This window comes from Xenopus laevis, chromosome 2L (assembly GCF_017654675.1).
Source record: "Xenopus laevis strain J_2021 chromosome 2L, Xenopus_laevis_v10.1, whole genome shotgun sequence".
Lineage (NCBI taxonomy): Eukaryota > Metazoa > Chordata > Amphibia > Anura > Pipidae > Xenopus > Xenopus laevis.
In genome coordinates, this window is record NC_054373.1 from 137,925,021 (window position 1) to 137,997,109 (window position 72,089).

The 72,089-nt window shown below is 39.1% G+C and overlaps 1 protein-coding gene across 1 annotated transcript; it reads right to left on the reverse strand.

Annotated features, from left to right (window-relative positions):
* Positions 1-42,279: 42,279 nt before the first annotated feature.
* On the reverse strand, positions 42,280-48,543 carry pcdh8.2.L (protocadherin 8, gene 2 L homeolog). The gene is made up of 4 exons (XM_018247304.2): positions 46,027-48,543; positions 45,527-45,594; positions 43,859-43,992; positions 42,280-43,253 (listed from the first exon to the last, which is right to left on the reverse strand). The coding sequence occupies exons 1-4, from the start codon at positions 48,376-48,378 to the stop codon at positions 42,868-42,870; spliced, it is 2,940 nt and encodes a 979-aa protein (XP_018102793.1). The 5' UTR covers positions 48,379-48,543; the 3' UTR covers positions 42,280-42,867.
* Between the last annotated feature and the right edge of the window lie 23,546 nt (positions 48,544-72,089).

A 72,089-nucleotide genomic window follows, 5' to 3' on the forward strand; every position in this document is an offset into this window, starting at 1 on the left:
ATAACCAACAGAGGGCGCACTGTTATTCTTTCATACAACCAACAGAGGGTGCTGTGTGATATTGCAGTCACTGTTATTCTTTCATATAACCAACAGATGGCGCTGTGTGATATTGCAGTCACTGTTATTCTTTCATATAACCAACAGATAGCGCTGTGTGATATTGAAGTCACTGTTAATCTTTCATATAACCAACAGAGGGTGCACTGTTATTCTTTCATATAACCAACAGAGGGCACTGTGTGATATTGCAGTCACTGTTATTCTTTCATATAACCAACAGATGGCGCTGTGTGATATTGCAGTCACTGTTATTCTTTCATATAACCCACAGAGGGCTCACTGTTATTCTTTCATATAACCAACAGAGGGCATTGTGGGATATTGCAGTCTCTCCCCAAGTGTACTGTTGGTATAGGAGTGATTACAAGTGACTGCAATCTCAGCTATTAGGGTCGGATACCGCTGACCCGAGTATAAGCCGAGGTAGACTTTTTCAGCACATTTTAGATGCTGAAAAACTCGGCTTATACTCGTATACGGTATGTATATATTTATTTTTGAAACGTAAGTGGGGGCAGTGATCACAGGACTATCTTATTTCAGTCCTTCTGAAGTGGTGTCAGTGACAGCTTATCTTGATACCTGCCTATTGTTCAATTGACAGGCTCAGCAGACAAGGCTCTATTTACATTACAGCAGCTTGTAGGAGGGAGGGGTAATGACATCACTCCAACTTGCAGTGCAGCAGTAAAGTGTGACTGAAGTTTATCAGAGCACAAGTCACATGACCTGAGGGCAGCTGGGAAATGTCTAGCCCCATAGAAATTTTAAAATTAGATATAAAAAAATCCATTTCTTGTTTTGAAAAACGGATTTCAATGCAGGATTCTGCTGTAGTAGCACTATTAACTGATACATTTTGTAAAAAACATGTTTTTCCATGACAGTATCCCTTTAAATAAAGCCAATAGGCGGGTTTTGCTTCCAATAAGGATTAATTATATCTTAGTTTGGATCAAGTACAAGCTACTGTTTTATTATTACAGAGAAAAAGGAAATAATTTTTAAACATTTGGATTATTTGGATAAAATGGAGTCTATGGGAGACAGCCATTCTGTAATTCGGAGCTTTCTGGATATCGGGTTTCCGGATAAGGGATCCTATACCTGTATAAATATTGGTGAAGAAGATCTGTACTATGCATCAGGCCCGGACTGGCAATCTGTGGGTTCTGGCAAATGCCAGAGGGGCTGCTATAAGGTCCCATAGAAAGTCAGTATTTAGTGGACTGGTGTGGGCTGATTGGGCCTCTGTGTACCTGAAATGCCAGGGCCTATTTTAATTCTCAGTCCAGCCCTGCTATGCATGCACTTACCCAAGGTGGTACAGGCATGTCTGGGACACTGGAACAAGATAGCAATGCTGCTCTCCTCAAACAGGAACCTGGGCTGGTGTGTATTTTAAAAAAAGATTTGCACCAGCCAGGGGTAGCAAATACTCAGCTACATTCACTGTGTGGTGCCTAACAACTTTGCACACACCCTCTCCCCCTACATTGATGTTACCTTTACTTCTCCTTTAAAGATGAAACAAGGGAGTGCAGACATTCTTCAGGCAGTTCAATTTATTTCCTATTCAACAACAATTTCCTAACTGTCAAGAAAAATCACATTTTCTGTGGGTATCAGTACTCAGCACAGCTCTGTGTCGGTACTAAGCACAGTTTTGGGGGTGTCAGTACCTGGTGCAGCTCAGCAGAAGCATTGACCATGACACCCATCAAGCCCATTCAAATTCTTAACAAAAGGACAAGGGAAGTAGACAATTATTTTCCATGCTGGAACATGTTAGAAAAGATAAGTATCCTGCACCCCATTGGTTTTGTGTTTTTTTGTATAGATCTTTTCCCATTGAAGAAATGAAAATAGTTGAAAATAGTTGAAACATTACTTTCAAACTATACAACAGTTACAGAAAAATATACTGTATACAGTATATGAAAATGCAATTATTTGAATGATGTAAAATGTAAAAATGTATTTTACCTTACTTTTATTTTATTTTATTTAACCTTATGAGAATGGTGATTCAATTAGCTTTAATATAATTAATGAAAAGCCATAGAGTGTATATATGTAAATAAAATTCACAAATGTTGATCCTTTGTATTAAGAGTCAAACTGAACAAATAGAGAGGGTAGCAAAGAATATATTAAAATCCATTATATTTATTCCAGGGGGATAAGGGTTATTAATCAGGCCAGTGTTGTTTCTATACCACAAATAAACACTTCATTTAGCTAGAATTAAATGGCAGCTGTGTATTGTTACATAGACATCTGGAGTGGGAAACCAGAAAGATTGATTTGGACTCATTTTCTTTGCTAGCAGGGATTTATATTCAGAGAGCGCTTGTTGTTCTCAATCTATTTGCTCTACTTTGTAAACATGGCATGCCTTCTAATATCTTTACCTCAGCTGAGTCTTAAATACTGACAAAATCCCCAAATGTAATTGTAGGTTTATAGATGATTTGCCCCAATATAAACATTTGCCAGAAGACAAAACATTCTGCCTTCAATTATTGAAGCCCAAAAACTGTGAGTATGCAAATAGAATCAATTTTGTGAGTCACAACTAAGAACAATTGACTCATTTTTCTTCTGTAAAGGGACATCAAAAGTGTTTTTCTACGCCATTAAATTCAATGGGCTTACATCTATTTGCAAGTATTATTCTATGGTGTGGGAAGACACAGTGCAATAAAAATGCAATTACTTGTTCTAAATTGCCACCCACTTAACTGAGTTATACATTGTTAGCCAATAGCTGGAGTTGGTTTTTATTCTCCATGTTACGTACTAAACATAGTAATCAGCCGTGCAGTAGTCCAACAGACATGTACAATTCTATGGAATTAAATCAGGCACCAACCCAGTTTAATTCAAAGGTTTATTCATGGCTTGTTGACTGTGGTACTGCTAAAAGAATTAACAGTAGAGGGAAAAGATATTTTCACACAAGCTACCAAAAAACACACAAAATATCAGAAATGCCATTTTTTAAAGAACTTTTTAACTACTGCTAAACTGAATTAAGAAAGACTACACTCAAGTGTTCACTCAAATAGCTTTTTTAGCTTTTGCTAAATTTTATAATCCAACAACCTAACCATTAAAAGATTATGTATTCATGTGGTTCCCTACAGCTCCACGCATGATATGATAACATGATGATCATAAGGTCAACCATTACTGCTCAGCTATCAATGCCCGTGCCTGCCCCTCCATCAACCACAATCCCTATCTTATCCTAGCACTCCACTATAAACAGTACACGTTACACACAGTATATATTGCAAGCCACAACTACATGTACCAAATTGGTTTTATTTAAACCACGGGATGCGCTAAAGTTTTATTTTATTTTTGTTTTTAAGGATGGGAGTTCCTTTCCAATTTAATGATTGCTCACTTGGGCTATCAACTGGGTTTATTAAGTCTCCAGCGCAATTGCATCCAATTCAATGAAGGGCAAGTCCAACTGCTTCGGTTTTGATGCATCAGCTATATGTGCTTTAGGCATATATCCCCTGGACCACAATTATGCTGGAATGATAAGAAAAATCATGATGATTGCACTCCGAATTGCACTACACCCACTGAACTTGTGGTTCTAAATGACCCCTTTTATTCTTTGTATTAGGGTTCACAGTTATCACATGGATTTCATTTTATAATTGTCTTCAGGGTCCTAAAATAGATTTAGGTGTTTAAAACTGCAATAATACAAAAAATGGTTGTTTTAATAGCCACATGTATGGCTCCTTCAAGGATTTGTGGAGTTTATGGGTTTTCTGTTGATGAAACCTACATTGTCAACCTTATCCGTTCTTATACCAGCTTTGCCTTCAGCTGCTTTCTTCTCTGTCTTTTTCCTCAAATGAGCTTGTTCTATTTTGCTGTGGTTCTCACAAATCCTAAAATAAAAACTGTCCAGCAGCATGTACTGTGATGTGAACATGTTACAAATAGCGGATAACAAATTCAGTTGAGCTCTGATATACAGAAGCTCATTAAAATCCAAGCTGGCACCAGAATAAGATGCTCATATTTTTATTCCTACTAAGTTTATTCCATGGATGTATTATTTATCCATCCCTGTATTTAAGTGATATCAGGTGCAAAAGAATAGTGGACCTTCAGAAGACTTTTACATTTTAAGAGGCCTGTATAATTAACATTTATGTTCAAGATTCCTAGCCACTTTTTTTAAAATGTCACGATAGCACACCCACATGTAAAGAAAAGAGTACAAACAAAGTAACAAGATTTGTCTTTCCTTCCCGCTAGAACTGGTTCGGGATTATAATGACATACTGACAGCTAACAGACTGAAAAAAACAATATTACCTCGCACATGACAAATATTAATTCATATCACAAACTCACAGGCATACATAACATTTCCTTCCAAGACACAAATAAATAAAAGGCATTCTAAATCTGCAATGATGCCTTTAATATGACAGTATGTGACAATATTTACTTGTAACTATATCTCAATGCAATGCATTTGGCCTGTCATCAAATAACAAAAGATTGGACCTCTGTTACTTGTGATATTTGTCAACTCTTTGTTCTAGCTTATAGTACTGTGTTCAGAACCAGCCCAGTTTGTTCAGTTTACTCCTCTCCATCATCTCATCAAATACATCTATGCTCTCTGTAGATCTTAACCAAATTCTACATATAATTCGGCAATATCCCATGCCAAGTATTGATACCCCTACATATTTTTGCATCTGTGGAGACCTACACACATGGGTAAATTTTGCAAATTTTTAGACATTATCCAAATATTGTTCATTATTTATACAGATTATATGTTGCAATCTGTCGTCAGTTACATGTTTGGCTGGTTATTGGTAATTTGCATAGACTATCATTCCATACAATAAAGATACTTTATTGCCTTGGTGAGTGGTACTTTTAACATAGATTTTCCACAAATTTGTTTGAGACTAGTGATGTGTTAGTTGACCCACAGTGACCCGTGGGTTGACCATCGGTTGGGTGGGTTCGGGTTTTAATTTGGCCAACCATTGCAGGTTAGGGTTGAGTTGCAGGTCAGACTTGGGAAGTCTTTTATACTTCTCCTGAGTTATGCACACGAGGAGAGTAAAGAGTAAGAGCAACATTTTTGCAGGTTAAGGTTTCGCTGGTTAGGGTCTAGTGCTGGTTGAGTTTTTGCTGGCCCCTTACATCACTATTAGAGATAAATTGCTTTTTTTAATTGTTGCCAAGACAACAACAATTTTCTTCTAGGATTGGGTATCAAAAGGTAACAGGCTGTATTGTATTCCACAATGGGTTAAAATTAAATAGGTTAGAAAAGAAGGTATAGTATTAACTGTTCAAAAAAGAAAAAGGCACTAGATTAAACACACCAATGTATGTAACCGTGTTTCTTATAACAAAAAACTTGTAGGGGAGGTAGGGGTTTGTCCCTCTATAAATCAACCAAAAGTGTTTACTCCAACACCTGGGGAAAGTTAGTTTTTTTTTTATGGGCCACATTTGTTAGGTACATTAGGTTTCCTATTATATAAAATGAATTCCTAGGTTCAGGTACTTTGGACTCCACTTGCTAGAGGCAGTGTCTAAGACAGCAATCCTCAGTAGAAGAAGACAGGTTTTCTAAGGTAAGATAACAAAAAATGAACATCCGATGCATCGGAAGCAGGTAAGTACTGTGAAAGCCTTGTACACTGGGTGATAGACACCTGCCTAGTGAGTACAATCTCTGTCTTGCCTTTATCTTCATGTTATGATCAAAGATATTCCATCAATTTAATCTAAAAATATACTATGTATCATTCTCTGTAAGATCTTACCACCCATACAGGTCCGGACTGAGAATTAAAATAGGCCCTGGCATTTCAGGTACACAGAGGCCCGATCAGCCCACATAGAGGCCCAAACAGCCCCCCCCCAGCCCACTAAATACTGACTTTCTATGGGACCTTATAGCAGTCCCTCTGCCATTTGCCAGAACCCACAGATTGCCAGTCCGGGCCTGCACCCATATGTAATAAAAGGCTCTATTTATCATGCTGTGGAAAGTTATTTTGTCAGAAAAACTGTATAAAAAGCAGTGAATTTATAAGGATGTGTATTTTCTTTTCAGTCAAAGCTTCATCCAGTCCATAATGTAGCAAGCCATGCTTACTTTAAAGGACACCAAAGTAGACTTACTTTTTAACTAAGCATTACTGAGCCTCTCAACTGTTGGATCAAGTTGGCTGTTTATCATTTGCCTTACCTTTGAATATTTATTTAATTGTGCTAAACTTCTGTAAATATAAGAAATCTAATTAAACTAAGAGGTGTACATTAAGGCATAGATTGTCAACTCCATCCTCAGCCTGCTCAACAGCAGAGCATGTTTTCTAAATATCTACAAAGAAGCACAGGTGTAACTATGGCTGATGTTGCAGAAATTACTAATCTTCTATGTTTTTCATCTAGAGTTTTATGGATATTAAGATAAGTCATTGAAGGTCAGGATGAAGATTGAGGAACTCTGCAACTGGATGCTCGGGACCTGGGGTTTTACAGATAAGGGATCTAATTTGAATCTCACTGTTATTGTTAAAATGAACTCTATGGGAGATGGCCTTTATGTAATTTGGAGCTTTCTGGATAAAAGATTTTAGAATAATGGATCATATACCTATATATAAGCCTGCCAGACCTGCGGGTCGAATGGGTTCAAGCCAACACTAACACAAAATACTCGGAGGGGCCCAGATCTTACTGCTGCCCTTGCCACCCTCCCCACCCATGACCTAACAGCACCCCACTTCCCTGTCCTTTTGCATCTATTAATAGACACTAGCTGTCCCGCCCCACCTTCTCCATGATGTCGCAGACAGGGCAGGTGTGGGTATATTTGGAAATGTGTAACCCCGGGCTGGGTCAGGTGTGAGTCCTCATTAGTCGGGTTAGGGTCGGGTGTGGGTTGAGAATTTCTCAACTCGCACATCATTAATATAAACAGTTTCTATAAGTATATGGGTTTATGCTCAACTGTCTGTGAGAGTGTGATGCTACATCAAAATGTAAATAAAGTGTTTGAGTCTTTTATCCTGAGACATTCAGTGTCTGGTCAGCTTAAAGGAGAAATATAGGATAAATGGTTTTTGTAGGCAATTATAAGTAATATATGGTGTTGCTTTTACATGATGCTCAAAATTAATATTATCTTTAAAAACAGCCCCTTTTATTAGAGCTCACTGGTCTCTGTCCCTGTTTCAAATGAGGGGTGGGCGTGTCCTAACAGTACCTACCAGAAGAACAGTAGGAGGAGGACATACAATCACAGCCCTGCAGTCACACAAGCAAAGACAGGCTTCAGTTCCCTATCAGGTCCTGCTAGCTGCTGATTGGTTCATATCCTACAGTACAGTGAGCTGAGTGCCGCCGGCTCCCCTGCACAGCCTGGGAATTCAGGGAGCAGGAAGTGGAAGAGAAGGAAGGGATTATTAGGGTTTTTGCAGAAATATTCAATAATCAGTCTGAAACACTACTTTTTTAAACACAATCCTTCTATATCTAAATAAGTGTAACGCACTGGTACTTTCTTATTTTTTACACAAAATGTCTCCTTTAAGTTTTTAGGGCTTTTCAAAGGTTCTGCTGATAGGAGCATCAATTTTGTTTTCTCTTTTAGAAGATGTGTTTAAAATCTTGACAGTTTTTGTTCCTGTTGATTGCAGGTTATTTTGGTTATTTATTTGGATTGTGTTTTTGGCATTATACTGTAAGTTATCATCATCATCTATCTCTATCAAGCTGTGCTGTTCAAATTCCCTGTCAACTGAAAGTTTTCAACAGAGAAAAAAATGTAGTTTTGATGTTTCAAATATTTCACAGCATAATGTGCAATTTTTGCAGTCAAGCATTGAGCAGCAATTCTCTGGCTGCTGCTGCCTGAGGTCCCTTAGAACTTTAGTGTTGGAGCGGGTCAAGGGGGGCTGCATCGCTAGTGTAGAGGAGCCAAATTGACTGATTACTGACTACAACTTTATTTAACACTTTGGACACCTCACATTGTTTTGAACCTTGTTCCTGCCTGTTCTCAAGTATTATCTTCCTCCTTGCCCATACTGTCAGCCCAAAAAGGCCATGTGGCCATTACATTGCACCCTATTGAGGAGAGTCCATCTGACCTTAAAATAATACTGCATGTTATGGACATTTATGGAGGCCTATGAAGCTCAGCAGAGACAACCACAACTCCCCCAGTAGGCTGGGTGTTGCTGCTATTCAAAAAGGGATCCAATTTTCAGCCTGAAAAATATAAGCCTGCTAGTTTGATACCAGTAATATGAAAGCTTTCAAAAGGGAAGATAAGATACTTGAATACATTATGGGGCCGATTCACTGAGGGTCGAATATCGAGGGTTAATTAACCCTCGATATTCGACTGGGAATTAAAATCATTCGACTATGAATATCGAAGTCGAAGGATTTTAGCGCAAATAGTGCTAGGTGGATTATTCCTTCGATCGAACGATAAAATCCTTCCAATCGAACGATTCGAAGGATTTTAATCCAACGATCGAAGGAATATCCTTCGATCAAAAAAAGTTAGCCAAGCCTATGGGGACCTTCGAATGGTCGAACGATTTTTAGTTTGAATCCTTCGATTCGAAGTCGTAGGTCGTAGTAGCCCATTCGATGGTCGAAGTAGCCCAAAAAATACTTTGAAAGTTTTTTTACTTCGAATCCTTCACTCGAAGTTAGTGAATCGGCCCCATACTATGCATCACAATGCTATGAGTTTGTGCCAACATGGTTTTATGTGTAATAGATCTTGTCAGAATAATCAAACTGCCTTCTCTGACAAGGTGAGCAGAAACCTAGTCTCTGGGGTTAACGGTGGGTGTGATCTACTTTGACTTTGCTAAAGCATTTGCTACAACAGATTTTACCCAATAATTAGAAAACTTTTTCTCAACAAGTTCTCCTAGTGTTTTAGAGAATTGATAAAATAACTGTAAAGGTGTGGGATATATTATCCGCAATGCTTGGGGCCTTTGTTTTTTTTTTGGTGAAACTCTCTATCTGTACAAAGTACTGTTTTATTACAAATGTTTGTTTCATATAGATATTATGGGAAATAGCCTTTCTGTATTTCAGGACATCTGATAGCAGATTCCATTCCTATATAAGAAATCTAATTGGTGCATTGTTGTCCTTTAACAACCAAAGTCTAATACATTTCCCTTTGTTCCAAGTTTTAAACTCCCATGCTTCTGACAAAACCCAGAGTACATTGCTGGTACCAAGACTTCCCATGTATATTAAAGGTAAAACATCATTAAACATACCTTAAAAATTTTTGCACGTAGAACAGCTGATTTTTTTACAACGCCCCTTTCTGTGGCCACACCCCCTAATTACCATGTTCATTTTACATAATTTGGCAGGTTATGAAAATTTGAAAATAATTCTTCTTATCTAAACTGTTTTTTTGTGTCTCAAAATTGTTCCAAAGTATCTTATTTGCACATGTTAGGTGTTCTGGGCTCTCTGCTAAAAGCCAATAAGGTTAGAAACGTTGTTTCTTTTTCTGGCTGTTCAGTGCAGAAAAAATAGGGACTTTCCAGTACAAATGAGGGACTGCAGGTTGAGCTGTCAAAAGAGGGACTGTCCCTCCGAAAAAGGGACTGTTGGGAGGTATGCATTAAATCACAGGTTGTGACTTGGACCATCAGACCTGACACTTTCCAAAATAGGAGTGTATGGAGTATAATATAAGCCCATGGTAAAGTTATTTACTGCTAATATGTTCAAGTGTTTGAATGTTTAAATGTATACAATGGAACAATAAATTAAAGCAGAACATGGTCTTAAAAATGCCATTATCTCAATAATTTCTCCAAAACATGCTATTCAATAAAAAAATATATATTTTATTCATTTTTTATCAGTAGTTAAAAAACATGTATAGTAATCCCTCTAACGCCTAACGCGTTTCATGCTTACCCAGCACTTAGTCATAGGCAGAATCCAACTAGTCTCTCTTGTTTAGTTCCTTAAATACTACTACTAATACATGTATTATCTAACATATAGATCATTGTATTTGAACAAAGCCTGTAGTCCATTGGATGATATATGGCATTTGTAACATATGTATGTGATTGGTTTCACTAAGGGGAGGGACTATATGTGCTAGTATTTAAGGAACTAAACAAGAGAGACTAGTTGGATTCTGCCTATGACTAAGTGCTGGGTAAGCATGAAACGCGTTAGGCGTTAGAGGGATTACTATACATGTTTTTTAACTACTGATGTGAATAAAATATATATTTTTTTATTGAATAGCATGTTTTGGAGAAATTATTGAGATTGTGGTTTTGCCTCTTTTTGGTCACTAGAGGTCTCCAACATGCTTACGAATAGTATTTACTACTTCTGCTCCCAATTCGATTTAAATAAGTTAAAAATGCCATTGCCTACAAAACAGTGTCTTTAAAGCACAGCAATACTTATTTGCACCACAAGATGTCAGGATTATTCTTTAAAAACATGAACTAGCATACATATTAAAGGGATGCTTGCATCAATAATAAATATCTACATGTACCTGAAAACAATGTCTAATAATGATTAGAAGGTTTAAATTCTGGGAACATTTTATTTACTTTACTTTAAAAAGCTATAGGCATTTCTGTGCTTGTACAGGGGAGTGCATTCCATTTTATGCCACTACCTTTACATTATATATTGGAATTAAAGGAGGTTGCTGAGGAGGAACAGTCTCTGCTTGAATAGACTCAGTACTGAATTAGCACTCCATGTCACATCAAGTGCAGTAGTTAAACGGGTGGTTCACCTTTAAGTTAATATTTAGTATATTATGGAATACTTTTTTCCCTAGCAACTTAGCAACTCATTTTCATTATTTATTTTTTTTTTTTTTTAATTATTTACCTTCCTTTTCTGACCCCAGAAGCCAAAAACTATCGCCTTGTGAGGCTAAAATGTTATTGTTACTTTTTACTTATTTTTCTATGCAGGTCCTCTGCTATTGATATTCAAAACACTGATCAAATCAGGTTGCTTGGGTAAATAAGACCCTAGCAGCAAGATAGCTGCTGAAATACCAAACTGGAGAGCTGTTGAACAAAAAGCTGAATAACTGCAAAGCCATGAAAAAATTAAATCAATTTCAGATTGTCTCCGAATATTATATCCTACTAAAAGTTCATTTATAGGTGAACAGCCCCTGTAAGTCTGCAAGGGGAAGCTGCAAAAGGTGGGATGATGTTAATTGACATTTGCCATGCTTTGCTAATGCAAATGCAATAACCTGAACACCAAAAATTATACACAACTTACACAGTTGGGTAGCGTTTATTAAATTGATTCATAGCTGATCTGGTTCAGGGCAAACCAATGTTTATTTAGTTAGTTACTGTTTTTCATTAATCCTTTGTTATAGTGATGGGCAAATTTGTCCCGTTTCGCTTCGCCGATAAATTTGCAAATTTACTGCAAAATTTGTGAAACACATTGTCAAAATTATTTTGACGCGCCAAATTTGTTTTTTGCTGCGCCAGATTTTTTGTTGCCAAATTTTGCCGCAATTTCTAATTCATTCGCTGGCGGCAAAATGAGTAAATTTGCTGCAAATTCACACCTGGCAAATTTATTCCCCCATCACTACTTTGTTATCATTACAGAGCTATTAGCAGAAGTGCAAACATCAGCAGTTACAAACTTGGCTCATTTACTACCAAAGAAGAGCTCAGAGTGCAATGTGTAACTTGGCTCATTTACTACCAGAGAAGAGCTCAGAGTGCAATGTGTAAGTGCAGTTTCCCCACAATGCAGCTTTTTTTTTCACCACAAGGATGATAAAAGCTCTGGTTTTCTTTAATGTTAATTCCATTTAATGCTTTTAAGAGGGGCTTTAAAGTTTTCTTAAGACAGTCAAAATAGCTAGGGCTACAATTTTGGGTATGAAAGTGTATGTGTATGTTTACAGATGCAAATATATGTATTCATTTCATTACAAATATATAACTATGTTATAAGTTGCAAATTGTAACAATCACAAGTATCCATTGTTATAATAACTAGCTACACTAATATGGCAAATACAGCTATCTGTGTGTGATTGAGAATGTGTTTTAATTGTGTTCAACCAGATTAGGTTTTAGTATATCATAAAAGCTAGGTTCTACATCCATGAAAGTAGTGGCACAAATAGCCTATTTATCATACTGTGTAAAACGATTAACGCCAAAAAAAAAGGTATACAAAGTTGTGTAAAAGGAATGATGAATTTATCAATGTGCTTGTTTTATTTTACACCACCCGAACACCACATTTGATGCCATTACATTAAACCATTTCAGACCTCTCGTAATCTTTAAAAGTACAAAGTAAGTTCCAGGGGAAGTAGCTTTGTAAAATAATGAATAAAAAAACTAAAAAAAAAAAAAAGTCTCAAAGAACAAAACAATTTGCAGAAATAAGAAAATAAATTTGCATTTGGCAATGTAATACTCTTCCTTAAACAGTTGTTGCACTGTGAATTGTAATTGCTCATTGGCCAGTTTTAAGAGCTTGAAGGCGTTGTAATCTTTTGGAGCAAACATAACTTTTTCACTAAGAAGTTTTATTACATTCACTGCGCACTGGCGCAAACTATAAAATTCGAAAACCTGTCAGAAGTGGTCGCTAAACAGTTTCCGGGTTCGCAAAAGCTATATTAAATTCACTCAAAGGCAAATTTGTTCGCACAAAGGCATAACTTTTCGCATTGACATATGATGTCATGGCATCATGTGGAAGATTTCTCCAGCATGAAACACTTATTATCACTGCTCTATAAGCACCACAATGCAAAAAGAGTAATGAGATAATCAGTGTTTCACAGTTTCCTACTGGTACTGAATGCAGGACTTCTTAATAGGAACTCAAAAAGAGCCAATTAGATTCTTAATTACTGCATAACTGCAATTATATAACTGCATTATAGGTTTCTACCTGTAGAAGTGTTAAGTAATGCTCAAGTGGGCACTTGAAAAAGCATCATTTAATTATTGCTCTACAAGGGGTGTTCATATTTGCTGTAAAGCATCTTTTACTTCTGATACTTGCCAGCAAACGACACACATATGTAGTAAGTGTGGTATAGTTGTTTTAGCAGTAACAAAGCATAGAGAGTTCAAGATTTATATATATATCTGCATGTCCATTTTACTAAGGTTTAGCTGTCATAGGGTTAGGTTATATTTCATCACTGTCCCATTTCAGTAATACTGACATCTGAATATATATAACATATTTCAACTCAAATTTTTTGGAAGTCTCCTGGTTTCAGCTTCTCTCACCTCCCTACTCTAGGAGGTTGACATCTATGCACTGTCTTCCCTAGTTACACTGTGGGACCCATTTACTAACAATTGAATTTTGATTTTTTTTTTCCATGAATCACAAAAAAATTGTGGTTTTCCAATTCTTTTGAAAAACTCTAAAAATTTAAGATTCAGTGAGGGGGCCTATTTATTAAAACTTGAATTATACTGGTCGAAAATTTTTTTAAGGGGAAAACTCAAATTTTTATAGATTTTTATAAACCCAAGCTAAAAATCCAAATCCGAAAATACTCTATCAAAGTCATGTAGAAGTCAATGGCAGATGTCCCTGAAGATGTTTCTTGACATCGCTGGTTTTCATCTGATAATCCGATAAATCTGATCGAATAAAATTGAGTTTTCAGAGCGCCAATTCGATAAATTGTACAATTCGAACTGATGAACGATTTTGTCATAATGTTTTTTCGCACTAACTTTTTCACGAAGAACTATTTGATAAATGAGTTAAATTTGTGAATGGGAGTTAGGTCAACTTGGTTTTGATAAAAAAAAACTTGATAAAGTTAACGTTTTAGTGAATACCCCTCAGTTTAAAAATGAGAAAAACCAATAATGGTGGGTAAAAAGTGGATTGAATAAGAATATTTAAGGCATGGTATGAGCAATAACAATACTAAAAGTTTGCTGAATTGGATGCTGTGGAACTATCTCAGCATTGGTAACAATAGGTTTCTCTGGACACCTAATTTTTCCAATTACCCAGTGTTTTCAATACCAAATCTGAAAAAAATACATCTGTTAAAAAAAGAAGAGGGCATGATAGACAATATCCACAGAGACCACACTAGTGAAGACTGTTTAAATATTTCACAAGCAGTAGTGGCTATGATGAAGGTGGCATGCAAGTCTGAGGGAAAATAATTATAATAATTATAAGCCATAAACACATATAAACTTCCAAAAATAAATATATTTTTTACATAGACATACCTTATTCCACAGAATGAATGGCGACCATAATAATTTGCCTGTGGTGCAACCACCAAAAAACACAGTGTGATCCAACCCTTCCCTCACCTTTTTCACATTGTGAAGTAATGGATTTGAGGTCCCTCTGTGCACCACCCACTATGGAAAGACTAGAGACTTCAAGTCTCAGAATTCATCACTTCCCAATGGAACAAGGTGAGGAAGAGGTTGAATAAAGGGGGGGGGGGGTTGGAAAGTGCTTCTTACGAATAACATGGTTTCCTTTCAAACTGTGAAATCAGGTATGTCTGAGAATTTATATTTATTTCTGGAAGTCCAAATTTAATTTATGCACCTTTTCTACATAAGCCCAAATGAATGAGCTCATGTAAAAAAATGGGGGGGGGGGGTATTTTCCCTTTAAAATCAACTTAACACCTGGGGAGGAATAACCTGAAACATTTGCATTTCATGCACTTGCTCTACTGTTATACATTTACTGTAAATGTATGTGTTTGCTTCCAGCGTCGGACTGGGGGGCCGGGAGCCCACCGGGGCTGCTGCTCCAGGACCCCCCTCTGCCCCCCCCCCCGCTGCGCATGCCACGTGTGTGTGTATGCGCCGGTGCGCCACATGTGTGCCCAAATGAACCGCCTGAAGGGAGGCTTTCGTATCACAGATGTGGGTGTGGATGTGGGCCAGGGGTCCACCGGGTTTTTTCCCAGTGTCCCGCCAGCCCATTCCGACCTTGTTTGCTTCTTTAACGTTTAGTGATGGGCGAATTTGCGCCGTTTCGCTTCGCCGAAAAATTCGCGAATTTCGCGCGAAATTCGCGAAACGGCGAAAAATTCGCCGGCGCCCGTTTTTGACGCCGGCGTCCGTTTTTTTCGAAAAAATTTTTTTGACGCCGGCCAATTTTTTCGGCGAATTTTTGCGGCCGTTTCGCGAATTTATTCGCCTGCCGCGAATCGCGCAAATTCGCAGCGAATTCGCGCCTGGCGAATAAATTCGCCCATCACTATTAACGTTATCTTTAAGATGCAAGCACTGCAGAATGTCAAATAGAACTGCACACTCCCCACTGCCACATTAAGCACTTACCCTCTAGTTTATATTATATATTATTTAACATATTGGTGCTCTTATCTATTGCATGTGCAGACAGGTGCCTTAGACTGGATATCCCCTGGTTTTATGTAGTAATATTTTTTGTATTGTTTAGTTTTAGTAAAAGTTATGAATAGTCCAGTCATGTATGTAAAGTACCCTGGAATATGCTGCCATTCTGTGAATACAAGATCACATAATCATTGTCAGTGTGCATCTGAAGTGTAAATAAGTATCTAAGAGAATACATCTCAGACAGCCAGTGTTGACTTGAGCTCAGCTTTGCTCATTATTCTAGCTCAGGAGCATCAAATGTCATGCTTGAACTCCATCAGTGCCACAATTTATACAATATTTGTAGAATGCAGACAATAACATTGATAATGAAAATGTACTTTTATTGCTAATGTTAAATATATGTAACGTCACCTATATTTATATTTAAAACAAATGTATGTAAACAACATGTTATGAAGGAAAAAAGGTCAGCTAGTAAGCAAATAAATCACATATTTAAGTTGAATGGTTTATGAGCAACCTTATTAGAGCCTAAAAACAAAGAAACACTATCCTCAATGTCATAAGGGCTCAGACGTCCACTAAGTTCCTCATTGTTGAAAAGGTCAAGCAACTCATAGAAATCTTCTAGTTCTATGACAAGCATAAACAAATGTATCTGTGGCTCAGGCCTGTACATAAGGTTGATTTTTGTAGCGTCTGGCTAAAATCTGTATTGATTTAAAAGAATTCTGCCTGAAGATCATAACATATAAACTGCATGCCTCTTGCTTTAATAACAAGAGCAATTCTACATAGACCACACACACAGATTATCTTTTCCAAGTAATAAACTAAACATCAAAATTAGGTTTACAAGTAGCATTTGACCATTTGTATGGAGAAACAGGACACTACTCTTCTCTCAAGTACCTCCCAAAAGGCTTGCTTTTTGTGGATAGACTTCCGTCAGGTCAAAAACTAGGAGAGGGGCAAAAAATACACAAAAGTCTCAGAGGATGCCCTGTTTCATGTGTATAATAGAATGTGATCTCTGATTGGTGATTAAAGGAACGAGTACTGGGCATGATTTCTTTATAAAAGAGGCCAGGGAGACCACCTGACTCCATATAGGTTCTAGGAGGTCCCCCATAGGCTAAAACAATAATTCGGCAGGTTTCAGATGGCGAATGGTTGAAGTCGAATTTTTACGGTTGAATTCGAATTTTTTTCATTCGAAAATTCCCCTTGACCTTTGATAAATCTGCCCCTTAATGTTGATAAAGTTGTTGAAGGTTTTGGAAAAGAGTAAAAGGAAGGGAAAGTAGGAGGAGTAGTAATAGTAATTAGTGTTGAGCGAATAAATTCGCAAGGCACAAATTCGCGGCAAATTGCTGCGTTTCGCCACGAGCAAATAAATTCACGAATCTTGTGAATAAATTCAAGAATCTCTCGCGAAAATTTGCCAGTGAAAATTCGACTGCGGCGATTTCCGATTTTCACGATTTTACAGTGAAAACGTTCGAAATGCTCGATTTTTTCCGTGAAAAGGTTCGAATTGCTCGATTTTGCATGAAAACATCCGAATTCCACAAATGTTTCATGAAAACGTGCAAATTTCAAGAATTTTTGGTGAAAACGGGCGAATTTCACAAATTGTTTCGTGAACTTTCCGTTTCCATGCCAATTTTTCGCCGTTTCTCGAATTTTGCAGGAAATTCGCAAAATTTTAGGCGAAGCAAACCGGGAGAGATTCACCCATCACTAATAGTAATGTGACAGGGAAATAATTAGTGAGGGAGAGTTCTGGGAGAGGATCTAAACTATTGTCGATAACTGTGTAACCTAAACCACATCAAATAAAAATACTTTGGTTAAGACCTGGAAGCTTCCATATATTTGGATTAATTTTATGTGCATGTGTCTACCTTAACATGGCAGTTCAAACTGGGAGGGGTATAGTGCTTGCTAGGAGCTTTTCTCTGGCCCAAATTTTTCCCCCAAATGGATAGGGCTCAATTAGCCTGTTCTGAGAATAATTCACAGCCTGTTTTATGTATCTTTATCTTGTCCTGCCCTTTTGTGTTACTATTCTATTTCTAATCTGACCACAATTCATCCTGGTCTTTTTTTTTTCCTTCTTCTCCTCTATCCTACTGTTGCCTATTCTATTCCCTTTACGAACTCCATGTCAGTACTTACTGGGTTAGCCCCTCCCCCATGCTCCCATCAGAAGGACCCTCCCCAAGTCTTTAAAGACCGGCCACACCCACCTACCGGCGTCTTTTTTTCCTTCTCATTTTGCTCTCATCGGAAGCAAAAATGGTTTTCTTTTAACCTTGGGAAAGCATAGGCCTGCCCATAAGGCGTCCTAGGGACAGGGGTTTTTGGTCCATGGGACCTTTTGTTCCCCAGCACTCGGCCTCATATCCTGGAGTCGTCTGTGCTTCAGCTTCTGGATCAGGTAAGGCACTGGTGTGCAATGTTTGCTACTCCTGGTCTGCCTGTGTTTCAGTTGCGTTTCTGTATTGCTGTCAGAGCATTCGACGGCAAGTGCTTGTCCCCCCATCCGGTGTGCCCTCCTGACCTGCCCAAAAGGCGTCCAGGGGCAGTGGTGTATGTGGCCCCTACACACCCTTTATTTTTACGGATGGGCGAGGGAGGCGGCAGTTAAAGGGTCAGCCAATTATTAGGCAAAATTAGTTAGGGGCCTGAGCCTTACTGCCTCCTGTTTTTCTTTTGTTTTTTCTTGTCTTTTAAATGGAGGACAGGTTCCATGGCCAGCTGCCTCCCTCAGCAGACTTTCCTAAGGTGGAGGTCATTTAAAAAAAAAAAAAGAAAAATGTCCGCCTTATAGGTTTCAGCTAGAAACGGTGCATGGCTCTGTTAGGCGATACCAATTATCCAATTTGCCTCTGTGTAACCACAGCAGTTGCTTTTGGTTACCTGCTTCTGCAGACAGCACCTGAGTTTAATCAGCGGGTTCCACTGGTAAAGTGATCCCCCCATTGAACACAATTATGGGATTCCTCTGTATGTGCAGACACCAGCTGAGTATAATCAGGTGATTCCTGTGCAACTGCCAGCTATAGCAAGTGGAGATGGCCCCGCCCACTCTCTATCTCTGCAGACTGGAAACTCTGTCCAGCAGCCTCAGGTAAGTACTGCTATCAGTAAACTTGTGAGGCCTGTTAACAATGAACCTGGTGTCCTGCAATATGTGGCATTAGAGACCTACTTACAGCCTGGCATTAGGAGCTACAGGTAAGGAACATGTTCATATTCTGTTCTGAAGTGTACTGAGCTAATCCTTTGCTGATCTGCACTGTGCAAGGCTCTGACCTTTTGCTCACCTGAAACCAGCAGTGTATGCTGAGTTCTGGCTAATTGCTCACTTTATTCCAATAGTTCTAGTGGCTAACACTATCCTATGCAAAACTACAGTGTACTGAGTCCTGTACATTTGCATACCTGACAACAATAGCCCTAATGAATGCTGCTATTTGTTCTGTGAGGTGATGTGCTGAGGTTTTTGCTATTTCTGGAATCAGTATTGCTCTCCAGTATTGCTCTCCTGGAACCAGTAGCCCTTATGAATGCATCCCTGGGCTGGCGGCTAGGCTTTGATATACTGCATGCTTGCTCTAAACAGCAGCTAATTCAAACTATGTATAACATGTTGCTGTGATTGTATCTTTGCTTTGCAGGATCTAATACACTTACATCTGAATGTCTTATAATACAATGCATTCTTCTATGTTAAGGTATTATTTAATTCAATTAAACATGGAATTGTATCAGGTTGATGTTCTCCCTGTGCTAGGTGAGTTTACATATTGTTTCTGATATACACAGCAGGAACGGCTAAGCCTGTCTGCTATATGGATTACAGGTATTAATTGTACAACACAATGTTTGGGGCCCTTCTCTGCAAGTTTTTCCCTGTTTTGTGTTGCAATTCACTGTCGGCATTACTGGAGGGCCAAGGCAGTTTGCTCCTTATTCCGGTCAAATAGGCAGTATTATTCAATATCCATAGCTGGAGCTCTGGGGTTGGTCAGTATACTCTCAGAGAGCAGTATCTCTAGGTCCTCAACAGAGGCCTATGTAATAATCTGCCATTACAATACATGTGGCTTAATACATGCTAGCACCATGGCTCTACACCCTGTTGGTGGTCTCTAAAGGATCACTTATGGTGGCTTTATATAAGACTAAGTCGTCTAATCATCCGAGAAGTATGCTTATCCTAAGAAAGCCAATACCTTCAGAATGAATGCTTAACCAATGGTTAACTGTAGCGTGTAAGTGTTCTGCATAAGAGTCTTACATGTGTGCGTATCATGCGTGTGTGTGTGTATATATGTCAGTATATATGTATACATATATGTATATGTGTATGGGCCATCTGCATATATGTGCATGGCTAATGCATGTTGAGATAAAGCATTATTTTGGCCTCATGGGGCCCCTATGCCTCCTGGGCTCCCTGCAGCCGCGGGGTCTGCTTCTTCAGTAGTTACGTCCATGTCTGTACCTGGAGGTCCAGACCCGATTGTGCCCTTAGCTGGATAGCTCCTTAGTCCCTCCTAAGGGCCGTAGGTGGTGACTGCCACACAGAATTATGCATTGGCACATACTACTAATAAACCTACTGTCATAACACACACATCACACCCCTCGGAGATGACCTTTGTTCAGTCACTAGGGTTGCATCGCTAAGTTTAATTGTTATTAAATCTTACCTATATAAGCTCTCCTGGCAGTTAGATTGCCGTGGTATAAAATATGATACAGGCTGAACATCGCTGTTGTGGTTTAAGTCATACTACCAGCAAAACAGAACATCTCTGTGGCCCAAAAGCCAGGTTTCTGCTCTGTGTCTAGAAGACAGACTTAGTCAGTTGTCCATTTGTTTGTCTAGTCTCCTAGATAAAAAAAAAAAAAAAAAAAAAATGGAGTATCCATGTTTTGAGGCTGTTCTGCATACCATATGGGTACTGATTTAGACTGCAAATGATGGAAGCATCTAGTGAGTGTTGATTCTTCCCTCTCTTTATATCGGTGTCCTCCTGAACCACCAGTATGGAATCTGCATCGTCACGGTTACATACCTACAGGTTCTACCCATTTTATTGCCTCACAACAGAACATCTTAAAGACTGTCTTAAAGATTATATCAGTCTTGCATTTCTTGAGGTGTGTGCACTTCTCTTACTTCTATTTCATTGGTGCATAACTGGGGAAATTAAGTCATCGGTACCGAAATTGTCCCAGTTCAGCGTGTATAGTTCACCTGACCCAGTGGGCATAGTTCACAGTCTGCATGTTTCACCTTTCCCGGTAGGATGGTTCACCTTTCCCGGTAGGATGGTTCACCTTTCTCGGTAGGATGGTTCACCTTTCCTTGTAGGTCTGGTTCACCTATCCCATTAGGTCTAGTTTACTGGACCTAGTATCTGACCCGGCAAGTCTCGGTCATCTGACAGGAGGTTCATTCATCTAACACAGTAGGTCTAGTCTGGTGGATTGGAAGCCTTCTGATGTTACTCAAACATCCTTATGATCAGTCCAGTCCTAAGTACTTGAGCAATTGATGCCTACGCACATCCTCTGCATGCCCAATGGTGGGCAGCCTGGTACTCAAGGTAAGAGGATTCAGCTACCTCAAATATAGTCAATGTGAGGAACACACTGACACAAAAGACATATGGCTGCAGGGCTAACCCCTGCCATTTTAATAATGCAGAACATTGAGGAAGTTCGCATGATATAGGATGGTTGAATTTCCTACATCTACACATGTTCCTTTGCTGGAAGGAGGAAATCTGATTGGTCTCATGAGACTCTGAGCATCTCTCCAGGTTACTCTACAACCTGCCTATGTGAGTCTTGTGGCTATCATAGTATTGCTTGGGTTATTTTATTCTGACTCCGAAATCCTCTAGGGGTTACCAGTTCTATGTCTCACAAGGCTATGCTCTGCCATCCAACTGGGGTTTTATTCTTCAGGTAATTGCCCTGTCTCCATCTGGCATTATCTTCTAGAGGTTGGTACCAGTGTTTCCATCGTAAGGATCATACACGGAGTAAGTAATTCTCACCCCAGATAAGTTTCAGGTTCCCATGTCCCTGTTCTCTGGGTTTGCTTTCCAGTTAGAGCAGATCTAATTGCTAGCCAATCAGATAGTTAGGCATTATAGTACATGCCTCAAGTATGCCTCATTGTGCATTTTATGCCCGGCACTTTTGTTTATATTCTAAACAGGCCACACATACATAGGGGTCTGTTTGGGATTCTAACTCCTACCAAGTGTTTTTTACAGGTGCTTTACAAATCTGCACTGAAATTAAGCATACATGTGATGGATGCTTTCTGGTGAGTAGGAGAGTAAGTACATGCCTCAAGTACATCAAGTACATGCCTCAAGTATGCCTCATTGTGCATTTTATGCCCGGCACTTTTGTTTATATTCTAAACAGGCCACACATACATAGGGGTCTGTTTGGGATTCTAACTCCTACCAAGTGTTTTTTTTTACAGGTGCTTTACAAATCTGCACTGAAATTAAGCATACATGTGATGGATGCTTTCTGGTGAGTAGGAGAGTAAGTACATGCCTCAAGTACATCAAGTACATGCCTCAAGTATGCCTCATTGTGCATTTTATGCCCGGCACTTTTGTTTATATTCTAAACAGGCCACACATACAAAGGGGTCTGTTTGGGATTCTAACTCCTACCAAGTGTTTTTTACAGGTGCTTTACAAATCTGCACTGAAACTAAGCATACATGTGATGGATGCTTTCTGGTGAGTAGGAGAGTAAGTATTTTAAACTGTTGAGTTTGCCAGGTGAAGGGAGGTCTTCATCCCTCTCTCTCTTTTTCTTCTGGAAGAGTCAAGCTGTTATGGAATTCATCTTTTCCTCACACTGACGCTGGGCTAACGTCTCTTTTTCTGGGGTATAGAGCCTATGATATAAGACTATTCTTATCCCTGTCACTTATTCTTGAGCTTTCACCGGGAATCTTAACATTCACTTATAGAAGTTGCATGATTGGTCTCTTCAAAGTCTTGCCATCTATGGCTACAGATTCTTGTTAAGAGCCTATTACCCTCCCACTGGGAAAATACTAGCTTGCTACGTCCCAGTAAGTACTGACATGGAGTTCGTAAAGGGAATAGGGAAGATTGTAACATACTTACCGTGATCTTCCTTTCCTGTACGAACTCCATGTCAGTACGGCCCGCCCTTTTCAAGTGATTTTAGAAGCTTGTTACAAAGACGCCGGTAGGTGGGTGTGGCCGGTCTTTAAAGACTTGGGGAGGGTCCTTCTGATGGGAGCATGGGGGAGGGGCTAACCCAGTAAGTACTGACATGGAGTTCGTACAGGAAAGGAAGATCACGGTAAGTATGTTACAATCTTCCCTATTCTATGATCTTTAATTGCTTTTGTCCTGTTCCAGTCTGTTCTGGTCTCTCACTGCTCCATCTCATACACTTCCAGATCCCTTGCTGACTCTTCAATCATCACCTGCTCAAACCCATTTTTAGGCAAGGAAAGGGCAGCCAAACTGAAAAGCAGCAAATGGATGTCAAGCATATGTTTATTGGGACACAGTCTGCACTGTATATGTGAAATTAACAATTGGATACCTTGCACATACACCCCAATATAATTGGCTATGGCCCATGTATGGGATGCACTGGTAATCCCTAAAATTATAGATACTGTAATAAGTAATGTATTGCATATATATCACAATGGGTTTAAACTATGGACCATTAATGCAAATTTTTAAGTGTTTCATTAGAAAACATGTTTTTTTCAAAACACATCAGTTAATACTGCTACTCCAGCAGACTTCTGCACTGAAATCTATTTCTCAAAAGAGCAACCAGATTTTTTATATTCAATTTTTAAATCTGACATGGGGCTAGACATTTTGTCAATTTCCCAGCTGCCCCTGGTCATGTGACTTGTGCCTGCACTTTAGGAGAGAAATGCTTTCTGGCAGGCTACTGTTTTTCCTTCTCAATGTAACTGAATGTGTCTCAGTGAGACATGGGTTTTTAACTATTGAGTGTTGTTCTTAGATCTACCAGGCAGCTGTTATCTTGTGCTGCTATCTGGTTACCCTCCCATTGTTCTTTTGTTTGGCTGCTGGGGGAAAAAAGGGAGGGGTTGATATCATTCTAACTTGCAGTACAGCAGTAAAGAGTGATTGAAGTTTATCAGAGCACAAGTCACATGACTTGGGGCAGCTGGGAAATTGACAATATGTCTAGCCCCATGTCAGATTTCAAAATTTAATATAAAAAAATCTGTTTGCTCTTTTGAGAAATGGATTTCAGTGCAGAATTCTGCTGGAGCAGCACTATTAACTGATTCATTTTGAACATTTTTTTCCCCATGACAGTATCCCTTTAAGTTACTCTGTGGGTATATTCAAAGGTTAGGTATAAAATAGCAGACAAAATATTGACCAATATTGGTTTTCCAAAATGTATATTGTATAATGTATATTACATATAAAATGTAAATATCCAATTTCTTATAAATTACTGCAACTGAGTATTTCCTTTTTATGATTTTTGATGGATGGTATGTGTTCTGCCCCTCTCCTAAAATAGTTTTATTTGACCTTAAAATGCACTTTACCATGCTTATCCTGCATTTTCCTGTCACTTCCAGTTCCTACTGTCCAATCACACTGCAGTAATCTTCCCGTTAAATCTCAGGCCTTTGCCAAATAAAAATGTCAATACTGGCTTATCTAATATCTTTCTGACATACTGCCTACTTGAAGAGTAAAGCCTGCAATTACTGGGATTAGATCAAACTTCACAGTCGCTCGAAATGTATCTATGTGGCAGTGCTAGTCGCAGTCACTTCATTAGCCCACTGCTTCTTTTGCAGATAAGGATTTTTTTGAACAAGGCTATAATTTTATCATGACGGATTAAGAAATCATTACTATTTTTCACATTCTGTATTCCACCACCAGATCTCTGAAAGTCATGTCCTTGTTTTCAGAATTTCACTCTTCTTGTCTGTCTGCCTGTTAATAGTAAATGGCCTGTCCTTAACAAAGCGATTTCTGTGAAAATACCTGCAAATATGAGATTTTAAACTTTTTCTGGTTCATAGCTCTAGATAGCTCTAGCTTGTAAGAAAGTTCATTACATACACTGCACAAACTATAAAATGCAATCTTTTCCAGCAGCCTAGTGATTGGCTAAATACCTTTCCAGAATGGCAAAGTCAACTAATAGCTCACCAAGTTTTACCACATCTCACTAATTTTTTGTTAGGCAAGCCAATACCAAAACTGCAGAAAAGCTATAACAAACAAGGGAAAGTTGTGCTTACCACTAATTTTAAAAAACATTAAGCGGGGGTGCAATGAGGCTGTGACCACAAAATTCACATAGACAAATACAAGAGTCCTCTGCACTCAACCCATTATCAATATATTAAGGACATTGACACATTTTGTGTCTTAAGCTACTAAAATGCCTTCCCCTTTAAACAAAACAGGGATAGTTTGTCCATATATTGCAATATATTAAAGCTGGCCGACTACGTCAAAGTCATCCCATATCTGGCCTGTCCTACACTCAGTTGTCATCTGATTCATTAAGAATTCAATTGCCTCATTATACAAAGGGACTAAGTTTTACCTGCAATGTACTTGCTGCTTTCAAAGTAAAACTCCCAAACTTGGCTGCCCTTTTATTAGCCACCTGTGGGATCACCTGACTATAGCTGGAAGGGGTGGGAGCTACAACATGGAGCTGGTTACTGCTCCTATATGAATATATGATGGCTATATGGCTAGATCCTCCCCCGCCACTGTCTTTTAAGAGAGAGAGATTGCCCAAACCAACACCCATTTTTTTAAAAGCATATCACCACCATTAGTTTAAAGTGGTGGTTATGGGGTGCTATTACAAACCACATGAAGCTTAGCCTGCAGCTTCTGGCTACAATACAATATCTCTTAATAGACCATACTTTATCTGACATGACCATTAGCTCTCATCCATATCATTTGACCCACATGCATCCATGTAATTACTTTCAGTGTCTGACTGGGCCGGCGGGAAACCGGGAAAAAACCCAGTGGGCCCGGGCTCTTGTGGGCCCCGCCGGGCCAGATCCTCTTCTTAGTGACACAGCGTGACCCCACTTTGTCTGGTCGCGGTAAAATTAATTTTGCGCATGCGTACAAACGTTGCATCGCGTGCGTGCGCACTAGCGCGGCGCTGTGCAAGCACACAGGTACCCGGTACAGCGCGCACATGCTTTGCACGATGCTGCACGTCGGAGCGGCAGCAGGGCCGGAGGGGGGCCCTGGGTCAGTAGCCCTGGTGGCCCCAAGCCCCCCAGTCCGACCCTGATTACTTTAAATTGTTTGTTTACGGTTTATGTTGATGTTACACTGCCTACACAACATTGGCTCAATGCTATATAGCAGGGCTGTCCAACTGGCCGCCCGCGACCCTCCTTGTGTGGCCCCCCACCTACCTGCTGTGCTTGCTTACCATGTGTAAACTTTAAATGGTATCACTACAGAGATTAACTGGCCTCTGCATTGTTTAAACCTCAAATTCAGACTAATCCCCTGTATTGTTCACACCTGTAATTTTAGTAGGTGCAATAAATTCAGTCTATAAAGCATTTCTGACCATATTTATTTTTTAGGGTTTATTTCTCATTTAAATGAATTACATGATCAAGTATGTTTGGCCTAGCCAAATGCCTGAATAAAGTTTGCTCCATCTGTACATCCATTATGTTGAAAGGTCAATACTTTTTCAATGAGAGCTGGCATTTTACACAGCCTTCTTTTTCAATGTATCAACCAACTAATCAATTTATTTAAAGGACTATTACAATATAACATTTTGTATTGTTGATACAGAATGTGCTTAGTACACCTATGCTGGTATAGTGTTATATTTGTATTCACTTAGTTATCCCTTCCCTTTTTCCATATTCAGATGGTCACATCCCTAATGACTTTAGAACATATCCTGAAACCCACTATATCGTGACCCATGCTAGCTTCTTGTAAGAGGGTTATAACTGGAATAGCTGGGCTATACATAGTTCTACAAAATTAAGCTAAAAGAAATTGTGTCCATTAAGTTGAAACTTTCTGTATAATTGTTAGCTGATCCTGTGTGAGTTGTTATGAAATCTATGGTCAGCCAACTAAAAATATTAGCAGCTTAGGCAAACCTAAAATAGCTTGCAGAATTATTAGCATGAAAAATAAGAAGGAAAATGACTGCACATTCACTTCTTAATATTCCTGTTATAAACTGTAAATACAAAAGTGACCCTTTAATGCAGGAAAATGTACTTGTCAAATTGTCTGAAATAAAAATAATTACGTTAATCTTGCAGGAATAAGCAACACAATTTAAATAATATCAAATTCAACAGCTGATTTGTACGACCGGGTAGGATTTTCCATTGCTTAATGTCAGTCTGATTCGCTTTGTGATTTATTATATTGTTTTTTTATACATATAAAATAAAGAGAAATCTTTATCAAAATCAAGAAATCATAGATTACACAGGTTACAGTTACAGATAATGTTTGCTTCTACTTTTTAATAAATGAAAATGGAGATTGTGATTTGTCAGGCCACTAGATGGCAGAGCAATGGAACAAATGCATCAGAAAATATTTCAATGCCATGAGAAAAGATTTCCTCCCTTTCCCTAATAAACAGAGCTGAAGTCACAGATATAATTTTGAGTGGATTTTATTTGTCTCAATAATACTTAGCGAATGTTAGGATCTGTATTTCTGTTTTCTGCCTATCTGTTATTAATAAATGATCTATATGTATATGCTGTGAATGACAAATGAAGTTGAATGTCACCCACTGGATACTATTCTCAGCAACATGATTCATCCATGTCAGACAATAGCACAATCCTTTCTTTTTCAGAAATGGTTTTCTTGTTTTTAAAAAAACAGACTAAAAGGCACCTACAGTGTAGAATGTACAACAGCACCAGCAGAGAGAAAGGTACATAGATAAAAGGGATGGGTTTAAAATGTATTGTTTGCAAAGTCTCCAGGTTGGATTTCTGTTTCTTTCATTTTTCAGAGAACTGGAGGTTTTGATTTCGTATTAGAAGCAGTTAAAGCATTAATCATAGCATCAGCACTATAGGGCTAATTTAAAACAGATGCTAAGACAACCAATCAGGTACATGCTGGCTGTTTAAAAGTTATTGCTGATTGGTTGCTATTTGCAACTGCGTTGGTGCACTGATATTAGTATCAGAAAATATGTTTGCCCTTTTTCATAAGGCTACCTTGGCATATGACTTCTCGGATGCAATTATGAGCCACAAGAGAGGCTTTAAGAGATTGGCCTATGCTCTGGTTTATAGAATACTTTCCAGATTGATCTGTTTCTGAAGTTTACAGGTAACGTGGGTATCCAGTGATATATGAAATATTTTACCGTACATTTGATATATGTGTGTTACAGTAAAACATTTATTAGGATTTGACCTCATGTACAAAAACCTTGTATAGCAGTGTTATTTCAAATTCACATTTTATGGGAGAGTGTACACAGGTGTTCAGTATGAGTACAATAAATGGGATTTGAAAATGTCTTTTGCATATTCTCATAATGTAAAAAAATCTCCACAACGGGAAATGACCATAGGTTACTGAGTAAGAGCCAAAGAGCAGAACTTGCTGCTATTCCCACAACATGTTTCAGGCTACAAGCTGAATGAAGCACCATTTGCAGCAAGTTCTGCTCTTTCTCAATACACCTAATCGAATTTAGATTTTTTTCCATGAGTCTCTGTTTTCTAATTTTTAAAAAAAAAAAAAACCCAAGAAAACCTTAATTGCAAAACATTGCCAGGTAAAAGTTGTCAAGGTCCTATAAAAGTCAATGGGAGCTGCACTGCTCCTGTTGGACCACTATAAATCAATTTGGACTTTTCCAGTTTCCTTTTTTTGCTTGACATTGTCTGAAAAACTAAACTTTTTAGAGGGTTTTTGGTGTGTTCGTATTTTTTAGCGCATCATTCAGTGTAATTTTCCATTCATACATTTTATTCAGATTTTTTCATAAATCTTATGACATTCATAGTTTGTGAATTTAGTCGGAGTTTCAAAACCCCCCAAAACACTAAAATCCAACCTTTGATAAATAGATCCCAAAGCCTTCCCTTCTCCACAGGTCTATGTGTGGACTGATAATTTGATTGTCTGCCTCCTCCTCCCACAATTGCTCTAAAAACAAAAAATCAAAGTACTTTCAGTTTTACTATTTGCCCTATTTAGTGCAAAAAAGAAGAAAAAAATATAGATGTTTCATAATTAAAGCCATAGTCAAAAACTATTTTCAAAACAACCTCAAAGGGGTATACTGCAACCTTTAATGTAATACTTTTAATTTTGCACCAGTATGGACTTTTAATGAGACTATTGAGTAAAACACAGATGGCCTCATGGTAGGATAGTTTATATCCTAGAACCAATATACCAAACATTGCATCCTCTTGTAATACTGTTTATGTTTTATGGTCTAACAACCTTTTAAGTTTAAAGTAATGGCACTTCAACCTCTTTCTACTTAACTCATTCAGAATATGGATGAAGTTTACACAGGAATTTGATTTCCTAGATCCAAATAACCACAAATTGGATAAGATATGTTTTTGTGGGGATGATCAAAAACTGTACAAATAAGTAATTAGCTCAGTTTGCAATGGTGCCATATTGATATTAAAGATTTCCTATTACAGAACTCATTATTTATATAAATATTCTGTGCCAAATTATGAACCTGCATCTTGATGTGTTCAATAGAAATGACACTAAAGTAGTCACTGCACTTAATCATTATAACAGCTCAACATGGCATCTGCTTTGTCCTACCTAGCAGACAAGAATCTCTTTCTAAAGGGTAGGTCATCTGCAAGATCAAGTAGAGATGACCATTTATCTGATACAATCATAATACTTGTTCATTGGGTGTGGTGTGTAAATCATTCAGGTAATATTTTAAAACATGGATGAAAGATGGCAGCAGAGAGCTTCAAATCCAGTTCCAGTGAACAATAAAGCATTGCAACAAATCAGTATTTCAGAGGCAGAGACAGGGATATTTGTCTAATCATTAAACAAAATAATAAGAAAAAATATACCCACTTCGAAATCTGTGAAGCAAAAATTGGCCATACTGATATACGGAGCTCCAAATCAAACCAGTTGTAATTAATATGTATATCCCACCGTTTTCCATTATTAGAAGGTTAGATTTTTTTCATGTAGCATATCATTATTGGGCTGTGCAACATTATTGTGAGTTTTCTTGATACAGTACAGAGTAATACTATTTTTATAAAATAAGCAATTATCATTGTTTAGCAATATTTTGTTGAATTACAATACTCTAAAAATAATAGCATGTAGATAGATAGATGATAGATAAATAGATGATGGATGACAGAAGAATAGAAAGACAAATCAACAGACAGACAGACAGACAGACAGACAGACAGACAGATAGATACAGAAGGATAGATACAGACAGATAGATACAGAAGGATAGATACAGAAGGATAGATACAGAAGGATAGATACAGAAGGATAGATACAGAAGGATAGATACAGAAGGATAGATAGATAGATAGATAGATAGATAGATAGATAGATAATAGATAGATAGATAATATATAGATAGATAGATAGATAGATAGATAGATAGATAGATAGATGGATAGATAATAGATAGATAGATAGATAGATGGATAGATGGATAGATAATAGATAGATAGATAGATAGAGACAGATAGATATAGATAGAAAGATAGACAGACAGACAGACAGACAGACAGACAGACAGACAGACAGACAGATAGATAGATAGATAGATAGATATAGACAGATAGATACAGAAGGATAGATACAGAAGGATAGATAGATAGATAGATAGATAGATAGATAATAGATAGATAGATAATAGATAGATAGATAGATAGATAGATAGATAGATAGATGGATAGATAATAGATAGATAGATAGATAGATAGATAGAATGCCAGATCTGTCTGCAACAAACTCACCGCTATACACGACCATTTCATTGCAAATTCCCTTAACCCACTCGCACTTACTGAAACCTGGCTCTCTCCTACTGACACTGCCTCACCTGCTGCCCTGTCCTATTGGGGCCTACACCTTACTCATACTCCCAGACCTGGTAACAGACCTGGAGGTGGGGTAGGTTTGCTTCTCTCTCCCCACTTTACTTTTAAAGTTCTTCCACCTGTTCCCTCTTTATCATTCTCCTCATTTGAGGCTCACTGCATTAGGCTCTTTTCTCCTGTTTCACTCTGCATTACTGTCATATATCGACCTCCAGTACCAACTGCACAATTTCTGGACAACTTTGCTGCCTGGCTTCCTTACTTTCCTTCATTTAACATCCCATCCATATTAGGTGACTTTAATATACCCGTTAACAACATTAACAACTCTTCTGTTTCTAAACTTCTTTCACTAACCTCCTCCCTAGGCTTATCTTTGTGCTCAGACTCCCCCTCTCACTCTAATGGTAACGCTCTGGATCTCATATTTACCAGACTCTGTTCAACCACCAATTTTACTAACTCACCATTTCCCCTCTCTGATCACAATATGCTCACATTTCAACTCTCACTTACTCTCTCCTCAACCCCTGCTATTCCCCAAACACATACTTACCGTGACTTGCAAGCTGTAGACGTGTCATCTCTCTTCTTCCTATGACTCTCTTCACTCTAATATCTCAGCCATCTCATGTCCTAATGTGGCTACCTCTGTCTACTATAGTACTCTCACCACTGCCCTAAATGAGCTTGCTCCTATAAAAACTAAACGTTCTAGACCCAAACCACTTCAACTTTGGCATACTGCTCATACAAAAGCGCTCCAAAGACACTCACGTGCACTTGAGCGTCGCTGGCGCAAATCCCGATCAGAATCAGACTTTTGGAGCTACAAATCTGCCTCTTCCAAGCCAAACAAACTTACTTTACTTCACTCATTAACTCCCTTTCTAAAAAACCAGCACAACTTTTCTCACCTTTAACACTCTCCTTTCCCCTTCTCCACCCCCTCCATGCACAACTGTCTCTGCTCAAGATATTGCTGAGCACTTCAAAAACAAAATTGACACTATCAGAAGGGACATTACACTACTCAACCCCCCAAGACTTCCACCACCCTCCCTCCACACTCCCCAGTCTCTCCTGTGCTCCTTCACCCCTCCTCTACTGACCTGCTACTCAACTCTTCTCTCTTTACCTCCTCACATGCTCACATTCAAGACTTTGCAAGGGCTGCACCCCTCCTCTGGAACTCTCTCCCATGGTCTCTCCGAATTTCTCCCAACCTTTCTGCTTTCAAGAAATCTCTTAAAACGCACTTCTTTCGAGAAGCCTACCCTCACTCTGCTTAAAGTGGACCTGTCACCTACACATAAAAAGTTGCATAATGAAAGTCCTTTGCAAATTAAATATGAAACCCCAAAAATTTGTTTCATTAAAACACCATACCTGTTATAAAGGTGTTTAAATATCTAAACTGTCAATCAAATATTACCTGCCCCGCCTCTATGCCTGTGGCATAGAGGAGGGGCAGTCAATTACTTTCACTTTCCATTCAGCACTTCCTACATGTCACTGCTCTCCCCACATTCCCCCTTCCCTCCTCAGGCTCTATAATTGTGTAGGGCACTGCACATGGACATTAAGTCCCCCATGCTGGTGCATACATAAGATTTTGGGGTGATACACAATTTCCCTTAATAACCGTGTCCACAAAATGGCTGCTGCCTGCTTGCTTTGATTGTATAATTCCAAGACAGAAGGAAACAAAATTTAAATAATAAATGCAGTGTAAGTAAAGTTTATTTTGCTCAACTAAAATGATAGAAAATAATTTGAAATTATTTCTTTGGGTGACAGGTCCCCTTTAACTACCAAACGCAACACCACATACAGTACCACATTTCTCACCCACTTAATTCGATCTTGTCCACTCCCACACCTTGTGTATTACTCCCTTCCCTTTAGACTGTATGCCTATGCATAGGGCCTTCCTCACCTTTATGTACCTGTATTGATTGTGATGTATGTAACTCCATATGTTCTATGTATAGAATTCATGTGATTTAGTTGTATAATCACATTTACTTTATAGTGCTATGCAATATGTTGGCACTATAGAAATACATGTTAATAATAATAATAATAATAATAATAGATAGATAAAGCTGAATTATATAAATTTCAATATAAAAGTCACATATAGTGCATTCTTATACAGAATTTGGATTTTAGAAAACATCTTAGTAAAGCAAGGATCCAAAAAGGACATAAAATGTAACGATTGCTTTTAATTATGATTAATGACATGCAAGTCTCCAAAACATTTAGCTACAGTAGTTGGGATTTTGGCTAAATTTGGACTTTAGTAAATAACCCCCTTAGTGTGTCCAGTGAATGGGGTTAAGATATGTATAAAGGAATGCTCCCCATCAAGAATATGAGCTGCACTTCTAGTCTTCAGTTCACATAAAATTATATTTTTAAAAATTCAGAGAGATGAGGATAAAAGGAGCTTTAAAAATTGGCTGACCATAAAGGGGAAATATACATTTATATTTAACAGGTGTTTAAGTCCCCTTAGCACAGCAGAATCTAATGTCTGCCCCTGGCAGCAAGGGCCATTCTGTTACTTCCCATAGTATTGTACAGATATGAGACTTATTATCCAGAATGCTCGGGACCTGGGGTCTTCCGGATAACTGTTGTTTCCGTAATTTTTATCTTCATACCTTAAGTCTGCTAGAAAATCCTTTAAACATTAAATAAACCCATTAGCGTTGTTTGCTTTCAATAAGGTTTAATTATATCTTACTTTGGATCAAGTACAGGTACAAGGTGTTTCATTATTACAGAGAAAAAGGGGGAAAAAAATAAAAATTTGGATTATTTGGATAAAATGGAGATGGCCATTCCGTAATTCGGAGCTTTCTGGATAACGGGTTTCTGGATAACAGATCCCAAAGCTGTATATTCAGTGTAGGGATTATTATATTACTGGCTGTTGAATCTGTTCGTGTGCATAAGAAGGGACACCCTGACTTGGTTAAAAGAGACGAGGAGGTGTCAGTGGAATCTGTACTGTTAATGAAAGAAGTGCAGATAAAGGAGCAGGTATTGCATCAGCAGAACATAAAGCAATATTCTCAACTGCCTAAAATTGTGATGCCAAAAGTATGTTAAAAAAAGGTTAATTAAACACTTATATAACTAAAGTAAGCCAAAAAGCATATTCTAAATGAACTTAAACATTGTCATATTTTCAAAAATACAGGTATGGTATCCGTTATCCGGAAACCCATTCTCTAGAAACATGGAAAGGCCGTCTCCCATAGACTTCATGTCATCCAAATAATCCAAATTTTAAAAAATTATTTCCTTTTTCTCACCTTTCTATTCAGGCCCTTGCCTATTCATATTCCAGTCTCTTATTCAATTTAGTGCATGGTTGCTATTGTAATTTGGTCCCTAGCAACCAGATGAAACTGCAAACTGGAGAGTCGCTAAATTAAAAGATAAATAACTAAAAAAAAAAAAAATAATAAAAAAATTAAAACCAATTGTAAATTGTCTCAGAATATCACTCTCTATCATACTAAAAGTTAACTCAAAGGTGAACAACCCTTTTAAGGTATGAAGATCCAAATCACGGAAAGATCTGTTATCCAGAATACCCCATTTCCCAAGTATTCTGGATAACAGGTCCTATACCTGTATACGAAATACCATGCTCTGGCCCAGACTGGGATTCTAGCAATGCCAGAGGGGCTGCTGTAAGATGCCATAGACAGTGACTCTTTATTGGGCTTGTAACAGAACTGTGTGGACCACTGTATATTTGAAATGCCAAGGCCTAATTGTTAACCCAGTCTGAGCCAGGCCATGCTGATAAAAAATAAAATCCTAGGGGTCCGTTTACTAAAGTGCGGTAAATCTGACTTTAAGTTTCCGCATGTTATCGCTGAGAATATTTTTACCCCAGAATATTCGCAGCGACTAAGTTTACTAAACAGCGATACGCCCAGAAGTCATTGCGATCACTTGCGGTAACTACGTTAAGGAACCAGCTTACGTTAGCGGTAATTTTAGCGAATTTTCTGGCGAAAAATTAAGTTTTTGCGAATATTTATGCTATAAAATAGTCTTGTTTTATGGCGGTTATTATGGCAATTTTTACTGTGACATTTATGGCCAGAAATGCATCTTCAAAACTCATAAACTTTATTGACTGATGATTATACCATCCAACAACATTACCAGAGTAACACCAATCAAACATGTCTGCATCATATAAACCCTTCTGCCAATAGAATCATAGGAACAAGAAATGATACCAGTCAATCTCTTTGCTTCATAGAAATTCACAGTTTAATGTAGCCAATCACAATGAAACCAAAAGTGTAAAAAGTGTAGAGGCTGACGAATCCGTGGACTGTGATGGCCGCTGTTGCAACAGATAGAGGCAGAAGCCAAAACATCCTGTCAGCAATAGCTACAGATCTCTCTCTCCTGTCAGCAAAGAATGATGGGTAAAAAAAACTGTATTATGGGATATTTCCTGGCCCTTGAGAATTTTCTGGCTAAAAAAATACTTTTACGCCACTACATAGGTGTCGGTAAAAGTTTGCGAATATTCTGGCGCTAATTTTGTCTATAGCGCATTTCGCTGTTTAGTAAAAAATCGTTAATGTGTACGTAGCATTATTTTCAGCGAAAGAGATAACTGGCGAACAATTATTCTTGCGCAAGAAAATTCGCAAATTTATATTTACCGCAGGTTAGTAAACTGGCGATAACATATTTGGCGAGAATTCTGTCTATATATTGTGCGAATATTTTTAACGCACTTAAACCAGACCCCCAAGTCCCTTTTCATGTGCTCATTCAGAAACAGCATCGGAAGATAGAAAACACTTTTTAAAACCCAGGATAGACTTCAGGGATCAGGGATGGGCAAATAAATTTGGCAGGTGCAAATTCGCTGCAAATTTCCATGTTTCACCACTGGCGAATAAAATTGCGTAACTACCACGACAAAGTTTGGACTTGCGTCAAAAAGTCGACCGCGTCAACACTAATCAGGCACTCATTGACTTTAACATCGGCGTCAAAATTGATGCGAGCACAAAAATTACACAAATTGCACAGCGTCAAAATTGATGCAGGCTTCAAAATTCAAGTTTCGCAGATTTTTCGTGGTTTCGTGACATTCCTACAAAATGCCAAAAAATTGCCAAAACGTATTTTTTTTCAGCGAAGCGAAATGGGAGAAATTCGTCCATCACTACTTGTTCCTTAAATTTGCGTAACTCCTGCGAAAATTTGATAGCATCAAAAAAATTTGGACTTGCACGAGAAAAGTCGATCGCGTCAAAACAGTCACGCCTCAACACTAATCAGGCTCCCATCGGCGTCAAAATTCATGTGAGTGTCAAAAATGACGCAAATTGCGCAGGTGTCAAAATTGACACAGGCGTCAAAATTTGAGTTTTGCTGATTTTTTGCCGTTTTGCGAAGCAAAATGGGAGAAATTTACCCATCATTACCTGTGATCATTCATAAATCACTTCCTAATCTTCATCTCAGCATACCTGCTGCAGCTTGATTAATGACAATGATAAATATTTATAAATAAACAATAATATATCAGACTCATAATGGTGTTTTAGCCTTGGTCTTTTTTTTCAATCACATATTCGTACACATGCTCCATCAGAAATAATCAAGTGGAGATAACCTTCAGCTTGTCACTCCGTAGTTGGCAGGTCACATGCAAGAGTCCACTCAATATTTCTGAAGAGGTCACATACTGTAGAATAGCTTCATAAGCATGCAGGGACGCATTAAACCAATGTCACTGCTTTTTTCCTTATGTTACAATTCTCCTTGCCTTGCACGTGAGGAAAAGTTAATGATTTGTCCTTACTGAGATTCTCTTTGTTTATTGCCCAAGAAAATATAAATTAGTATCAAGTGGATTTTTAAAAATCCAAAGAAACGGTTGACCAATGTAAGCCTACACATGAGCAACTGGCTGTTTATGAATGTGGGTCAGCTGTTGCTATGCCAAGGCCATGCCTCCATTTAATATTTAATACAAAACTATGAATAATTCAAGGTTTAGTGGGGTATGACCATTTCTTGTGCATCCTTAATATGGTAGCTGGCAACCCAAGACTTTTCCTCTTTGGCCTTCTCCTGCTGAACATGTGGGATGTCTGCCTGGGGAGCCTGGGACAGTAAGGCTCCAGAAAGAATAGTGACCTAAAGGGATTACCCCTTTAGTGAAGTTGGAGAACAGGGACCCTGCACTCCCATTATCATAGCACACTATAATATGGTTATGCAATAAAAGGCACTAAGTTTGCTCAGGTGCAATAACCCATAGCAACCAATCAACAGGTCACATTTCCAAGTGCAACATGTTATTGGTTGATAAGGGTTGCTCCACCTGGGAAAACGTAGGGCCTTCCATTACATATGGGGGTAAGAGTGTAATCTAGACATTTGTAGCTAGAATTTATAAAGTGGAGTTAGCTCCAAGGGACCAAGGTTTCCAGTTTGGAAAGGGACTTGGGATAAAATCTGGATGACTAGCTTTAACAGGTGTTTAAGTCCCCTTAGCACAGCAAAATCTAATGCCTGCCCCTGGAAGCAAGGGCCATTCTGCCACTTCCCATAGTGTTGTACAGGTAGGGGACTTGTTATCCAGAATGCTGTGGACCTGGATTATTCCGGATAATGGATCTTTCTGTAATTTGGATCGTCATAAATTAAGGGGCAGATTTATCAAGGGTCAAATTTCGAAGTAATGGGAGTTTTTTTGAACTCCCATAACTTCGAAATTCAAATAAAAAAAGACCAATCGAAATATATTTATATAATGGAAGCTTTTAACTTGGGGTGAATAGGCTGTATTCGAATCAGTCAAATCAAAGTTTAGCGCATTAGATCACATTCGAAACGAAGTATTTGCCCCAAAAACTTTGATTTTTCAAAGTTCACCAAATAACTCCAAATGGGTTCTATGAGGTCTCCCATAGGCTAGAACAGCAATTCAGCAGGTTTTAGATGGCGAAAGGTCGAAGCGGAAGTTTTAAAGAGATAGTACATGATAAATTTCAATATTCGAATAGTCGAGTTTTTTTCAAATTCAAATCGAATTATGGCCTATTCGAAAGTCAAAGTACACAAAAATAGCTCGAAATTCAATTTTTTTTTACTTCAAATTTTCACTTAAACCCTTGATAAATCTGCCCCATTAGTCTACTAGAAAATCATGTAAACATTAAATAGACCCAATTGGCTGGTTTTACTTTCAATAAGGGTTAATTACATCTTAAGTTGGCCATAGATTTTTAAAAGATCAGATCCTGATCGTGAGACCACGATCTTCTCAGAACGATGGTACGAATTGACCATCAACTAAAAAGACCAATTTACCAGGAAAACAAAGGGGAGCTGCCTGCTTGGCCCTGCAAACATAGATTTTTTAACCTGGCCGATCAATTTCCTGACAGATGTCAGCCGAAAAATCGTAAGATGTACGATCGTTCGAATCCCACTGACCGCACGATAATTTCGAAGGATTGGTCGGGCTTCCCTAAAAACGTTCGGCAAGAAGAATCGTCGCGTCTATGGGGAGCTTTAGTTGGGTCAAGTACAAGGTACTGTTTTATTATTACAGCGAAAAAGGAAATCAGTTTTTAAAGATTTGGATTATTTGATTATAATTGAGTCTAGAAGAGATGGCCTTTACGTAATTCGGAGCTTTCTGCATAACGGGTTTCCGGATAACAGATCCCATACCTGTATTCCATAAAGGATTTTAAGCCTACTGTTTAATTGCTCTGCTAATGGCTATTGCTGCAACCATTCTACATCCATAACTACCTTGGTACTATGTGTCTACTATTCCTTGTATATTAAATTGTATATTATCTGTTACCTCTGCCATCCAAAAATCCAGATTGTGGAGCATTGAGCGGTCTGTCCAACACCACTACTACTTTCCTCCACACACATTTACTTGTCTGTTGTCTCAAAGCAAATACTTGATTGGTTGTTATGGGTAATTATTAGACCTGGAGCAAAATTAGCAGCTGTTACAATATTACCAGTGATGGGCGAATTTGTCCTGTTTCACTTCGCCAAAAAATTTGCGAATTTCCAGAGAAATGTTTACACCAGCGTCAATTTTGATGCCCGCATTAGTCAATTGGTGTCCGAATAATGTTGACGCACAACAGTTTTTACGCAAGCTGATATTCCGTCGCGTGTCCAAATTTTTTGGACAGTTTGGCAGTTTAGTGAATTTATTCGCCGGTGGTGAAACGTGGAAATTCGCAGTGAATTCACGCCTGGCAAATTTATTTGTTCATCACTAAATATTACCTCTATATGTTTTACATTTATTGTAGGGTATTCCATGCGATACTTACTGTCGTTTGGAAGCTGTTGCTTTGAATGCCAAGCAGGCAAATTTACAAGTTTTAATGACATAAATAAATTTGATTCTGTGGATGATTTTTCAGAAGCCTTTTCAAAACAAACAGAAAGAAAGCGTCTGGTGCAGAATGAGAATTGGATTGTCGGTGTCTAAAAAGGAGAATTTGGAAAATAAGTATATTTTAAACATCTTTATGTATTTGGTTTATTAAAAGTGTTACCTTTAGTTGTAAAAGTGACTGGACTCGGGAGGTCCAGTGTTTAATTCCTGGTGACAATATCAGTATTAATGCTCCGAGGTCGGCGCCTTGGGCAACAAATATAATTTGTAAGGTTTACAGGGAAGGGATTCCTAGTGGAGTAATAAATCTGTGTACAGATCTATACATAATTATTAGCTTCCTCTAAAGCTTTGCGAATTCAGCCTATAAATCGGTTAGAATGCAACTTTAATAATGCTAATATTTTGGTAGGGAACTGTAAGATATAAACAAAAGATATAAATAAAATGGTGCATGGCCGAGGGGATGAAGTTTGGCCCAACACTACACTTGAATGCCAGCATTCACATGTGTGTAGTGGGAAAAACAGAGCCTGGGTACAGCCCATAATTATATGTAGAGAATTTACAGGGCTTATAAGATGTTAAAAAGAATAGATACCTTCTCACAAGTAGAAAATAAAATGTGCCATTTTAAACATATCCCCAATATACATTCATTTACAAAAGTCTAAAATATTAAGCTCTGACATCACCATGTTTCTGACATTGGATGAGACACCTGCTGATGCCCAATTTCTACTGGGTAGTTTTCCTTCTCCATATGAGTGCAGTCACATGACCTTCATTGGCAGACAGAAAGTCTATTCTCACACTGGGGGAATTTGTTGTTTTAGCTTTAGCTTCTTGGAACATTTGAGGTTGCTGACAGAGGTGCAGCAAAACACATTCCATTCCTGTGCTGCAACTGCTCTTACTTGGGCATTGCTTTATGGCCTTTGAAAGTTTGTTGCTTCTGCTGGTGCCCATCAACCAAACTGTGATTAGACAGAGAGGAACATGAGCTGCTTTATATCTTCACATGTCCTTCATGGGTAGAGCATTGTAGAAACCTAGTGTCGGTCAAACTGATAAGAAATGTTAATACATATTGTACTTTTCACCCTCTTTATAATTCTCAGGATAGATACAAGTGACTGAATATTACTTTTCTATTGCATTTTAAAAGCCAGGATGGCCATCTAATGCTGGCATAATACAGGTTTACTACCAGCTCTTCTAATACATCTACTTCAGGCAAACCAAAAAGAAAGTTCAAAGCAGTAATTGCACTAGATAACTCATTTTAATGGGTAGCAGGACATCTGCAGCAACACAGGGGCTTGGACTTCATAGGAATGTCTATTTTAAAACATGCTCAAACAATCATACCATATAATAGAACTACAATGTTACTTTTCATTTATAATATGTGCCCTTTGTTACCTGGCATTTTTCTTCTGGAATTGCAATGCATAATTGTATTCAAATGCATGGGAATCAACAAATAGTCAAAGCAGTGCTTTTTTCTATGGTTGCTGGGTAGTTCAATAACAACTTAAGGCTAGGTTGCCTTAATATATGGGCAATATGGACATTTGTCCAGGCAACGCTGGTTCTTGGGCCCAGTGTGACTGTACATGTAGTACTTTTAACTTCCCTCAATATCACCCATGAATCTATGATGAGACTCCCTCCGTCCACCGCTGGCCATCACCAGTTTCACACCTCTCCCCCTGGCTCTTCACACCTATTCTACTCACCACCCCGTGCCAGTGTTAACAACTCAAGTATGGTGAGCGTGAACCCACTAAATTGATCTTAAAGTCGTTCATTCATTTATCACTTAGACAAAGGGAGAATATACAAATTTCATGCAGAAATGACCCTAATCAGACTTAACCCAAGACAGCCATGCTAGTCTCTGCAAACCATGGCTCAGGTCAATCACCCCAGTATGAACCTCCCAGTAAATCTGCCAATCCAGGTTATAAACAAGTTTTCCACTAACTATCCTATGTGATATTATTATGCTATTTCTGTAAAAGATTTCATATCCCTCAAACTCAATACCAGATGGACACTGCTCATTTTTATCAATTATGAAGTGTCTCTGAGGTTTATACTAAAACACACGTCGCAATGTGCTTGCTTGAAATAAAAATATGTTCGGCTGCTTTGCAGAACAGAAAATTTCCTCCCTGTTCCATTCTCTCCATCTGTTGCAGGCACTGCAGGTATAAAACCGCCGCAGAAATCAATGTTTTTAACAGCCGTGCCTGTATAACGGCTGACCAACCTGCCGCACAACGGCTGTCATGAAATTCTGCAAGTGGAAGTTTAACAACAGAGTTCATTCTATACAGAGCACCTTCTGTGTATTCAGTATGACTTATTTACCTATGGCTGGATACATAGTGACATTTCAGCTACCTATTGTTTCTAATATGAAACATAGGATCCATTATCCAGAAACCAACTATCAAGAAAGCTCCAAAATACAGGAAAGCCATCTCCCATAGACCCCATTATAATCAAATAATAATAATTTCCTTTTTATTTATAATAATAATAAAACAGAGCTTGCACTTGATTCAAACTAAGATATAATTAATCCTTACTGAAATTAAAGCCAGCCTATTGGGTTTATTTAATGTTTACATGATTTTCTAGCAGTCTTAAGGTATAAAGATCCAAATTACAGAAAGATCTGTTATCCAATAACCCCCAGGTCCCGAGCATTCTGGATAACAGGTCCCATACCTGTAATCACATACTACCCTTTAAGTCTCGTAAGCAAGCACATTTAGAAAATAAAGTTTACAGTGTTACCTTGCTCTTTTTTTCTCTTCTGTTATTCAACAAGCTTGTCACATCAATTATTCCGTACAAGATTGTTCAAGCTTAGATTATTGGATTTGAAGGACACAAACTGCAGATAGCTACCAGCATAAATTATTGTAATATGTCCTTGTCATTACTAATACACCTGGATGACTAGATTGTTATGGCTAAAAGAACATTGTCTGTTTTGTTGTGTTTTATTCCAAAGTGTTGTTCATGAGGAAGAAGCAAAGCAATGTCAGGATTGACTGGCAATGCTAATTGCATTACTAATGGATCCAGGGTTTTCAGAGCAAAACAAATAGAAAAAGGGGAGATTTGCTGTTTTTATTTAAATATTTATTGAGGAAAAAGTATCAGAATATTTAATTTACAAGGTCTGCACTATATACACATATCTGAATGGACTTGAAATATATACACAAACACAAAATGCGTGATATATACAGAATATATACAACACAGACTTCACTGAAACCAAGCGTTTCCTATTATGTGTAAATCACGTCCAAAGTAGGTGAGATGCATATAAAAACGCCATGATCCTACTCAGGATTGACCAGGGGCTGATTAACACAGAGGGCAGACCCAGGAGCTGCTAAAAGTAAAAAGGCCACTTTAGGTCCTGACTGATGTGCTGTTTCAGGGGCCCTCAAATATTTGACTGTAGGTCTGTGGATTTAATTGCTAGTTAGGTGACAGGACAATGTCACATTCAATTCAGGAAAAATAAATATGTAAAAAAAACAAAAAATTCCCAAGTGAAATGCAAATAGAAAGCAGCTGTATATTTATGACTGTCCTGTGTCTCCCCCCCATCCATCAGAGGGAAAGGGAGACTCCATATATTTAGCTTTCATGCTAAAGCACTTGCCTTTGTGCATTCTCACTTGCATGCCTAATGATTAAAAGGTTGTAGCAATTTCTGAAGGATGAAGCTGTCTTGATATCTGCGGACTGTAATTGAATTCTTGGTATCTGCTAGACGATCTCTGCGGAGATAACGTTGCACTTCTGTTGACTAAATCTCTTTCATATTCCGCCTGCATCCGATTAGCAACAGGATTATTGATATGGTAATAAGGGTCTCTAAGGGTATGGTTCGGTATGTGCAGGTTAGGCATTCTTGCATGGTAGGTATTGTAATGAGCAGGAGCTACAGAGTAAGACAGTCTATAGCCCTTTTCATATTGCAATGTGCAGTTCCCATTTTCTGGACCCTTGTTGATTCGGTGGCTGAAATATTTATCGGCATGTCGGAACCCTGCTGATTCATCTGTGTATTGAGCACCTAGGCAGACAATATCAGTGTAAATGTTAGTCATCAGTATGCTTAGTATAGTAATCTTAAACTCCATTTCCACTGAGCACACTAATACTCTTAATAATTGTTATTTAGGCCTTGTTGTAGGTTAAGTTCAAAGCCATCCAACTGAATAGATAGATAGATAGATAGATAGATAGATAGATAGATAGATAGATAGATAGATAGATAGATAGATAGATAGATAGATACTGTAGATAGATACTGTAGATAGATACTGTAGATAGATACTGTAGATAGATAGATAGATAGATAGATAGATAGATAGATAGATAGATAGATAGATAGATAGATAGATAGATAGATATTTGATGCTGTCTAAGAGTCAACAGACAATTGAGAAGAAAATGTCAGGAAGTCAGAGTGTCAGAGTGTTGGTTAGACTGGCACATTAACACACAGCTGTCCCAGCACCTGTTTCTAACTCCCTCCTAATTTCTGCTCCATGTAAATAATATACTAACACCCCCATGACTGTCACTCTTCATTGTGTCTATGAGTGAGTAAATCAAGTATACTGGCAATGAATGTGCAATCTCAATGATATAGGTTTAATGTGAACAAATACTCACTGGCTTGTGCCTGCATTGGCTGCTCACAGCTCTTCTTTTGTGATTCTCCACTAGTATCAGAGTCACTGTCATTGAAGTCACTATCTCCTTTGCCACTGTCCTTTGTACTAATGTGCCCCATGTGAGAATGTCCACTGCAATGATAAATACATCATGTTAATAGGTACCTGCATTCTGTTATCTATGCAAAAGAAGCTGGCAATCTATTTTGCCTTCCAGTCGTTGCTGTACTACAGATCCCAGCAACCCCTGGAAGCTTCTATCACAGTTTGATTGGCTTTTAGAAATAAATCACCACCTAGTGGGAATCATATTAAACTGGCTAACTGGTTTATTTTTTAATAGATTTGCCCTGGAAACATATGCATGTGCATAATAAGGCAGTTCAAGTGGAACAGTTCAAGAAAAAGATCACTGCAACAAAACAATTGGCAACCAATGAAATTTGCTTTTGTTTACTAACAAGCCTATGATTTAGGGGTTTTCCCAAAACACATTAGGTGTCCACAGCAGCCACCTGTTTTTTAATGTTATAATAAACAGTGAGGCAGTGACCCCTCAATTTTCTTATTTTTTGTCTTGGATAATTGCAGTTTGAGGAGCTCTGCATGATTGTAGGCACACTGAATTCTCTGCAGTTCTTCTGTGATACCTAATGAAGTGAGCAGGGGTCTGAATTTGGTTTGCTGAACCACTACAAATTTCATTTTCTAACCTTTAGTAAACTGACCAAAATTCATAGCTTAATAGTAGCTATGTATGTATGTACAGTATGTACCAGTTTTGGGAAAGTTTGGGGCTTTAGGAGGAAATAGCAAATGTCAAGATTTCAGTTACACATGGAAACCTTCCAAATATGCTGAACCAAAACATTGATTTAATAAACCTATTTGTTATTTCTTCACACAATAAAATGCCATGAGTACATTTTGTATTGGAGTACACTGTGATCTTTATAGTCTATGTACTGTGTGTTATGAGTATATTAGTTACACAGATTTAGCCACACTTTATTCTGGTTGGAAAAGGTGATGAAACACCTTTAAAGGAGAACTAAACCCTAAAAATGAATATGGCTAAACGTGCAATATTTTATGTATTGTACCAGTCTAACGTTTATAATAGCAGCAATGATCCAGGACTTCAAATTTGTTACAGGGGGTCACCATCTTGGAAAGTGCCTGCGACACTCACATGCTCAGAGAGCTCTGAGGTTAAGAAGCTAAGCTTAGAGGTCATTGCAAAGTATTAAGCAGAAAATGAGGCTGGCCTGTAATAGAAGCTGATGCTACAGGGCTGATTATTAAATTCTGATGCTAGTTGCACTGGTGCCTGTGCTGCCATGTAGTAATTATCTGTGTTAATTAAAAATTAGAATTAAATTGTGACATTTATATTCTATGTGTACTGTATATTTTGAGTTGTTTCCTAAGCTCAGTAACTCGGTAACTCAGTAACTCACCACCGTGGAAGAAAGATTTTAGCAAATACAGTTATCTAGCACAGAAATCTCTTCTAAAGCTGCCCCTACTAATACATAATGAAATGCTTCCCCTAGAGTAATACTGCTGGCTTTGCTCTTGCTATTACAGAAATTGCCAAGCCTTCTGCCAACTGACTGATTATTCAGGGAGTGTGCAACTGTGGTGCATAAACAGGAGAGCTTACCTTATGCTCATTGCACAATTGTCCAGGTGCCAACCAGATGTGTGATAAGATGGTACAGAGATGGAGTGCTACAAGGGAAAAAATAAAATGACAATTAATCGGAATCTATATTACACAGCGGCCATATAGTAGCAATGTCTGTCTGTGGCACTATCGAGGGTTGGGGTGCCAAGGGACCAGCAGAAACATTAGATCACAGGCCCATTACTATCCAAGTCTCCTGTCTTTACATAGTATGATCAGTGCACTGGTGTAGAAGAAATATAGGAAACTAAATTACCTGTTGCTGGACCTTGTGGCACATAATATAGTATTATAACCTAAGTGTGTTCCATTTAAGGGTTTTGCATCCTTTTCTCCCAGCATAAAGTATGGCATCCCATGTTTATCTAACCCCAGTGTGGACATTGTTGCATTATGGGAACATTATAAATTCATCATAACTGAACTCCTGACACCGTATTCTTAGCCAAAAATGTATAAACATAGTAATATCTTACCTTTATGCCTGTTTGCTGATGCTGCTCTTTGTTAGAGGACACGCTGCAATTCTCAGATTCAGTATTGATGGAGAGTTGGCATGACTCAGACTGAGACAAAGAAGACGAGACCGACTGGGGAGATGGGGTGCTTAACAGGCGTTCTTCATTGCATGTTCCATGTTGTTCAGGTACCTGCTTAAATTCACCAGCTTTCTTTTTACAAGTACAGGCCACAAAAAAGATGGCCAAAAGTAGCAAAGCACAACCACCAGCCAGCACTGCAATGAATATAATGGACATATCGATCTGGTGCTGCTCTTCTGCAGATGGTTGCAAAATAACGACTTCAACGTTAGAAGGAAAAGAGTCGGTGAGGATGAATTTAACTGTAGCATTGGTGGATAGTGAAGGTCTTCCCAAGTCATACACTGCAACTACTATGCTCAAGTCCTCTGAATGGTCAGAGTTTAATTGTTTTTTCAGGAACACTTCACCACTTTCTTTGTTAATGGCAAACAATCTGCTTGGATCTCTGAGTATGGTATAGAACAGCTGGGAGTTTTGCCCTTCATCTGAATCCTCGGCTTTGAGCTGGAAAACTAAATAGTTTTGAGGAGCGCTGATGGGAAGCAGAACTTCACCCGAGCCATTATTAAGAAGAGGATTAGTTATCACAGGGCAATTATCATTTTGATCAACTATTCTGAGATTCACTTGAACACGAGTGGAGAGTTTAGGGATCCCATTGTCTGCAGCTTCAATTTCAAAATCCAGTTGTTTAAGTTTTTCATAGTCTAAAGACCTAACAGCTCTCAATACTCCAGAGTCCACATCAAGGGAAACAAATGTTGTTAGTGACTGGCCCATCACTTTTGCATCCACAAGTCTGTAATTTACTTTGCCATTTTGATCACTATCAGAGTCTCTGGCTATCACTGTAGTTATATAAGAGCCTGGAGCATTATTTTCCAGAATAGAAGCTTCATACTGGGGTTTAGAAAATACAGGTGCATTGTCATTCTCATCACTAACCTTGACTGTGTAGTACTTTTTGGTCTTCAATGAGGGGAAGCCAAGGTCTTCTGCAACTACTGTCAAAGTGTACTCTGCTATGTTTTCCCTGTCTAAAGCAGAGGTGGTAACTATCATGTAACTGTCCTCATAAGCTTGCTGTAGTTTAAAGTGCTCATGTCCATAAAGAGTACAGCGAACTTGTCCATTAGATCCAGAGTCTCTGTCAGTAGTGCTGATCAGAGCTATAAAGTTCTCCTTTGTGGCTGTTTCTGGAATATAGGCAACTCCTGCACTTACAGTAGTCAGAGGGGTAATAGTGATGGCTGGGGTATTATCATTTACATCAAGTATATGAACAGTTACTTTACAAGTAGCAGTCAGTGGGTTGGGGCCCAAATCTTGGGCTTGTACCTCAAATTCGTAAGTCTGCTTGGTCTCAAAATCAACTTGGCCTTCAAGAGTAACACTGCCAGTTCTGGAGTTAATTTTAAATAGCTGACGTACCTCTTGAGATGCCAAAGTGCTGAATCCATAGACAATTTCTCCATTCACTCCTTCATCATCGTCAGTAGCATGTAACTCCAACAAAAGGTATCCCAGAGGAGCATCCTCTACTAGGTCCACAGCAATGGTGCTTCTCTCAAACACTGGGCTGTTATCATTAAAGTCCAGGACTCGGATGTTAACCACTGCAGTACCAGATAGTGATGGTACACCCCCATCCATTGCTAGTAGCTCCATTATGTACGTTGGCTGGATTTCCCTGTCCAGTTCTCTCATTAAGACTAAATCTGCATATTTCACCCCATCTGCTCTGGTTAGCACATCAATGCTGAAGTGGCTATTATTTGAGATCTGAAAGTTCTGGATGGAGTTGGACCCAACATCTTCATCTATTGCAATTTCTAAAGGAATCCTGGTGCCCACAGAGGCACTTTCAGACACCTCCACGTGCATTATTTCACTGGGAAAGTGAGGGCTATGGTCATTAATGTCTCTCACCTCCACTTTCACATTCAGAAGCTTGAAGTGTCCTTTGGAAAAGCTGACCACATCCAAAGCCAGGTTGCAGTGAAGGGACTGCCTGCAGATATGCTCCCGGTCAATCCTCTCCATGATGCTCAGCTGCCCATCACTCTCACGGACTCCGATAAGGGAATTATTAAATTGCTTCATTAGACGGAAATTGGTTGCAGGTATATCTGTAGTGTTAAATATGGAGTGTTGCGACAACACTGCAATTACAGTGCCAGGGGGTTCTTCTTCATCTATGTAGTACTGGGCAATTTCACAGTCTGTTTGTAAAACCATCAGTCCCAACAGCAGCATTGGAATGGCTCTGAAGAGAAGCAGCATCTTGAAGAATCAAAGTTGCACCAAAAACAAAGTTGAAACTTGCAGTTCTTTCTTGCCTAGAAACAGTGTGGCAATGTGAATCCTTCCAGACCTGTAGTCATTTAAAACAATCTCAAGGAGTTCATCTCTGTAGGAATGATCCTGTTTGTCTGCTTGGTTCCATCTCTGCCCCCAGGTTATATTCCCAGAGGATATGTAAATGAATTTACTTCTAGCCAATCCCTTTCCCCAGAGACAAAGGAGCACTGGGGCAGAGCTAATGAGACTGTCATCAAATAGGTCTCACTTGGAAGTCCAACAAACTGTTATATTTTATGACAATGTTTCATTTCAAATCAGTGTTTCATAAAGAAGCAAGCGCAATGCAGGGATTCATTCTTGAGTGGGAACAACAAACAAAATATTTGTTTCTAAAACAATTTCATTAAATTAAAGAAATATTCTGATATACCTTATTTTTTACTATGTAATTTATTATGCTTTTTATTTTTTGCCACATTTGGTAGAATATAATACTCTGTTCATACAGTCTATAACATTGTCTTGAATTGTAACTAAAAATGTATAATATTAACAGTCTCAAACTAAAAACATCCATACACATTATTTGTGAGTGGTCATATTTATGGGGATTCATAAGGAAGATCATTAAATAAAACCCCATAATTGTGCTAGATTGGATAAAAATGTTTACTATAAGTCTCAAAATAAAAACAGTCATCTGTACCTATTTTTTGTTAGTTGTCATATTTATGGGGATTCATAAGGTAGATCTTTATATAAAACCCCATAATGGTGCTAGATTGGATAAAAATGTTTACCTTAACAGGGGCATAGGAAGAGAAGAATGGGATCCTTTTAATGCAATGAAGTTGGGAGGGTATCAGGGGGTTCTAATTAGCTGTTCTCTAGCTGTTATTGAACTACAACTCCCAGAATCACCTGACACGATTCTGCAAGAGCTTAAACTGCTGACATCCCTATTGAAAATATTTAACAATAGGTAAGCAACGTTATATGTCCTTTGTACATTTTTCTGGGCTCCTCTGATTATAGAGGCACAGGACAAATGCCCTGAAATATTTTCACTGTACAGGTATGGGACCTGTTATCCAGAATGCTCATGACCTGTGGTTTTCCAGATAAGGGGGTCTTTCTGTGATTTGGTCAACTAAAAAATCCTTTAAACATTAAATAAACCCAATAGGTAGTGATGGGCGAATTTTTTGATGTCTGGCGCCAAAAATGGACGCCAACGCCGTTTTGCGAATTTTTGCCGTTTCGCGGGAAATTCGCACATTTTTCGGCGAAGCAAAATGCCCCAATTTCTCCCATCACTACCAATAGGATTAATTATGTCTTAGTAAGGATCAAGTATAAGCTACTGTGTTATTATAATAGAAAAAAAGGAAATCATTTTTAAAAATGTACATTATTTTATTAAAATAGACTCTATGGGAGATGGCCTTCCTGTAATTCTGAACTTTCTGGTTAATGGGTTTCTGGTTAACTAATCTTATATGCTTTGAATGTAAGTCTTATCTTACTTACTGAACCAGCAATAATTGTCGTTGGGTAAATGGGTAGCAATGTAAAAAATGATTAGTAACTTTAGAAATGTTTGTTACCTGTGCCAAAAAAGCAAGAATAAATGTGCACCTAAATTTAAGTAAGATAGAGATAAATATAATAATAAAAATATAAATATGTATATGTAAGTAGTCTGACTTTCAGGGGCAGGGTACAGTGTATAACTTTAGCCCCACTGCAGTATGTTGATTTATAGTAATTGAAATTTTTAATTAAAGAGCAATTTATCCTGTGCTAATTTCATTCCACAGCTAATAGTGTTTATTTAAGAAGAGACAATGGTGTCTCTGCTCTGCTCAACATAAATCCTTTGGTGCCAATGACATGGACATTAACATATCCTGTGAGCTTTGAAGGTAGGATGTGGTGAGGCTGCCTGTGTTATATGATCGTATTGCAGTTTGTTTCCTGTAGAAAAACATGCCAAGAATTAAGGGGTTAATTACAATTCACACTCCATCTAATGAAAGGATACACAAGGAGATACACATTTTTTATTTTTATATGATGGGTTTAAGTTGTATATGCAGGTATGCAATATTCCTGCTATATAGAATGCTATACATAATGCTCGGGACCTGGGGTTTTCTGGGTAACTGATTTTTCCGTAATTTGGATCTTCATACCTTAAGTATACTAGAAAATCATGTAAACATTTAATAAACCCAATAGCTTGGATTTGCCTTCAATAAGGATTAATTATATCTTAGTTTGGATCAAGTACAAGCTACTATTTTATTATTAGGGTAAGAGCACACGCTAAGATTCGGGGAGATTTATCACCTCTTCTTCCGGCGACTAATCTCCCCGAAAAGCCTTTCCGCCGGCTAAAATCTAAATCACCGGCAGAATGGCACTCGGAACGATTTGTTTTCCAAAATTGCCCAAAGTCTCCTTGTGAGGCAACGTTGGGCGACTTCTGAAAACAAGTTGGTCCGCTTATCATCCTGCCAGCGATTCAGATTCTAGCCGGCAGGAAGGCTTTTCGGGGAGATTAGTCGTCCGAAGAAGAGGTGACTAAATCTCCCTGAATCTTAGCGTGTGTCTGTAACCTTACAGAGATAAAGGAAATAGTTGATAAAAATCTGGATTATTTAGATAAAATGGAGTCTATGGAACATGGCCTTCCTGTAAATCGGAACTATCTGGATAACAGGTTCTGGGTAAGGGTTCCCATACCAGTATTACCAAATACACATGCCACGTGCAGGTCAATACTTTAATTGGAAATGGAATAGAAGAACAGCTATACAGCGCAAAATTAGTCCATGCTCCATATGCAGCAAAACAGTGCATGGCCACTGGACTAGAAGTTATTGAGTCATGAAAATCATTTTATGGTTCACTGAACCTCAGAATAAGACAATTTTCAAAAGTATATATTGAAAGCGCTTATTAATTACTGCTCCACTAGACCCCTAAAACTCTGGGGGCTCTTCAGCAGTCACAGGGTCTGCTTCCACTGTTGTTTTACCCCTATGCATGGCACACAAGTACTAGAAGTTGCATCCCATCAACTTGGATGGAAAGCGTTGCAGGTCAGTGATAATCACTAATGCAGTTCAAGCATAATTGTCCCTATGGCATTGCCTTAAATGTTGTATTTGCCTGCTGTCTACCTTTTGTCTCCAACGACTAGTATAGCCCAGTGCCTGACATCTGTGGATTGCACAACAAACACAATGCATAAACAGTGCCGCTCTGAAAAAAAACCCTGATAAAAAAAATCAACATTCCCTTTAATTATAGCCAATACACAGTCTGTAATATAGAAACAGACAAGCATTTAGGCATGGCAATAAATATAACTTGTGCTTATATGTGTATATTTGTACAGAATGAGTGGGTGGAAGTGTGTGTAGACAATCCTAATAAACAACTACTAAAAGAATAAGACTTACAATTTCCCATTCAAGGCAGGAGGAGGTCCTCGTCCATTACAAGGCTATTCACTTGAGTACACAAAACACTGCATTGATTAGAGTACCCTTCTTAAGGTCATCAATTAGAACTGAATAGGTAATTATATCCCTAGTGCCTCAGGTCTTATTAGCCACAATGTCTATATTTCAACTAGGATACAAGGCCTACTTGTTGAACAAATGGTATTAAATACCTCAAAGCCTTTCCTAAATGTACAACAAGCCCATGGTAGGAGAACTAGCAAGCCCAATGTATTCTGCAGAATTTGTTGTAGAGAGAGATGATTTTTTACAAACATTTGACCCAGATTTAATATCAGACAAATATCGAGAGTAAGTTGTACAACATTTGCTCCATGTGAGCTTACATTTTTCCATATGGTGTATGCATTGTCCAAGTCTTTTGGTGCAAATCCTTCCGTCATTTAATTAAATGGTCCTTCTTAGAGATAATGTCCAGAAAACACCCAAAAGGCCAGTCTATTTAGAAAAAACACTTAGGCAACAAACTTGGCACCTAGACACATGAAGGAATGGCAATTTGTTCCACTTGCACAGTTTGGTAGGGAGTTTCTTGCAATGTGCGGTCACGAAAAGGGACAATAGTCACCCACAGGGCAGAGTGTTGTCTTAAAAACAAGTGACAGAGATACTTTCCTTTTACATTAGACCAGAACATTGGATTTTTAAGGTTTAAAGCATAATGGGAATAACAACCTAATAAGAAATTTGGCAGCTACTTAGAAATGCTTAGAAACAAGCTGGCGGAGCTGATTAACTGTTTAACACGTTTTTACTGTACACACTGTTGGCACCAAGAGGATTAATCATCTAGACTGTAAGCTCCCTTGAGTAAGGTCTTGTCCATCTTCTATCGGTCTGAACTTGAATTAATGTTCTCTGTACTTTCTGCTAGTAATTCTACAGCAACATGTGCTTAATATTAGTAATAACAATACATCTAGGGTTCATTTTCCAGTGCAAGGTCAACACAACACAAGCCACCATTTATTTTGTCCGCCCTGCACCATGTTTTTTTGCCCACCATGATGCGCCTGATGCAATTATGGCTGATGCATTAAAAGGGCTGTTTACCTTCCAACACTTTTTTTTAACTTCAGTTGGTTCCAGATAGTTTACCAGAAATAAAGACTTTTTTCAATTACTTTCTATTTTCTATGTGCGACTGTTTTTTTAATATTAAAGTTTAAAGTTTCCTGTTTCACCTTCTAAAGTAGCTTTGGGGAGGGGGGGTGCGGGGGTTGGTCACCGACTCTGTAAGGGCTGAGACACATGCTGCAATTCTGGAAGATTAGTCGCCCGTCGACAAATCTTCTGTTCTTCGGGGTGACTCATCTCCCCGAACTGCCTCCCCTGCCTTCTTGCTGGCTAGAATGCAAGTTGCCAGTAGGATGGCACTCAGAGCGCTTAATTTTCCAAAGTCGCCCGAAGTTTCCTCGCCGGGCAACTTCGGGAAACGAATCACTCCGAGTGCCATCCTGCAGGAGATTTACATTCAAGCTGGTGGAGGGGCAGGCAAGGCCTTTCGGGGAGATTAGTCCCTGAAAAAGAGGAGATTTGATGCAGGGCGACTCATCTCCCCGAATCGCATACATTTCTGAATTGATATATCAAACAAAAGAAAAAAAGTGTTTGGAAGGTGAACAACCCCTTTAAACCACAATCAATTGCATATGCGTTTCAATGCTTAGCAGATGCAGTTGAGCTGGAAAGCTTCAGTGGTGGGATGTCACAGGATGTACCCCAATTTTCGAGCTGCAAGTAAGCTGCATTTATTGCATTTATTGACTGCTGTGGAATCCCTTGAGTCCTTTATTTTACATTGAATTTTAATTGTAATTCCTTCATCATATTATGCAGCACTGCAAGTGGTTATTTTTTTTTATTTTTAAGAAGATAGTGCTCCATATTTGTCAATAGGTCAATTAAGGGGTAAATGCAGTAGTCTTTTCTCTGCTATTCACACTTTAAAGACTACTCCTTCAACAGATACACACTATGTACAATACAATAAGCAGAATGGAATATCACATTGATATACTGAAGGTCTCCGCACTTACACCTCTCCTCTAAGCACTTTTATGGCTTTTTTTTATTTTACTTAGTAATAAAATGGTATGAACATCATATTCAGTGTCTTGTAGCATATACTTTTCAATGTGAGTGTTTTTACATTGTTGCCGGCTTTCACTTACTGTGATACAATAGCCATTATCCACATGCTCAGTACATATCTCTCAGCAAATTGAAGCACTGTGGGATGTGAGTTTGGTAAACATCATTCTTGTAACTGGGATAGGATTCCACTGTTACTGAAATCACACCCATTGTCTGGAAACCTGCATTTCAACCTTCAATCCACAAAAATAGCGAATTTATTTATAGGTGCTAAAATGACTCTTTAGAATGCATAAACTTGGTGTTGGCTTTCAGATTATATAGTAGCATAGTAACATTGTCCTTTTGGTTGACACAGGACTAGAATAAGGTGAAAATCCCCATCTCAAGTAGAGATGTCGCGAACTGTTCGCCGGCGAACTTGTTCGCGCGAACATCGGGTGTTCGCGCTCGCCGGAAGTTCGCGAACGTCGCGCGACGTTCGCCATTTTGGGTTCGCCATTGTTGGCACTTTTTTTTGCCCTCTCACCCCAGACCAGCAGGTACATGGCAGCCAATCAGGAAGCTCTCCCCTGGACCACTCCCCTTCCCTATAAAAACCGAAGCCCTGCAGCGTTTTTTCACTCTGCCTGTGTGTGCTGAAGAGATAGTGTAGGGAGAGAGCTGCTGCCTGTTAGTGATTTCAGGGACAGTTGAAAGTTTGCTGGCTAGTAATCGTTTTGATACTGCTCTGTTATTGGAGGGACAGAAGTCTGCAGGGGTTTGAGGGACATTTAAGCTTAGGTAGCTTTGCTGGCTAGTAATCTACCTTCTACTGCAGTGCTCTGTATGTAGCTGCAGTGGGCAGCTGTCCTGCTTCTGATCTCATCTGCTGACTGCTGCAATAACAGTAGTCCTTGTAAGGACTGCTTTTATTTATTTTTTTGTTGTTTTACTACTACTACTACTACTACTATAAGAGCCCAGTGCTATTAGTCTAGCAGTGTTGGGGAGTGGGACTGGTGTGCTAATCTGCTGCTCCTAGTAGTTCAGCAGCACCAACTTTAATTTTTTTTTTTAATATTCATTTTTTTTTTATTTTACTTTTTTTTATTTTACTACCGCTGTAGTAGTGTATAAGTTGACCTTTTAGGCATTATTTGCCCTGTAGGCATTATTTGCACACTGTTTTCTTCAACCCGCCATCTAGCTGTGTGACCTTGTTCACATTCTGTCTAAATATCCATAATATTACCGTCTCCAGAAAAAACACCGGAGTGACTTTTTTCAAGCAGCATTCATATATTTTACGTAATCCGTATCCACCGCTGTAGTAGTGTATACGTTGACCTTGTAGGCATTATTTGCACACTGTTTTCTTCAACCCGCCATCTAGCTGTGTGACCTTGTTCACATTCTCTCTAAATATCCATAATATTACCGTCTCCAGAAAAAACACCGGAGTGACTTTTTTCAAGCAGCATTCATATATTTTACGTAATCCGTATCCACCGCTGTAGTAGTGTATACGTTGACCTTGTAGGCATTATTTGCACACTGTTTTCTTCAACCCGCCATCTAGCTGTGTGAGCTTGTTCACATTTTGTCTAAATATTGATAATATTATCGTCTCTAGAAAAACCACTTGAGTTACTTTTTTTCAAGCAGCATTCATATATTTTACGTAATCCGTATCCACCGCTGTAGTAGTGTATACGTTGACCTTGTAGGCATTATTTGCACACTGTTTTCTTCAACCCGCCATCTAGCTGTGTGAGCTTGTTCACATTTTGTCTAAATATTGATAATATTATCGTCTCTAGAAAAACCACTTGAGTTACTTTTTTTCAAGCAGCATTCATATATTTTACGTAATCCGTATCCACCGCTGTAGTAGTGTATACGTTGACCTTGTAGGCATTATTTGCACACTGTTTTCTTCAACCCGCCATCTAGCTGTGTGACCTTGTTCACATTCTGTCTAAATATCCATAATATTACCGTCTCCAGAAAAAACACCGGAGTGACTTTTTTCAAGCAGCATTCATATATTTTACGTAATCCGTATCCACCGCTGTAGTAGTGTATACGTTGACCTTGTAGGCATTATTTGCACACTGTTTTCTTCAACCCGCCATCTAGCTGTGTGAGCTTGTTCACATTTTGTCTAAATATTGATAATATTATCGTCTCTAGAAAAACCACTTGAGTTACTTTTTTTCAAGCAGCATTCATATATTTTACGTAATCCGTATCCACCGCTGTAGTAGTGTATACGTTGACCTTGTAGGCATTATTTGCACACTGTTTTCTTCAACCCGCCATCTAGCTGTGTGAGCTTGTTCACATTTTGTCTAAATATTGATAATATTATCGTCTCTAGAAAAACCACTTGAGTTACTTTTTTTCAAGCAGCATTCATATATTTTACGTAATCCGTATCCACCGCTGTAGTAGTGTATACGTTGACCTTGTAGGCATTATTTGCACACTGTTTTCTTCAACCCGCCATCTAGCTGTGTGTATTATCGTTTCCAGAAAAACCAACTGAGTTTTTGTTGTTGTTGTTGTTTTTTTAAAAATAATGCCAGGCAAAGGCAGGCCGCCACGCAGAGGCCGTGCTAGGGGCCGTGCTGCTATGCAATCCTGTGGCCCTAGCAAATTGCCCAGTTTTAAAAAGCCAATGACCCTGAACTCCCAAAATGCTGAAGAGGTAGTTGACTGGCTTACACAGCACACCCCATCCTCTACCGTTTCTAACTTTACCACAACATCCTCCTCATCCTCCACTGCTATGGCCACCCCACGTAACACTTCCTCCACCACCGGTGCCCCTTCTTCACTGGGGTCAGAGGAGTTATTTTCCCATGAGTTTCTTGAACTGAGTAATGCGCAACCATTATTGCCAGAAGAAGATGAAGGAGATGAGGACCTTACACCAGATTTAATTCTGGCAGAGAACACGATAGAGATGGACATAATGAGTGATGAGGAGGAGGTCCCCGCTGCTGCTTCCTTCTGTGATGTGTCAGAAGAAATTGATGCATCTGAGGAGAATGATGATGAGGAGATTGATGTTTTGTGGGTGCCTAGTAGAAGAGAGCAAGAGGAGGGTAGTTCAGATGGAGAGACGGAGAGTCAGAGAGGCAGTAGGAGAATAAGACTTAGAAGAAGCAGGGAGGACAGCCCGCAGGGATCAGTAGGGCAACAACATGTATCGGCACCTGTGTTCAGCCGGCCAACGCACCCGCCATTGCCGCCAATGCCGCCAACTTCTACTGTTACCGCCAGATCGCACACTTCCAAAAAGTCAGCAGTGTGGGATTTTTTTAATGTGTGTGCCTCTGACAAAAGCATTGTAATTTGCAATGAGTGCAGTCAGAAACTGAGCCTTGGTAAGCCCAACAGCCACATAGGTACAACTTCTATGCGAAGGCACATGAGCGGCAAGCACAAAGCACTTTGGGAGCAACACCTCAAAGGCAACAGGCAAACTAAAAGCCACACTCCTTCTGGTCCAGCATCTTACTGCTCTACCTCTGCTCTCCTTGACCCGTCTGAACCACCCTCCACTCCGCCTTCCACCTTGACCACCTGTTCCCATTCCCAGTCATCTGCCACCAGCCAAGTTTCTGTGAAGGCCATGTTTGAGCGTAAGAAGCCAATGTCTGACTGTCACCCCCTTGCCCGGCGTCTGACAGCTGGCTTGTCTGCACTCTTAGCCCGCCAGCTTTTACCATACCAGCTGGTGGACTCTGAGGCCTTCCGCAAATTTGTAGCAATTGGGACACCGCAGTGGAAGGTACCCAGCCGCAATTTTTTTTCTAAAAAGGGAATACCACACCTGTACCAACATGTGCAGAGCCAAGTTACCGCATCTCTGTCACTTAGTGTTGGGCCAAAGGTCCATATGACTACTGACGCATGGTCCTCCAAGCATGGTCAGGGCAGGTATGTCACCTACACTGCCCACTGGGTGAACTTGGTAATGGCTGGGAAGCAGGGAATGGGTAGCTCAACAACAACAGTGGAGTTGGTGTCACCGCCGCGGATTGCACGCGGTTCTGCCACCACCTCTACTCCTCCATCGCTCTCTACCTCGTCTTCTTCTTCTTCTTACTCTGCTGCTGGGTCCTCCTTCTCCTCCTCCACACCTGTGCACCCCCAGCTCCCCCTAGGCTATTCGACGTGCCAGGTACGCCGTTGTCACGCTGTCTTGGGGATGACGTGCCTGGAAAGCAAAAACCATACCGGATCTGTACTCCTGTCATCTCTGCAGTCACAGGCCGATCGGTGGCTGACCCCACACCAACTGCAGATCGGAAAAGTGGTGTGTGACAATGGAAGCAATCTGTTGGCAGCGTTGAGACTAGGCAATTTAACACATGTGCCCTGCATGGCACATGTGTTAAATTTAATAGTCCAACGTTTTGTCTCCAAGTACCCAGGATTCCAGGACGTTCTCACCCAGTCCAGAAAGGTGTCGGCCCATTTCAGACGTTCCTACACAGCCATGGCACGCCTTGCTGACATTCAGCAGCGCTACAACATGCCAGTCAGGCGTTTGATTTCTGACAGCCAGACTCGCTGGAATTCAACGCTCCTTATGTTGGAACGTCTGCTGCAACAACAAAGGGCCGTCAACGAGTACCTTTTTGAACTGGGTGGTAGGACTGGATCTGCACAGCTGGGGATTTTTTTCCCCCGTTACTGGGTGCTTATGCGCGATGCCTGCAGGCTCATGCGACCTTTTGAAGAGGTGACAAATATGGTCAGTCGCACCGAAGGCACCATCAGCGACCTAATACCCTTCGCTTTCTTCCTGGAGCGTGCCGTGCGACGAGTGACAGATGAGGCTGTAGACCAGCGTGACGAGGAGCTGGAAGCGCACGATTTCTGGTCGGAATCACCAGAACGAACCCAGGCACCTGCTGCAACGCAGGGAGAGGTGCCAGAAGTGGAGTCAGAGGAGGAAGGTGGCTTTGTGGAGGAGGAGGAGGAGGACCAACAGGAGCAGGCTTCCCAGGGGGCTAGTGGTGACCTTTTGGGGACCCCTGGTCTTGTACGTGGCTGGGGGGAGGAGACCGTGGATGATGCAGTCCTTGATAATGAGGAAGCGGAGATGGATAGCTCTGCATCCAACCTTGTGAGAATGGGGTCTTTCATGCTGTCATGCCTGTTGAAGGACCCCCGTATCAAGAGGCTTAAGGAGAAGGACCTGTACTGGGTCGCAATGCTACTAGACCCTCGGTACAAGCATAAAGTGTCAGAAATGTTACCAACATACCACAAGTCCGAAAAGATGCGGCATTTACAAACCAGCCTGCAAAACATGTTGTACAATGCTTTTAAGGGTGATGTCACTTCAGGAACTCATCAACATTCCAGGGGCAGAGGTGCCAGTAATCCTGCCACGAGCACACCTGCAAGGACAAAGCCCTTTGGCCAGTCTGTAACTTCAGACATGCAAATGTTTTTCTGTCCAAGGCAGCGCCACAACCCTTCTGGATCCACCCTCAAAGAACGCCTCGACCGGCAGGTAGCGGACTACCTGGCATTAACTGCAGATATCGACACTCTGAGGAGCGATGAACCCCTGGACTACTGGGTGCGCAGGCTTGATCTGTGGCCAGAGCTGTCACAATTTGCCATGAACCTCTTGTCTTGCCCAGCCTCAAGTGTGCTCTCAGAAAGGACCTTCAGTGCAGCAGGAGGGATTGTAACTGAGAAGAGAACTCGCCTAGGTCACAAAAGTGTCGATTACCTGACCTTTATTAAAATGAATGAGGGGTGGATCTCGGAGGGTTACTGCACGCCGGAAGACTTGTTCTGACTTCTATGCAGCTGTCCTTCTCTTCAAGCCTCATGACTCCACACACAGCTGTCCTTTAGCGTCCTCCTCCTCCTCCGCCACCGTTACAAACTAGGGTGCAAACCCTACTGGTTTAATTTTTTCTGGCCTCTGTGCTTCAGTGGCTGCAACCAAAAAAACTGGGCAAACAATGTCTACAAGGTCAACGTATGGCAAAAAATGACTATTTTCAGCATTTATATGGCATATTTTTTCTGGCAACTGTGCTTCAGTGGCTGCGTCCAAAAAAATGCATATTTTCTGCATTTATATGGCATAATTTTTCTGGCCTCTGTGCTTCAGTGGCTGCAACCAAAAAAATGCATATTTTCAGCATTTATATGGCATAATTTTTCTGGCAACTGTGCTTCAGTGGCTGCGACCAAAAAAATGCATATTTTCAGCATTTATATGGCATAATTTTTCTGGCCTCTGTGCTTCAGTGGCTGCAACCAAAAAAATTTATATTTTCAGCATTTATATGGCATAATTTTTCTGGCAACTGTGCTTCAGTGGCTGCGACCAAAAAAATGCATATTTTCTGCATTTATATGGCATAATTTTTCTGGCCTCTGTGCTTCAGTGGCTGCAACCAAAAAAATTTATATTTTCAGCATTTATATGGCATAATTTTTCTGGCCTCTGTGCTTCAGTGGCTGCAACCAAAAAAATGCATATTTTCAGCATTTATATGGCATAATTTTTCTGGCAACTGTGCTTCAGTGGCTGCGACCAAAAAAATGACTATTTTCAGCATTTATATGGCATATTTTTTCTGGCCTCTGTGCTTCAGTGGCTGCGGCCAAAAAAACTGGGCAAACAATGCCTACAAGGTCAACGTATGGCAAAAAATGACTATTTTCAGCATTTATATGGCATATTTTTTCTGGCAACTGTGCTTCAGTGGCTGCAACCAAAAAAACTGGGCAAACAATGTCTACAAGGTCAACGTATGGCGAAAAATTACTATTTTCAGCATTTATATGGCATATTTTTTATGGCAACTGTGCTTCAGTGGCTGCGTCCAAAAAAACTGGGCAAACAATGCCTACAAGGTCAACGTATGGCAGTTGTTTAAAGAGAACAGTAGATTACTAGCCAGCAAAGCTACCTAAGCTAAAATGTCCCTCAAATCCCTGCAGACTTCTGTCCCTCCAATACAGAGCAGTATCAAGCAGATTACTAGCCAGCAAACTTACTATCATCTGTCCCTGAAATCACTAACAGCTCTCCCCCTACACTATCTCTTCCAAGCACACACAGGCAGATTTTTCAGATACATTTTTGCCCTTGATCCCCCTCTGGCATGCCACTGTCCAGGTCGTTGCACCCTTTAAACAACTTTAAAATCATTTTTCTGGCCAGAAATGTCTTTTCTAGATGTTAAAGTTCGCCTTCCCATTGAAGTCTATGGGGTTCGCGAACCGTTCGCGAACCGCTCGCATTTTTGCGCAAGTTCGCGAATATGTTCGCGAACTTTTTTTCCGACGTTCGCTACATCCCTGATCTCAAGCCTCTCCAGTTTGCCTTACAGATAGAAAAAAAATCCTTCCTGAGCCCTTCTTTTCCATAACCTTAACCAGATTAGTTGCCCTTCTTTGGACTCTAATTTGCTGCAAACCAAAAACTGTACTGATTGGGCCTTAGCAAAGCATTGTAAAAGGGGAACTGTTACTCCTCCAACACCCCTTTTAATACAGTTCAGAACCTAGTTTGCCCTTACAGCTACTGACTGCCATAGCTTTCTACAGTCATGTTTATTATCCGCAATTATTACCATTTCCTTCTGTGATCTGCATATTTATTCTTTTTATGAACAGAACCCTACATTTATCAACATTGAATCTTATCTGCCACTTAGCTGCCTTGGAAAGCAGGAATGCCACATTCCACATTTTCTTCTCGAGGCTTCAGCTGCCAATTTAGCACTGCACATTTTTCATATTAAAAAAGTAGCCATGATTATATTCAACATATTGGCAACTTTATACTAAACTATTTGCTTATCTGCCATTTACGTAAGGACACATGCTGACTTGAATATCCTTTCTAGTCTTATCTTTAGGAAAAAACTCTTCATTCCAAGGTATTGAGTAACTGGAGAATGGTCTGAAACTTTATTTATCCATACCATGTGTCTGCTGTGTAGATAAAAAGATATCTATTCAATTACTAGATGTATCAAGTTGTCCAATTGCTTGCAGATGATTAAAACCCAACAGTTACACACACAAGGACCAATATTTAAAAAAAATGTATTAATTACTCCTAGTAAATGACATGATTATTTATCTGTCTTCCTACTGTACATTTTGGTTTAAAAAGAATAAGGGCACAGGCATGTGAGACTGCTATCATCCTGGAGAACATTTATATTATAATAAACAAGGCAGTATTCATAAAGTCATTCATGAAAATCTTTTAGAGAAGAAAGGCAGAAGCGCTCAAACCACCCGCCACACTTTAATTTCACAAGTTGGAAACTCTTTCTATGTAGCGGTATATTATATCATTCAATGCAAATGCGCTCACCGCTGTTTCAAATTGGCTCGGGTGCACTTGCCCCGGGCCCTCCGCTTAAAATATTCCAATGTGGTAAAACTGTGGGTCACTCACCGCTCCTGTTCGGTGGTCCGGGTGCTGCGCCCCGAACCCTCAGCATGGGGGAGACATCAAAGTAAAAAGACAACTGCTTGGCACGCACTCCACAGGACTCCAGGTAGCGGTAAAATCTTATTTCTTTATTGCACAAACATATATACATGAATACATATTGCACAAATATACATTCATGAAAATCTGTCTTTAAAGATAGGTAATAGATAGTCTGTGATGTCAGGCTTTTATGCAGGTCTCACGATTCTGAGATTCCTCCTATTATTTAATATAACTACAAATGCAGGTTGTTTGCTGCTAGCACTGTTCCACAACAACTGCAATAATACAGGAACCCACCAAGAGTCACTTTCCATTCATAACTTGCATGATGCTAAAGGGTAAGGATCCATAGAAAACATTGTCATTATAATATTGTTGCAATTAAGAAAATAAAGGCATTTGAAAGATATTGAGGTGCTGTTCTATCTGGAAGACCATAACGGCATGCTGCCCCACTTGTGAGCAATAATCAAGCATTTATGGCAATCTATAAGGCTTTTCAATCAAGTAAACAAAAAGCTACAATGAGTGTGGTGGTTAGCTGTGTTTTGAACTCTGCCTTAAAATGCCAAGTGTGAGTTAGTATATTATCACAACTATAGCATATTATCATCATCATCTCTCTCTGATGTCAGAAAAAGAGAGACAAACTTATTGTACTGTACAGTTATGTTATGCTGTATTATTTATTTCCATTATGTTTCCCAATCATGTAGTGGTATGCAAAGGAAACTCTTATGACATCATCAGAGATACAGAACTAACTATTATCCTTTTACATAAATGTCTCTAGTATTATATATATCCAGGAAATGTATTCTATTAATCAGTCTTTTGGAACGCCTCATTACACATGCAGACGAAGCACACAGACAGAAAATGCCAAAAAGAAAGAGGAAATTCTATTTCATTAACTTGAGCAGCAAAATAATAAACTGTGAAGATCTGTGAAATAGATACGCCGGGCCCATACACTGGCTAACTAATCCAATTTACTGTTTGGTAATAAATGAAAGTAAGAATTAGACTAATTTGTTTGCTTCCCAAATGAGTCAGTTCTAGCAAAGTTCAATACATTTATTTCTAAACCTGATGTAGAGAATGCCTTTTGCAAAATTAAGCTTAATTTAGTAATGAAATGGTCAGTTTATTTTTATTTGTCAGTATCTATCTATCATGAAAACCTAATGAAGACCTTCTATGTTGCATTAATATCAGGCGTTTTGCATACTACAATTTTTATAGCCCAGGAGGTGGAGCAAAAAACCCAAAATAATGTGCAGCCTGAAAATGACCTAGTCCCCTTTACTGTAAGCTTGTACAATGATGCAAATATGTTGATGCATTATAAATAAAATAAATACAGGTATGGGATCCATTATGTGAAAACTTGTGATGGGTGAATTTGTCCTGCAAATGCAAATTTTGACGCCAGTCAATGGGCGTCTGAATTATGTTGACGCAAAATGGTTTTGACGACTTTTCCGATGCACTTCACGCTGGTGAATTTTTCCACCAGTTTTGCAAATGTATTTGCTGCTGCTGAAATGTGGAAATTCGCCACAAAATCGTTCTTGGAGAATTTTTTCGCCCCTTCACTAGTGAAAACATGTTATCCAGAAAGCTCTGAATTATGGGATCCATTATGTGAAAACATATTTTGCAGAAAGCTCTGAATTACGGGAAGGCCATCTCCAATAGAAGCCATTTTAAGTAAATAATTAATTTTTTTTTAAATGGACCCCCTACAATCTGGTTTTAAGCCACAACACTCCACGGAAACTGCCCTGACTCGACTAACTAATGACCTTTTAACCGCTAAAGCCAACAATCATTTCTCACTACTAATACTGCTTGATCTCTCTTATGCCCCTGAGGAAGCCAATGTAGTTGGTGAAACGCGTAGGGCGGGCATAGGTGGACTGTGGAGAGTTTAGCTCCCATGCGGTCCCTCCATAGACAGGCAGGTTGTGCATGAGAGTAACTGACTAGTGGAAGTGTGGGAGCGGGTTGAATAATACCTCCATGAACTTGGAGGAATACTTTGGCTGAATGGCTATTGTGCCTTTTTATTGAGTCTTTTCTCCACCGATCCACCAGTAACCTATTTTAATAGTTTTTAAGGACATTGTCCTGCACTCCAAATGATTCTATTTGGTAGTGATTGTGTGTCGTTCAGTGTGCGCTTTTTATGGTGATTTAGTTACCGCTACAAGTATCCAGTCACTCCCCATTATTCTTTGTTTGGTGTTACAATTTACATAGTTACAAGCTTGCAGGACAGTGGCATCTAGAATTACTTACGCTCACTTATTTTTTGGTTTGTAATAATAATAATAATAATAATAATAATGACTAAGCTGCATGAATCCATACTGGTGGCAAAATGATCATATTGGGTTTATTCAATGCTTTATGAATTTTAGCAGACATAAGATATGGCCATCCAAATTGCAGAAAGTTCCATTATCCAGAATACCCCAGATCAAAAGAATTTCAGATAATAGATCCTATAATAAAAACCATTTGGACGATATTGCAACTTTAAGGGTAAGGTCACACTGGGAGATTCGGGGAGATTTAGTTGCCCGTGACTAATCGCCTCTTCTTTGGGGCGACTAATCTCCCCGAACTGCTTCCCCCTGTCTTTCGCCTGCTAGAATGAAAAAACGATTGCGGCATGGAACTCGCACCACTTAGTTTTCCGAAGTTGCCTCATGAGGAAACTTCGGGCGACTTCGGAAAACAAATCACCACGAGTGCCATGCCACAAGCGTTTTTCCATTCTAACAGGGGGAAGCAGTTCGGGGGGATTAGTCGCCCAAAAGAAGAGGTGATTAGTCGCCTGGCGACTAAATCTCCCCGAATCTCCCAGAGTGTCCTTACCCTAAGTTTGGGTTTAGAAATGAAAACCTGTTAGTCCTTAATGAGCATATGAAAGATATACAGATATGGGACCTGTTATCCAGAATGTTCTGGACCTGTGGTTTTCCTGATAAGGGAACTTTCCGTAATATGAATCTTCATACCTAAAGTCTACTAGAAAATCATATAAACATTAAATAAACACAATACGTTGGTTTTGCTAAATAACTCAAAAACTACAGATAAAAAATAAAAAAACAATTGCAAATAGTCTCAGAATAAAATTCTCTACATCAGGGGTTCTCAAAAGGTAGATCAGGATCTACCAGTAGACTTATAGCTGGTGATCAGTAGATCTCAACAACTTGTCTAAATCACCCTCATTTCATTCTTTTTACTCAGATATTTATTATGTTAAAGTTACATAAGAAGTCATTTTTTGTTAAATATAATAATATAAAATTTCGTATAAATCAGACAGAATGGCAACAATTATTTTATGGATGTAGATCATAATGAAAGACCATCACTGAAAGTAGGTCTCGCCTTAGAAAAGTATGGGCACTCCTGCTCTACATCATACTACAAAGGTGAACAATCCCTTTTATGTTTACATTATTTTATAATAGACTTAAGGTATGAGCATCCAAATTATGGAAACATCTGTTATCCGGAAAACCCCAGATCCTGCACATTCTGGATAACAGGTCCCATACCTGTATTATAATGCTTTGTTTCCATGTAATTAATATAATATTTATTTTGCAGTGCTTTACATAGATTATAATTCATTCATTTCAGTCCCTGCCTTAGTGGAGCTTACAATAAATCATGGTAAAAAAATGTTGGTAAAAAGTTTTATTCTATGCATTGTCTACTGGCGCTACAAAACTTCCATTCTGTTTTTAGCTGGATAATATGGCTCTACAGTTTCATAAAATGCATCTACAAAGGATCACACAGGAAAAACTATTTTCATTGCCTGTGTGTTTTCCTCTAGCAGTTTTATGACATTCCCCCATATGTGTCTTTCTCACAGCAAAGCCTGGAATCTGAGGCTGGGGCTATTTCTGACAATAATGAGCTTCCGCTATGATAATTAGAAGGAAGTGAGTGGCTGCATCTAATGTACAATTTTAGAATGGGTTACTGTCAAATGTGACAGGTACCTGAGCACAACACCCACAAAGTTTCCTCGAGTGTATGAGCTGCCCTGTTTTAGAGCTGCTATTAAGCCCCATGCATGCATTTTTCTTGCCTCCAGCAAATGTGGACTCAAGCTTTTAAACACTTTTTAACAATTGCTGTGTTAGTAAAACTGCAGCATCTTCATGCAGGGTAAATTAGAAAACAAGGATTTTTTTTTTTTATCAAATACAATTTTTAAATCAAAGCCACAGGTTATCTGTCTCTGACAAAAGGCATATGAGATCTCATTTTGTTTGCATTATCTCTTAGCAATGAGATAAGGAACATATGTTCCTGACAAGAGGTGTAACTGCAATCTCCACAGTGCCACGAATAGAAAAAATAATGAGTTTCTTTTCTGGGTGATCTGAAAGTGTTGAGTATTCCAGTCTGTTGTTATGAGAAGAATAATTTACATTTTTATATCTGAGATATGCAGGTTTTCCAGGGATTGACTGTGTGCTGAAACCGATGAAATTTTAAAAACAATTTAAATACGCTAGACTTGTAGAGTATTCCTGAACAGCTGCCAAATATAGTTTTGAAGATGGTCATAGGCATTTGTCCAATACAGGTATGGGAACTGTTATCCGGAATGCTCTGGACCTAGGGTTTTCTGGATAAGGGATCTTTCCTAAATTTTGATTCTTATACCTTAAGTCTACTAGAAAATTGTGTAAATATTAAATAAACCCAATAGGTTGGTTTTGCCTCCAATAAGGCTTAATTACATCTTAAGGTGGGCATAGATGTTAAGATTTTTCTCTCCCTGATGACCAATTTTAGTGCAATCCGACAAATCCGTCAAGGATTTAGTGGGAACTGAGGTTAGTGGGCAGTGAATCATTGTGCATCAGTCTGAAAATCATTGGTCAGGTTAGAGAATTTTCATTGTTCATTTTTCCATTGTCCAATTGTTGCAGGGCCAAGCAGGCATCTACACACAGTTTTCCAGGCTTTAACTAGATATCGCTTGAAATGGTTCATTTTAATTGATGGACATATAAAAAGATAGTTTCAGGATCAGCTTGGTCCTACGATAACTAAAAGATCTTTTAAAAAGCTTAACATCTATGACCCCCTTTAGCTTGGATCAAGTACAAAGTAATGTTTTATTATCACAGAGAAAAAAGAAATCATTAAAAAAAAGTTGGATTATTTGCTTAAAATAGAGTCTATGGGAGCCTTTCGTAATTCAGAGCTTTTTGGATAATGGGTTTCTAGATAACGGATCCCATATCTGTATATCCAATAAAACAGTTGCCCTGAAGGGGCAGAGACAGACGAGAACACAAATTGCCTCTTCTTCGGGCGACTAATCTCCTCAAACTGCCTCCCCAAGGGCTAGAATCGAAATCACCTGCGGGATGGCACTCAGGGCACTTTCCTCGTGAGGCAACTTTGGAAAATGAAAAGCAGCGAGTACCATCCGCCAATGATCTAGATTCAAGCCGCCGGGGAGGCAGTTCAGGGAGATTAGTCGCACAAAGAAGAGGTAATTTGTCGCCGGCTACTAAATCTCCCTGAAACTTTTCATCTGTCTCATCTGTCTCTGCCCTAACTGGGCGGATTGAAACATTCTGACATTGGGACAATAATTGGATCATATATCTGGACCATGCAAATGTCATCAGATGTTGACTACTGCACAGTGCATGGTATTTTCTGCCAAGCCCAATTGAGGAGGACCTTATTGTCAACAGGGTGATTTCCATGTGTGTTGCTAATCTTATTTTTTTAATATTGATAATTGTAGCAATCGGATACTTTAGGGTACCAATAATCGTCAGCCTGCAGTGGTTGAATCTAAGCAACAGGCTACATAGGCCAATTATTTCCACTCCATGGATATGTGGGAATGTCCTATCAGTCCTTACCCTTCATTATCAGACCCAGAAACTGCATTGGCCATAATGAGTACAATGTCGCCACATTGATTGTTTTTTGTGCTGCTTGGAAAGCGTTACAGAGAAGTGCAGTGAAATATTCAGTAAAACAGCCAGGGCCGCTTTGAGCTGCAGGACTAAATCACCCAACATATCTGATCGCTGTAGGATAAATGAGTTGTAGCAACAATCTGCTGTTAGCCTTGGAGGCAGTATAATCAAGAGACACATTGTAACTGTATCAAGCCCATAAATTGTCTGCATGCATTAGAAAATAGAACAAATTAGCAAGTCTATGTTCTAAGTAGTCAGATATTTGTGTGTCCTGAGCAGTGCATGATTGCTTGTGTCACAGTATTAGTACAGTACTTGACAATATGAAAGGAGAATGTTTTGATGCCAAAGAGCACTCCAGTGAACACTTCCAAAGTGCCAGATGGAGCAGCATCTATCACAATGGCATTTCAATTCTCTGATTGCCTTCCAACAGCACAATGGCAGTTTTATAGAGTCACAAGCCAGCACTTCCCTGATGCAAGCGCACAAAGCAAAGCTATTAGCATCACAGGGAAGAATGATTTAACTCTCACTCTTCCATTTAATAGAAAGCAAATTTAAGCCTGTTATTTTTGTTGTTGTTGTTTTTTTTAATGTATAATTATGAGTGGCAGAGCAAAGGCGCAGAAGGCTTGATGTTGTGCTCTAAGATCTTTAGGGAAGCTTCGATTTGAATCTTGGGTCAGCTCGTGACCTTGGACAAGTCAATTTGTTTTCTGGTCATTAAGCATTCAAAATAGGTTGTAAGCTTTATGGCCTAGGGATTCTTTGTTGGGCACTTCTTAAATTAGTGCTGAAATGCAGCCTTCTCACAGTAACCAGAAGAGTGACCAAATACTAAATAAGGCCATTATTCTCAGTCCCTGTATGCATTTTGATGGCGATTTTACAGCAATACACTATTACAAAGGCAATGCCCAGCTGTGTGCAGCATTGATATGACTGCGTAGAGGGATTTCTGGTGCATTCGAATTGGCAGACTATTATCTTGCTAATACCCAGGACAAAAATGTTCAGCTCACACCTCAGTAAACACTGTAGTCCCTATAGCACAATCCAATCAGGTGCAGTGCCTCATACATGGCAGAAATGAGTTAAAGCAGTGCTTGCAGTGTTGTTTCAGACAAACGATGCCACAAGGTTTGTTTTGTTGTATAGTGGCAAAGAATAGCCTTCCTTTATCATGAACAATGAAATGTACCTCCACTGCTGTTACAATTTTCAAATAAATTCCATTTTCTATATGAGCCCCCCCCCCCCCGTAGTGTTACTGTAGCGATCTGTTTTTGTTTTCCAGCACTCTGGCAATACATGTGAAGATATATATATATGAGGACCGAAACGTCACGTCGGCTATTCATGCACAATTTGAATACATTTTTATTTTGATGCACAAATATCCCGGTATTGCCGGTCTTTTTTGTAATATATATATATATATATACATATAAAACCAGCGTAGAGGACCCGCACTCACAGATCTTATATAATTATAAAAAATCTTTTTATTGTTGTATGCGAGACTAACGTTTCGGCCTCCTCCAAGGCCTTTCTCAAAGAGACTAACTTTTCGGCCTCCTCCGAACAAAGGATCTTTAAAGGAGAATGACCCCTTGGTAGAAAATTCCATATTTTATATACACTGAACTTATTGCACCAGGCTAAAGTTTCAGCATCTCAATAGTAGCCAGGATCCAGAACTTCAAACTTATCACAGGGGGTCACCATCTTGGGAAGTTTAGAGGTTTTCGCAAATTATCAAGCAGAAAATGAGGCTGGCCTGTAACATAAGCAGGTGCTACAAGGCTCATTATTTAATTCTCATGCTAGTTGCACTGGTTTCTGTGCTGCCATGTAGTAATTATCTGTATTGATTATTAATCAGCCTTATATTGTGATAATCCACATTTTTAAAAATTATTTCCATGTTCTCTGTAATAATAAAACAGTACCTTGTACTTGATCTAAACTAAGATATAATTAATCCTCATTGGAAGCAAAACCAGTCTATTGGGTTTATTTAATGTTTACATGATTTTCTAGCAGACTTAAGGTATGACGATCCAAATTACGGAAAGATCCATTATCCAGAAAAGCCCAGGTCCCAAGCATTCCCAAGCATGTGAATAATCGTGCTCCTTGAAGTCAGAGGTCCTGCTATCCAAGACTATTAGGGCTAGGCCACACGGGAAGATTTCAGGGAGATTAGTCGCCTGGCAACTAATCGCCGCGTCTAATCTCCCTGAATGGCTTGCTGGTATCTTGCACCTCCTAGCACTAAAGTCGCCTGCGACTTTTCACACGCGGCGTCACGTTTTTCAAAGTCGCTCAAATTGCCTTGCGATTAGTCGCCTCAAAGACGCGCCGATTAGTCGCCAGGCGACCAATCTCCCTGAATCTTCCCGAGCCTTAAACAAATTACCAAGCAGCTGCAGGGTCTGCTAAATTAAAGGGGTGGTTCAGAATATCACTCTCTACATCCTTCTTTAAAACATTTATTTAAAGGTGAACAACCCTTTTAATCTACCTTAATATAAAAATATAATTTTGGTCAACATGGGGGCCCCGTCAGGCAACTGACTGCACAGGACTAATTCCACAAAGTGGCATAGTGTAATATTTCCTGAAGTAAACAAAACAACAAGGCAGGGAAAGCCTTTAAAATGTTTATAAATGGGCAATGTTAATTATATCGCAATGTCACCCACTTAACCTGCAGCACTTAATATCCCCCCTGTAAGTTACCTTAGATTGTAAACTCCACAGGGCAGGGACCTACATTCTCTTGTCTCCTTGACAATAAATTCTTAACCTTTATCGTAACTGTGCTTTGTATTTATTTGTATTATATTTTGTACTTATTTGTATTTATTATTGTAATGACCCCCTGTTTGTTCTACTGAGTGATGGTTCTGATTTGCAGTTCTTTGTTCTCTAGTAGCGCTATATAAATACAAAAATACATACATATTATTACACATAATAACAGTCACCTGGATAAATGTGATATGAAATATAATCATTATGCAGATGCGATGCATAAATATGTTGTTAAGTACAAACCACTTGATCCTGAATATTTGTATCTTTATAACAGTTAGCTCACTCTAGGGAAATTAACTGTGGGCATATTGTAAAACTTGAGATACTGAGTTGCCAAATCGCTTATTTCATGTAAATGAAACCACCATTCATCTGTTATGTTGTTATCTTAAATGTGTACAGTAAATGGAGCGTTTGCAGGAAGCAAGGCTACAAAAGTGAATATGTAGGAGTAGGTTTAGAGAGAGGAATTTATTATAATCTACACATGGAAACTAAGGGGCATTAGGGTATTAGTTATAAAGAGGGAAATTAGCTGAATTACTCTAGTTGTGACTAAAGATAGAACCTTCTGGGCTGCACCTAAGGTGACATTTGCATCTTTTGGTGCCTTTTTTTATGCATGAAAGCAAATGGAGGAGTGTTGCAGCAGATGGAGAGCGTGAAGGTGGGTTCTTTCACACCTCTACAAGCCAAATCCCAAACCTACCCTTTGTCGCCTGTTGAAGCTAGTGAAGTGCAAATTTATCTGAT

Coding starts and splice junctions, on each gene's coding strand:
- pcdh8.2.L (XM_018247304.2), bottom strand. CDS start 48,378: ATGCTGCTTCTCTTCAGAGCCATTCCAATGCTGCTGTTGGGACTGATG. Junction 45,595..46,026: donor ATCAGCAAACAGGCATAAAG/GTAAGATATTAC, acceptor TTTCCCTTGTAG/CACTCCATCTCTGTACCATC. Junction 43,993..45,526: donor AATTGTGCAATGAGCATAAG/GTAAGCTCTCCT, acceptor TTATCATTGCAG/TGGACATTCTCACATGGGGC.